Source organism: Pelodiscus sinensis, chromosome 2 (assembly GCF_052426305.1).
Source record: "Pelodiscus sinensis isolate ZL-2025 chromosome 2, ASM5242630v1, whole genome shotgun sequence".
NCBI lineage: Eukaryota > Metazoa > Chordata > Testudines > Trionychidae > Pelodiscus > Pelodiscus sinensis.
Genome location: NC_143053.1, coordinates 152,590,570 through 152,662,462, shown reverse-complemented (window position 1 = coordinate 152,662,462; position 71,893 = coordinate 152,590,570). Strand labels below are relative to the sequence as shown.

Below are 71,893 nucleotides of genomic sequence, written 5' to 3'. Positions count from 1 at the left end.
GGGGGGGGAGGGGGGGAGAAGAGGAGCCTTGGGGAAAGGGAGAGCCTATACAGGAAGGATGGGTTCCACCTAAACCAAAATGGTACCCCGCTGCCGGCACTTCACATTAAAAAGGTCGTAGAGCAGGTTTGAAACTAAGGGCTAAGGGAAAGCCCACGGGTGCGGAGGAGCACTTGGATCCTACACAGACATCTCTTAGGGGAGGCTCTATTCATGCAGAGTCTCTACGGTCTAGTAAGAAAGACAGGATGGAAGATGAGAGGGTATGGGTAAGAGCAGATGAGAAACAAAACAGAGGCTAACACCTCTGCAAGTGGCAGACAGATCAGGAGGGACACTTTTCAAGTGCTTCTACACAAACGCTAGACGTCTAAATATTCAGCGGGTGAACCAGACTGCCTCGTAGCAAAGAAGGATAGCGATACAATAGGCACCACGGAAACTTGGTGGAATGAGGACGATCAATGGGACACAGCCATACCCCGGGCAGGGATGCGAAGGACACAACAGGTCGTGCTGGTGGGGGAGCGGCACTATCCGTGAAAGAAAATGCAGAATCGAGTCAAGTAAACACCTTAAATGAACCTAAATATGCCACGCAATATTTGTGGGTAGCCATCTCCTGCTCCAAGAAGAAGAAGAGGATAGCCCTAGGGAACTATTATCCTCCACCTGACAAGGACAGCGACAGTGACTACGAAACGCTAAGGGAGATTAGCGAGGCTATCACCATAAAAACCTCAGTAATAATAGTTGAAATGCCCCGCTATCCCCATATTGACTGGCTACACCTCACCTCAGGACGGGATGCACAGAGAACATTTCTTCATACCTTAAAAAGATTGATCCTTGGGCTACCTGGTTCCGGAATCCACAAGGGGAGAGGCAATTCTTGACTTGGTCCCAAGTGGAGCACAGGATCTGATCCGAGAGCTCAATAGAAACCGACTGCTTGCAAGTGGTGACCATAATGTCATCCAGTTTGACATCCCAGTGGCACTGAATTTCGGAAAGGGGAACTACACAGAAATGAGGAAGTTGCTTAAGCAGAAATCAAACCGGTACGGTGACAAAAGTAAAATCCCTGCAAGCTGCCCGGACACTTTTCAAAGACGCTGGAAGAGGGGCCCAACAACTTAAATGCGTCCGCCACATTAAAAACCACTCTAGCAGAACCACCAAGAAAAAGCAGCAGCGAGAGAAAGAGGCATCGTTCCAAAAAGAAGTGCAAGTTCAATCCTACTGAGCAAAGCAGAAAGGAGCATAAATGGTCCAATTACGTGTAAAAATAGAAGACGAAAAGCCAAAAGGAGTTTGAACAGCTAGCCAAGCAGCCAAAGAAAGAAATTGGGAAAAAAAAAAAAAACACCAACTCACACATTTGGCTAAGTACATCAGAAGCAGGAAGCCTGCTAAACAGCCAGCCAGCCAGCGGGGCCATTTGACCATCCAAATGCTGAAGGAGCACTCCGAGACCATGAGGTGCTCAGAGAAACTAAAGGAATTCTTCGCTTTCGTCTTCACAGCTGAGGATAGAGTGAGGGAGATTCCCAAAGCCGAGCAAATCTTTCGAGCTGACAAATCTGAGCCATTGTCCCTGACTGTTCCGAAACCTCCTCTAGTGACACCTCAAGCTGATCAAACTTCACGGTAACAAGTCAGCGGGACCAGACGCCATTCACCCAAGAGTTCCCAAAGAAGAAGAAGTCTAATGTGAAACTGCGCAAGTCTTCACTGGGGTTGGTAACCTAGCCTTTAAATCAAGCTTCTGTACCTAATGACTGGGAAGACAGCCAACGGGACCACCCCTAGTTTTAAAAGGGCTCTAGAGGGCATTCTGGCAATGACACACGGTAAGTCTAACGTCGGTACCGGGCAAATTACTTGGACCCATGCTCAAGCATAAAATTATCAGATGAACAGAATTTGTTCTGGGGGGAGGGCCGAGTGGAAATCAACATGGTTTCTGGAAAGGGAAGTCATGCCTTGCTGGAGAGTTCTTTCAGGGGGAGGGGTCAACAGACATGCGGACAAGAGGGGGAAGCCAGCCGCTTTAGTGTACTAGAAGGATTTCCAGAAAGCCTTTGACAAGGTCCCTCGCCAAAGGCTCTCCCGTCAAGTATGTTATCATAGGATAAGAGGGAAGATCCCCTCGTGGATTGATAACTGGGGGGGAAAAAAAAAAATTCAGAGGGGTAGCCGAGTTAGTCTGTACCAGGAAAACCTTAAAAACAACCAATAGTCCGGAAGCACTTGAAAGACTACTCAAATACGTAGATGGTCTCGTGAGCTTTCGTGGGCTGTGCCCACAAAGATCATGGTTAAAAACAGACAGGAAACAAAGGGAAGGAATCCATGGTCAGTTTTCAGAATGGAGAGAGGTGTCCCGTTTCCTCCCCACCCCCCAAGGGTCCGCACCGGGACCGATCCAATTCAACCTATTTATAAAAGGTCTGGAGAAAAGGGGTCAACAGTGAGCTGGCAAAATTTGCAGGTGATGCTCAACTGCTCAAGATAGCTAAGAACCAAGCAGACTGCAAAGAGCTTGAAAAAGATCACACACAACTAAGTCAGTGAGCAGCAAAGTGGCAAAGGAAAGTTCACATCGTTGAATGGAAAGGAACGGACATGAGGAAAAGAGAATCCCCGAGTACAAGTACACAACCATGGGGACTAATTTAGCTCTAACCACTCAGGAGAGAGACAGAGCACTCGCTCTTGGAGTCATTGGGGGAGTTCTCTGAAAACATTCATCCACTCAATGCGAAGCAGCAGTCAAAAAGCACACACAACCTGAGGAATCCTTTCAAAAGGAGAGAGAGAGAGAAGACAACCGAGAATCTCTTATCGCCCCTCTCTGAAGACACGGTACGCCCACACCTTGCATCCGGTGTACAGATGTCGGTGCCTCATCTCCAAACAGATACACCAGGTATTGAAAAAAGGTTCAGAGAAGGGCCACCAAAACGACGAGGGCTTCGCAACGGGTCCCGTGTGAAGAGAGATTAAAAAGACTGGGACTTTTCACAGCTTAGAAAAAGAGGGGGAGACGACAGAGGTCTATACAATCGTGACTGGGGCGGAAAAGGTGAATAAGGACAAGTGATTTACTTCCCATAAGAACGAGGGGTCGCCAAATAAAATTAATAGGTAGCAGGTTGAACACAAAAAAGGAAGTTGTTCCTTCACGCAGCGCGCAGTCAACCCGCGGAACTCCTTGCCACAGGAGCTTGAGAAGACCAGGACTTGAATAGGGCTCCAAAAAAGGAACTAGATCCATTCATGAAGGTCAGGTCCATCTATGGCGTCCCTAGCCTCTGGAAACCGACGACAGGAGAGGGATCGCTTCGTTCCCGTCTGGTCACTCCCTCTGGGGCAGCTGGCACCGGCCACTGTTGGAAGACAGGATACTGGGCTACACGGGCATCTGGTCTGACCCACTATGGCCGTTCTTAACGCAACCCCCCAAAAGCCACGCTTACCCGAGCTCCACTTGGACCTTCCCAAGGGAAACTCCCCTCTTGGCTGCTCACTCCGTTCGCTCCGGCTGCCGGCTTCAAGCCTTCCCTCCGAGCCCAATCCCCCCCTCAAGGTCCCCACCTGCAACCAAGCACTCTCAACTGCCAAACACATGGTGTCTCACTCCCTGCAACAGGCACCAGTTAGAGAAATCAGACAGACACTCGATCCTCATCCCACCTCCCCTCAACAAACCCTCCGCCCCGACCACCTCCCCAAAAAGAGCCACACTTACCCGAGAGCTCCTCTCGGACCTTTCCCAGGCTAACTCTGAAACGCTTCCACTTCCACACGCAGGACCAGGTAGGCAGGCAGCACTTCAGTCTCCAAGCGTGGACGAGACCATGGTGTAGACTGGAGGGATTTAAGCTTTATCAGGAACAGTGGGGGGGGGGGGAGAAGAGGAGCCTTGGGGAAAGGGAGAGCCTATACAGGAAGGCTGGGTTCCACCTAAACCAAAATGGTACCCCGCTGCCGGCACTTCACATTAAAAAGGTCGTAGAGCAGGTTTGAAACTAAGGGCTAAGGGAAAGCCCACGGGTGCGGAGGAGCACTTGGATCCTACACAGACATCTCTTAGGGGAGGCTCTATTCATGCAGAGTCTCTACGGTCTAGTAAGAAAGACAGGATGGAAGATGAGAGGGTATGGGTAAGAGCAGATGAGAAACAAAACAGAGGCTAACACCTCTGCAAGTGGCAGACAGATCAGGAGGGACACTTTTCAAGTGCTTCTACACAAACGCTAGACGTCTAAATATTCAGCGGGTGAACCAGACTGCCTCGTATCAAAGAAGGATAGCGATACAATAGGCACCACGGAAACTTGGTGGAATGAGGACGATCAATGGGACACAGCCATACCCCGGGCAGGGATGCGAAGGACACAACAGGTCGTGCTGGTGGGGGAGCGGCACTATCCGTGAAAGAAAATGCAGAATCGAGTCAAGTAAACACCTTAAATGAACCTAAATATGCCACGCAATATTTGTGGGTAGCCATCTCCTGCTCCAAGAAGAAGAAGAGGATAGCCCTAGGGAACTATTATCCTCCACTGTTGGAAGACAGGATACTGGGCTACATGGGTATCTGGTCTGACCCACTATGGCCGTTCTTAACGCAAGCCCCCAAAAGCCACGCTTACCTGAGCTCCACTTGGACCTTCCTACGGGAAACTCCCCTCTTGGCTGCTCACTCAGTTCCCTCCGGCTGCTGGCTTCAAGCCTTCCCTCCAAGCCCTATCTCCCCTCAAGGTCCCCACCTGCAACAGAGCACTCTCAACTGCCAAACACATGACGTCTCACTCCCTGCAACTAGCACCAGTTAGGGCAAACATTTTCTCTATATAGCTAAAATCCACATCAATCGTGACTGGCTTCACGTTGCTGTATTTGAACCAATAACACAATCCTGCCGACTACGCCAATGCTCTCAGCCGATGGTCAGGGCAGTGTGTGTTTGTGTGTTACACCCAAGTCTTTAACTGCTGAGACGCAAGGTCCCATCACAGTGGGCAGCCTGGGAGGCTGAAGGGCGCCCCAAGGAGTTTAACGTCCGTGTCTTTGTCCGCTAGGATCGGGATCCCTTCGCGGAGGGCAGCCAAGAGGCCGACAGACGCCCCAGAGTTTACAGGGAGAGCTTATTACATCTCAGACTTTGACTGCTAGGATACAGGATCCCTTCGCAGCGGGCAGCCTAGGGAAGACTGAGAGATGCCCCTACGGATCTGTCCTCTGGAAGCGACACGATCCAAATGCCCAAGCTCTCCCTATACCTGTCCCTTATGACCGGCTGGAGTTCTTTTAAATTGTGCTTGGTTCTGTTACAGCAACTGAAGGAGTCAGGTTTAAGCTTAAACAGTTACAGGTTTATTAAAGAAGCTTATAAATCATATGGTTATAATGGCTATTGCTCTATTTCTTAACTGCTAGCAAATATAGATCTTAAAAATGGTTACAAAGAAAATTAAGATAGAAAATAGAAATAATGGTACCAAGTAACAGCTTAATCTTTAGAGAGCTGTAAGTCTACGTGTACACTTAAGACAGACAAAGGACCACATCCAGGTACAATTTTTACCCCCTTCTGTGCCTCTCTACTCCAGCGTATCAGGCCAGAGCCAGTCCCTCAATTCCTAGGAAAGACGAATACGAGGTGGGCATCTCCGTGGAACCTCGGGAGGTCAAACACCTAACCCGACCTGCAGATAAGATGGTAGATTGACACTCAGAGTAAATGTGGTGCTGGACCCATCTTTATACCCATAGGGGCCCGTATCCTCTTTCTTATCTAAGATTCCAAATTGTGCTGGTCTGTCTTTGTGACGCCAGTTCTTACAAAGGAGTTTCAACTTAATTTACACTTGTAAGAGAGAGAACTAAATTGTGAGTACTGGACATTCTTTACTGGGCGAGAGATTCCTCCCCCCACGGACAGCTGTGTGTTCATATCAATATAGGTGCCAGCCAAGGCAGTTTTCGCAGCCTCAAGGTCAACAATTGGCCTATCTCTGTCTACAGCCATCCAGGGTCACTTATGAGCTGGCATATCTGGGCCTCCTGTCCAGGCTTTCAAAGACTATGCTGTTTTACTGCTCTGTGTTGCCTGCATGCTTCCAGGCAAGCAAAGATGGATGTTACAAGGGGGTTTCCTGTCTGGCTACACAGACACTCGATACTCATCCCACCTCCCCTCAACAAACCCTCCGCCCCGACCACCTCCCCAAAAAGAGCCACACTTACCTGAGCGCTCCTCTCGGACCTTTCCCAGGCTTCCGCTTCCACACGCAGGACCAGGTAGGCAGGCAGCACTTCAGTCTCCATGTGTGGAGGAGACGGTGGTGTTGACAGGAGGGATTTAGCTTTATCAGGCAGGGGGGAGCTTTGGGGAAAGGGGGAGCCTATACAGGAAGGATGGGCTCCATCTAAACTAAAACGGTACCCCGCTAACCTCTCTGTAGCACTGAATTTCGGAAAGGGGAACTACACAGAAATGAGTAAGTTGCTTAAACAGAAGTCAAAAAGGTACAGTGAGAGAAGTATAACCCCGGATGATTTTCAAAGGCACTGAAAGAGAGGCCGAACTTATATGTGTCCTCCATAGTAAAAACCATACTAGGAGAACCCCCAAGCAAAAGAAGCAATTGTAATTTACTGGGCAATTTACTTGGAACCATGGTCAAGCACAAAATTGTGCGAGATGTAATTTGTTGGGGTAGGGGAGAACAGTTTCTGTAAAGCCAAGTCATGCCCTCCTGGAGAGTTCGAGTGGGAAAGGGTTAACAGACCTGTGGAGAAGGGGGAAGCCAGCCTCTTTATTGGACTACAACAATTTCCAGGAAGACTTTGGCAAGATCCCTCATCAAAAGCTCTCCCGTCAAGTAGGTTGTCATGGTATAAGAGGGAGGACCCTCAAATGGATTGATAACATGTCATTGAATGTAAGTTTGCAGACGGGAGGAAAAAAATTCCCGACTAGAAATACAAAACCATGGGGATTAATTTAGCTGTAACCACTCAGAAATGCCCATATTTTTAAAAGGGCTCTAGAGACCATACTTTGGCTGGTCCCTTTCAGAAGGAAGCCCAGCTAAAGGCCCTTTGTCCTATCTTATCGCCCTTTACACACAATTCAAACGGCTCAAAACTCAGCCCAACAGTCTGTGCAACCAGCACCAGTGAAGGAACATAAGCAGACACTAAGCGTCTTGGATTCCTAGCCCAGCCAAGCGACAAAGCCCCCACAAAGACCACACTTACCCAAGCTCCCAGCAGATCTCTCCAAAGTGACCCTGTTGGCTGCTTCCTCCGTTTTTCCTCTGCTCTTGGTGTAAGACTGGTGGCTCTAAAAAGGAGGCCCAGCCCAAAGACTTGCCTGAAAAAAATCTCACCCCTTGTAGACCCACCTGTAACAGAGCACTCTCATTAGGCACAATAAAACTGCTCAAAGCATGGCCAGACTGCGCAACCAGCACCAACGAAGAAAAATCACTTGACACGAAGATTCGTGGATACTTAGCCCACCAACTACGACACAGCACCCTCACCCCCAAAATTGCCACACTTACCCAAACTCCCATCAGATATTTTGCAAGTGCCTCACTTGGCTGCTCATTCAGTTTTCTCTCTGCTGGCCTTTGGTGCAAGGATGGAGGATCTAAGAAGGAGGCCCATCTCAAAGCCTTTCCTCCAATTATATCGCCCCTTGCAGACTCACCTGTAACAAACCACTCCCAATAGAAACAATTCATACTACTCAACATACCACCAAACAGTCTGTGCAACCAGCACCAGTGAAGGATCACCACCAAACACTAAGACTCTTGGATACCTAGCCCAGCCACCAAACGACAAAGGCCCCACGAACACCATACTTACTTCAAGCTCCCATCAGATCTTTCGAAAACAACCCTGTTGGCTGTTCCCTCCGATTTTGCTCTGCCGTTGGCATAAGGCTGGTGGCTCTAAAAAGGAGGCCCAGCTCAAAGCCTTGCCTCAAAAATCTATCCCTTGTACACCCAACTGTAACAAAGCACTCCCATTATACACAATTCAAATGGCTCAACATATGAGAAAATAGTCCAGGAATGGGAACCAGTAAAAGAAAATGACCAGACAGACTACTGACCAGTTAACCCACACAGTTCACGACAACCCACAGCCCAAACCCTCCCGCCCAAACACCACACTTACCTGAGCTCCAGTCAGGTCTTTGGTAAGCACCCCTCTTGACTGCTCCTATAGCTTTCTCTCAGGCAAGGATGGTGGCTCTAAAAAGGAGGCCCAGCTCACAGCCTTGCCTCCAATTCTATTGCCCCTTGTCCATCCACCTGAAACAAAACAGTCCCATTAGGCACAATTCAACTGTTCAAACCATGTCTCGACAGTCTGTGCAACCGGCACCAGTGACATAAAATCACCAAACACTGTGACTAGTGGATACTTAGTGCAGCTAACTAACGACACAGACCGCCTTGCCCCCAAAATGACCACACTCACCCAAGCTCCCATCAGATCTTTGGCAAACTCCTCAGTTGGATGCTCCTTCACTTTTCTCTCTGCAAAGATGGTGGCCCTAAAAAGGAGGCCCAGCTCACAGCCTTGCCTCCAAATCTATTGCCACTTGTCGATACACCTGTAACAAAGCAGTCCCATTAGGCACAATTCAACTGTTCAAACCATGTCTCGACAGTCTGTGCAACCGGCACCAGTGACATAAAATCACCATACACAGAGACTAGTGGATACTGAGTGCAGCCAACTAAACACACAGACCGCCTTGCCCCCAAAATGACCACACTTACCGAAACTCCCACCAGATCTTTGGCAAGCTCCTCAATTGGCTGCTCCTTGTGTTTGCTCTCTGTCTGCCTTTCCTACAAGGATGGTGGCTCTAAAAAGGAGGCCCAGCTCACAGCCTTGCCCCCAATTCTATTGCCCTTTGTCCATCCACCTGAAACAAAGCAGTCCCATTAGGCACAATTCAACTGTTCAAACCATGTCTCGACAGTCTGTGCAACCGGCACCACTGACATAAAATCACCAAACACTGTGACTAGTGGATACTTAGTGCAGCTAACTAACGACACAGACCGCCTTGCCCCCAAAAAGACCACACTCACCCAAGCTCCCATCAGATCTTTGGCAAACTCCTCAGTTGGATGCTCCTTCACTTTTCTCTCTGCAAAGATGGTGGCCCTAAAAAGGAGGCCCAGCTCACAGCCTTGCCTCCAAATCTATTGCCACTTGTCGATACACCTGTAACAAAGCACTCCCATTAGGCAAAATTCAACTGTTCAAACCATGTCCACACAGTCTGTGCAACCGGCACCAGTGACATAAAATCACCAGACACTGAGACTAGTGGATACTGAGTGCAGCCAACTAAAAACACAGACCGCCTTGCCCCCCAAATGGCCACACTCACCCAAGCTCCCATCAGACCTTTGGGAAACTACTCAGTTGGCTGCTCCTTCACTTTTCTCTCTGCAAAGATGGTGGCCCTAAAAAGGAGGCCCAGCTCACAGCTTTGCCTCCAATTCTATTGCCCCTTGTCCATCCACCTGAAACAAAGCAGTCCCATTAGGCACAATTCAACTGTTCAAACCACGTCTCGACAGTCTGTGCAACCGGCACCAGTGACATAAAATCACCAGACACTGAGACTAGTGGATACTGAGTGCAGCCAACTAACGACACAGACCACCTTGCCCCCGAAATGACCACACTTACCGAAACTCCCACCAGATCTTTGGCAAGCTCCTCAATTGGCTGCTCCTTGCGTTTGCTCTCTGCCTGCCTTTCCTACAAGGATGGTGGTTCTAAAAAGGAGGCCCAGCTCACAGCCTTGCCTCCAATTCTATTGCCCCTTGTCCATCCACCTGAAACAAAGCAGTCCCATTAGGCACAATTCAACTGTTCAAACCACGTCTCGACAGTCTGTGCAACCGGCACCACTGACATAAAATCACCAGACACTGAGACTAGTGGATACTGAGTGCAACCAACTAACGACACAGACCGCCTTGCCCCCGAAATGACCACACTTACCGAAACTCCCACCAGATCTTTGGCAAGCTCCTCAATTGGCTGCTCCTTGCGTTTGCTCTCTGCCTGCCTTTCCTACAAGGATGGTGGCTCTAAAAAGGAGGCCCAGCTCACAGCCTTGCCTCCAATTCTATTGCCCCTTGTCCATCCACCTGAAACAAAGCAGTCCCATTAGGCACAATTCAACTGTTCAAACCATGTCCAGACAGTCTGTGCAACCGGCACCAGTGACATAAAATCACCAGACACTGTGACTAGTGGATACTGAGTGCAGCCAACTAACGACAGACCGCCTTGCCCCCAAAATGACCACACTCACCCAAGCTCCGATCAGATCTTTGGGAAATTCTTCAGTCGGCTGCTCCTTCACTTTTCTGTCTGCAAAGATGTTGGCTCTAAAAAGGAGGCCCAGCTCACAGCCTTGCCTCCATATCTATTGCCACTTGTCGATCCACCTGTAACAAAGCACTCCCAGTTCATTCAATTCCAACTGCTCAAAGCATGTCCAGACAGGCTGTGCAACCGGCACCAGTGACATAAAAATCACCAGACACAGAGACTAGTGGATACTTAGTCCAGCCAACTAACAACACAGACCGCCTTGCCCCCGAAATGACCACACTTACCAAAACTCCCACCAGATCTTTGGCAAGCTCCTCAATTGGCTGCTCCTTCACTTTTCTGTCTGCAAAGTTGTCAGCTCTAAAAAGGAGGCCCAGCTCACAGCCTTGCCTCCAATTCTATTGCCCCTTGTCGATCCACCTGAAACAAAGCACTCCCATTAGGCACAATTCAACTGTTCAAACCATGTCCCGACAGTCTGTGCAACCGGCACCCATGACATAAAATCACCAAACACTGTGACTAGTGGATACTTAGTGCAGCTAACTAAAAACACAGACCGCCTTGCCCCCGAAATGACCACACTTACCAAAACTCCCACCAGATCTTTGGCAAGCTCCTTAATTGGCTGCTCCTTGCGTTTGCTCTCTGCCTGCCTTTCCTACAAGGATGGTGGCTCTAAAAAGGAGGCCCAGCTCACAGCCTTGCCTCCAATTCTATTGCCACTTGTTGATACACCTGTAACAAAGCACTCCCATTAGGCACAATTCAACTGTTCAAACCATGTCTAGACAGTCTGTGCAACCGGTACCACTGATATAAAATCACCAGACACTGAGACTAGTGGATCCTGAGTGCAGCCAACTAAAAACACAGACCGCCTTGCCCTCAAAATGGCCACACTCACCCAAGCTCCCATGAGATATTTGGGAAATTCCTCACTTGGCTGCTCCTTCACTTTTCTGTCGGCAAAGATGGTGGCTCTAAAAAGGAGGCCCAGCTCACAGCTTTGCCTCCAGTTCTATTGCCCCTTGTCCATCCACCTGAAACAAAGCACTCCCATTAGGCACAATTCAACTGTTCAAACCATGTCTAGACAGTCTGTGCAACCGGTACCACTGATATAAAATCACCAGACACTGAGACTAGTGGATCCTGAGTGCAGCCAACTAAAAACACAGACCGCCTTGCCCTCAAAATGGCCACACTCACCCAAGCTCCCATGAGATATTTGGGAAATTCCTCACTTGGCTGCTCCTTCACTTTTCTGTCGGCAAAGATGGTGGCTCTAAAAAGGAGGCCCAGCTCACAGCTTTGCCTCCAGTTCTATTGCCCCTTGTCCATCCACCTGAAACAAAGCACTCCCATTAGGCACAATTCAACTGTTCAAACCATGTCCAGACAGTCTGTGCAACCGGCACCACTGACATAAAATCACCAGACACTGAGACTAGTGGATACTGAGTGCAGCCAACTAAAAACACAGACAGCCTTGCCCCCAAAATGGCCACACTCACCCAAGCTCCCATCAGATCTTTGGGAAACTACTCAGTTGGCTGCTCCTTCACTTTTCTCTCTGCAAAGATGGTGGCTCTATAAAGGAGCCTAGCTCACAGCCTTGCCTCCAAATCTATTGCCCCTGTCCATCCACATGTAACAAAGCACTCCCATTAGAGACAATTCCAACTGCTCAACACACAGCTCAAGCCTGTGTGAAGCCATCCCCAGTGAGGGAACATCACCAGACATACAGACTTTTGGAGAATTCATCAGCCAGTTCATGACACAAGCCACCGTCCAACCCTTTCCCAGCACTGCCTCAATTACCCAAACTTCCATCAGAGCTCTCAAAAGCAACCCCATTGGCTGCTCCCTCAGTTTTTCCTCTGCCTTTCCTGTAAGGGTGGTGGTGCAAGAAGCAGGCCCAGCTCAAAGCCTTGCCTCCCAATCTATGGCCCCTCGTACATTCAGCTGTAACAAAGCACTCCCATTGCACACAGTTCAAACTGCTCAAAGCCTGGCCAGACAGTCTGTGCAACCGGCACCAGTGAAGGAAGATACCCAGACACTGAGACTAGCAGATACCTTGCCCAGCCTATTGGGGACACCGCCCACGCGCCCCACCCCCTACACTCTCTCACCGGAGCTCCCGTCGAAGCGCTCTCAGGCGAGCCTTTCCCAGGAGCAGGGGGCGGCGCTGCAGCCTGGCCGGGAAACAGAGAAACGCTTTCGACGCGCGCCGGGGAACACGCCGGGCTGGAGCAAAGCGGCCCCAGGAGGCGGCCCCGGGCGTCTCCCCGCTCCGCGCTGCTCTTTCCGGGCGGGGGGGAGCCGAGCGCAGCGGTTACCCGGCTCGGAGCAGCCAAGGCGCGTCCGCGGAGACAAACCTTTCCCCTACCGGCGAGACGGGCAGCAAGGCGGCCTGTGCGTCCAGGAGTGAAAGGGGCGTGGCCAGTAGTCGCCTTTTTATATGCTCAGCCCTGGGCGATACCATCTCCTGACCACGTGGTGGGGGGGGAAGGCTCCGTCCTATTACGTTTTTTGGTTTCGCCCTTTTTTGGCGGGAAAGTTGGCGCCTGCGCAGTAAGGGGACGCCGCTGCGCTTCCGAAGGCCTTGGGAGGAGTGTGGGCGGGGCCATGGCGCGGGGGCCCCGGGGTTAAGGCGGCGAGGAGGCGGCACGCGCACCAATATCTGTGGGACTCGTGCTGCGGCCAGTAGCTCCCCGCGCTACTGTCCCCTGCGGCAGCCAGGCCCCGCCCCGCTCTCTGCTCCCCGCCGGCAGGAGCCCCTCCCCCAGGCTGCGCCCGCCCCCCTCTCGTGCCTTCAAATAGTAGCCCCGCCCCCGCCCGCTCCGCCCCCCAGGCGGGGTCCCCAGCTGGCCCCTTTCCATCGCCTGCGCTGCATGTCCCGTGCTGGAGCCGCGCGCCGGGCGCGCTCCCTGCCTGTCGCCGCGGGCTCCCGTCGGCCCGAGTGCGGGAGGGGCTGTCTGCGCGCACGTGCTCTGCCGGGGTTTGAAAATGCCGCCGGAAATGCCCCGCAAGTAGCAGAGCCGCTCGCGCCGTGTCCCGCGGCAGGGAAGCAGGGAAAGCGCTTGCTCGCCTGACTTCAAAGCTCTGAAACCAGCGTGCGCCGGCTGCTCGGTTAGATCGGTCGGTTAAGGTGCTAATCGCGCCGAGGACGCGGCTCCCTTTGCTCGCTGGCGCTAACCCCACGAGGGGAGGAGGGATTTCTCTTTTCCTTCCCCTCTGGGGAGGGGACAAGCGCAAAGCGCATGGGACCAAAAGCACCCTCCATAAAGTCTCCGGTCACCTCAGTGCTATAATGCCTGCCTTCTCTGTTCATATCGTGCTGAGTATCCCTGGCGCCGGAGACTGGGCTGCAACTCCCTGATGGGAAAGTGCTGTTACCGCCAGCTTTTTGCATGGAGAGAAAGAAATGCCACCTGCCTGGCCAGCAGGGTGCCTGGCCCCTCTATTCCCATACAGGAACCAGCACTCCTGCCCCCACAAGGTGATTTTTACCTGCAGAGAGATAATGACCCTGCAAAGCCAGTGGCTCTGGCTTGCCCATGGTAAAGGCACGTCGGTGATCGTACAGCGGATAGTACTCTGTGCTGTGTGTGGCTGCAGCAACGTCGCTTTGACTGCCAGTCACAACGGGAGGGTTTTAGTGAGGGATCTTCGGAGTGGCAGTACCTGGCTCAGCCGGATTGCGCCCATGTGCACAGAGAGCCAGCAGCTGGCCCTGGCTGGGGCTTGGGACGTGTCAGGCTGTTCCCTGCTCTGGCACGACGAATGCAGAAGTGGGGGCCTGCAAGAGCACTCCGACAACCTGGCTTCTACAGGCTCTGGTACAAAAACTTCACCCCAAAATCCTAATACCCAGATTTTGGGGAATCCGCTGCCCCCACCCAAGTAATTCCAAGAACACCAGGGAAGAGATCACTTGGGAAATCTCCTCCCAAAGGTAAAACTCTCTCCCTGCCCCAACCTCCCTTTTGCTTGGAGTTGGGAAACACGGAAGGACAACACAGACAACAATGGACTCTGCCCTTATAACTGGGCGCTGAGTCCTAAGGACACAGCCATCCACCAATCCCGGTTATTTAGAAAAAAAGACACAAGCTTTTATTATCAAAGCAAAACTACAGTTGCAAGCATAGGAAAGTGTCTAGATGGAAAGAGCAATCAATTGATAAGGATACTCAGGGAAACCCCCTGGGCTAAAATTCAGTTACTCCAGTGGGTGCGGAGAGGAGGGGTGCGTGAGAAGCTGCAGCCCTAGGTGAGGAAAGCGGCCTTTGTGCGAGCGCAGAGCTGAGCCTTTCCTGTTCAGCTGCCGCGGGGGCCCATGGCTCGGCCGTGATTGTATAGCGGTTAGTACTCTGTGCTGCCGCCGCAGCAACCTCGGCTCGAGTCGGAGTCACGGCATGGCTTTTTAGCGAGGGATCTTCAGAGCAGCAGGCCCTGGCTCAGCCTAATTGCACCCATGTGCACAGAGAGCCGGCAGGTGGCCCTGACTTTGGCTTGGGAAGGGACAGCGAGTGGGGGGTATGTCTACACTACAGCGCTAATTCGAACTAACTTAGTTCGAATTACTTAATTTGAACTAAGCTAATTCGAACTAACTCATCCAGACTAAAAAACTAGTTTGAATTAGCGTTTTGCTAATTCGAACTAGCATGTCCACGCAGAGTGGACCCTGAACCAGGGTTAAGGATGGCCAGAAGCAGTGCCAGCAGGGCATCAGATGAGGACTTAGAGCGTGGAGCTGCTGTCTCAGGCTAGCCGAGGGCTGTGCTTAAAGGGACCCGACCCCCCACCCCGGACAGACAATTCTCAGGGGTGCCCCGCTTGCAAAGCAGTCCTGGCTTGGATTGCCCGGAGTACCCACACTGGGCACATCACAGCGCTCGGCCATCAGACCGGCTGCACTTGCCGCAGGCTGCCATCTGGGGAGAGGGGGCAATTGGGGGGCTGCAGGAGAGCTTCCACCCCAGAAGCCCGCAGAGCCAGCCCAGTCCTCCCCGTTGGGGGCTCGTACCCCATTCCTCCCTCACCTCCTTCCACTTACCCTTCCCTAGCCCCCCTTCCTGATGTACAAAATAAAGGACAATTGTGTTCCAAAATAGAATCTCTCTTTATTGAACAAAACTGGGGGAGACTGGGAAAAGGAGGTGGGAGAGGGGAAGAGAGAGGGTGGGAGAGGGGAGGGCAACTACAATGATGAGGGGTTTGGAACAGGTCCCATATGAAGAGAGGCTAAACAGACTGGGACTTTTCAGCTTAGAAAAGAGGAGATGGAGGGGAGATATGATAGAGGTCTATAAAAGCATGAGTGGGGTGGAGAGGCTGCATCAAGAAAAGTTGTTCATTAGTTCCCATAATAGAAGGACTAGAGGACACCAAAGGAAAGGAATGGGTAGCAGGCTTCAAACTAGTAACAGAAAGTTGTTCTTCACAAAGCAAAGAGTCAACTTGTAGAACTCCTTGCTGCAGGAGGCTGTGAAGGCTAGAACTAGAACAGAGTTTAAAGAGAAGTGAGATCAAGTCATGGAGGTTGGGTCTATGGAGTGGTATTAGCCAGGGGGTAGGAGTGGTGTCCCTGTCCAAAGTTTGTGGAAGGCTGGAGAGGGATGGCACGAGACAAATGGCTTGGTCCCTGTCTTCGGTCCATCCCCTCCAGGATCCCTAGGGTTGGCCACTGTCGGCAGACAGGCTACCGGGCTAGATGGACCTTTGGTCTGACCCAGTACGGCCATTGTAAGCTCAGGGCTCAGGGTCGGGGGGTCTCAGTGGACCACCTTGATTTTCATGCACACCAGCTCCTGGGTGGCCAGGCTGGCAGCTCTTCTGCCCTAGACGGCCACTTTCCTGTGCCTAGTGCCGAGGTCGTGGACGAGGTCCACGATGTCCGCACTAGACCAGGAGGGTGCCCGCCTCTTGCGGTCCCGGGCAAGCTCCCGGGAGCCGCCAGCCTGGTCCCGGGAAGAGGGGGAGGGCTGGGGGGCATCGGGTGGCTGGCTCGAGCCGTGCCAGGTGCAGGGTCTGCTGGCTGGGTGCTGGCAGGCTTGCACATGGCACGGGCATCGTAGCCAGCCTGTGCCCCTTTAAGGGGTCCGGGGCCGGGAGGGGGGCAGTAGAGTTTCCTTGGTGTTGGCCAGAGTGGCCACCAGGGAAAGCTGGGGAGGGCTAGCCTCCCACTAGTTCAAATTAAGGGGCTACACACCCCTTAATTCGAACTAGTAAGTTTGAACTAGGCTTAGTCCTCGTAGAATGAGGTTTACCTAGTTTGAACTAAGCGCTCCGAGCGTGTGTAGCGCCTATCAAAGTTAATTCGAACTAATGTCCGTTAGTTCGAATTAACTTTGTAGTGTAGACATACCCTGGAGTAGCTCCATGGGAAGGAGAGCAAGAAGACTTCTTCCTGGGTGCCAAAGTCCATGAGCAGCTCTTTGGCTCCTGGAAAGCTCTGTGTTTGGAACGTGTGTCCTGCGGGCATGGAAAGGAAGGATGTGCGGGCCTGAGAAGATGCGACCCTAAGGAAGCGCTTGGAACACCGTGGGCTCCCGTGCCTGAGTTTGTGACGGCGTGAGTTTGAGGAGCGTGGGATGTGAGGAAGGAGAAGGGCAGAAAGCAAGGGTTGTGAGAAGAGGATGAAGGTGTTGATGAGGCTGTGGGCGAGGGAAAGGCTGGGAAGAGGGAGCGTGGGAGGAGCTGAGCAGCCCCTCAAAGGCCTTCCCCACAGAGCAAGTGGTCGAGAAGAAGGAGGGGGCTACTGGTGTGTGCAGCCAAGGGTTTTTGGAAGGCAAAGTGTACAAGTGGCGGTGTTGCCCAGCGCAGCTGGTGCTGTGTGGTACAGTGGCCATAGCTGGTCTGGAGAAAGAGGCTGGAGCAAGAGGCCCTTGTAACGTCACAAGCAGCTGCTCTCCAGATCAGCTCCCAGTAGCGGTTACTGACATACTAGTATGTCAGTTTTGATTTTGCTCAGTTTTCGCTACCCATCCTTTTATGGCTACAGAGGGAGCTAATCCTGATAGATGGGGGTGCACTATGTTACACTTTGCTGCCTTTGCACCTGCCAGTGGTCCACAGGGGCCTTTCACATCCCGGGTCCAGAGGGAGCTAAAGGTGATAGATGGGGCTTCACTGCGTTAGACTTCACTGCCTGTGTGCCTGCCACTGGTTCAGAGGGGCCTTTCACATCCCCTGGTCCAGGGGCGCTAATGCTGATAGATGGGGGGTTCACTGTGTCCTATTTGGCTGCCTGTGGCCTGCCACTGGTCTAGAGAGGCCTCTCACATCCTCTTCTCTTCAGCACTGCCCTTCCCATGCCACCCAGTGTTCTAGCAGTGATTTACAGGGTTTGGGCTCTTTTAAATCACAGGGCCCTGGGGTAACTGCTCTTTCCCTCTCCCTCCTAGTCGTTGTGAGCACCGGTTATACACTTTCAAGGCTAACTCCCCACTCTGGCATGCAGAAGTGGGGGCCTGCAAAACTACCCTAAAAACCTCCGCTCCCGGGTGCGCAATGCAGACATGTACGGCCGGATGGCTGAGGATCTGGCTGCATGGGGCCACCCCTTCCCCCAAACTTTGGAACAGGTACGGAGCAAAGTAAAAGAGCTCTGCCAGGGCTACGCCAGAGCCCGTGAGCAAAGCTCTCGCTCCAGGGCAGGACCCCACAGGGTTGAGCTGTGATTGTCGCTCGGCCTGCTCGACCTGGACATTGTGCTGCAGTCCATGCACGTGAAAGCACGTGCTGTGCCGGTCTGCACAACGTGGTCTCGTGAGGCAGCCCCAGAGCACCCCTGGACTCCTGCTCATGGGCTCTGGGGAGGCCACTCACATGTCTGACCCACGCCCTCCCACCACCAGCCACCGCTGGAAGGAGGCTGGGCACAAGGGCGCACGCAAGACCCCACACAGTCCAAGGAGTGCCGCACACGGGTATGCCTGCCTGCATGCGTGAGGCAGCGCAGCCAGGCGCAGGTGTGCGTGTGAGCCCCATGGAGGGGCAGGCTGCTCCAGGGCCCTCTCCCACCCATGGGATCCCAGTGTGGCCAGACACTTCCCTTGTCTGCTTGTTTGTTGGATGGGGTGGAGGGTGGAAGCATGGTCCCCATACACCTCGAGGCCCCTGTGAGGCAGGGCCTGCTGTGCAGGCCACACATGGCCTTGCTCCCAGGACATCCCCATCCTCCGGCCCAAAGACTGTTGATTGCTGATCACAGAGGAGGGCAGGGCCTCAGGGACAGTGTCTGCTTAGATTAATTACCACCTCTCCCTCTTTATTCTCCACAGCCAGACCAAGCGTCTCTGAGGGACGAGCAATGCCATTCGAGGCAGCCGCCCGACACCAGGGCAGCCGCAAGTGCAGGAGGGTCCACGAGGACCTCACGAGACAGCACGTGGCCATCCTCTGTGACATGCAGCAAACCCTGGCACAGAGGGTCCGGGATGACGCCCAGTGGCAGACCTGCATGTGGGATCAGATTGTGCGGTAGGGCAAAAACATGTGTTCCACCATCCATGAAATGATGCCACCATCCATGAAATCCTGTCTCTGCTCGCGCCCCCCCCCTGCACCATACCTGACCCCTCTCTATGCCCCCCTCCTGTCTACCTTTGTTGTCCCAGACCCCACCCACCGCCGAGGTCCCTGGACCTGAGGCTGCACTTCTAGCTGCACCATGCGCCGCTCCCAGGCCTGAGCCCCCCTCCCTGTCATAATCAGGAGGGCTGACCAACAGCCTGGTGGCTAAGGGGTTAACTATGTCTCCTGTCCCTAGCCAGGTATCAGCCAATAGTAATGCAGGTAGGGATTTCAAACTGAAACAAAGGAACTTTTATCTTTTCCCTCCTTTGTCTGAGTCTCACCATATGTAAGTAGGGCAAAGTTTAGTTAGCCCATCAGGTTTTATGGTTTGGGAATTTGGAATTGATGTCTGAGCTGTTAACAGTGTTTTTTCTCTCTTTCGCAATCAAGCGTTCTAACTCACGGAATTTTCTCTGAGTATATCAATTAGTGGCCCTTACCATCTAGCCATCTCAACTATGCTTGCAATGGTAGTTTTGTTTTGATAATAAAAGTTTGTTTTCTTTTTCTTATTAATCAGTATTGGTTCATTTTTGTGTCCTGAGAGGTCACTCTGTCTGTTTGACTAGGAGTCAGCTACCACAGACTGTAGCTAGTTTCTTTTTTCTTTTTTCAAGCTCTTTGGGGGAAAGAGCTTCAGGAACCCCTGAGGTTTTAGGGAGGAGGTTTCCCAAGTGATCTTTTCCCTGGTTCCTTGGAATACTTGAGTGGTGGCAGCGGATATTCCCCAAAGTCCGGGTATCAGGAGTCTGGGGGGAAGTCTTTTGTACCAAAGCCTGTAAAGACAAGGTTTTGGGGTGCTTTTGCAGGGCCCCACTTCTACAATCATCATGCCAGAGTGGGGAACAGCCAGGTTCTCAGTTCCCCTCCATTCTCCCCCATCCAGGTTCTCAGTCCCTCTTGCCCATCCAGGTTTTCAGTCCCCCTCCACCCTCCCTCTCCAGGTTCTCAGCCTGCCCCCCTCCTCTACACTTCCCAATTACTTTTATTATGAAAAAATACAAAGGTTTTGTTTTTCAACTCAAAATCGGTGTCTTTATTGACAGTATAGGGAATGGGAAAGGGAGGGATTGTGGTGAGAAAGGCAGAGGGGGGCAAGGCACAGGCCCCTAGTGGGGAGGCCCTGGGGAGAGTTACTGGGGTCCTTGAGAAAAACTCTCCCTCAGGACATCCCGGATGCGCACCCCCACCTGATGGGCCTGGCGGATTGCAGCTGTGTGTGGCTACTCGAAGGCCCTTCCTTCCCGGCCAGCTTCTGCCCTCTACCCCAGTAGGAAGGCCTCCCCCTTTCTCTCCTTGATGTTGTGGAGGCCACAGCAGGCCGAGACCACCTCAGAGATATTGTGCTCCCCCACATCGAGGCGGGTCAGGAGGCACCGGAGCTACACCTTTAGGCGCCCGAAGGCGCATTCCACCTCCATGCGGGCTTGGCTGAGGAGGGCATTTAATTGGTCCTGCTGGGGTTCAGGTGGCTGGTGCAGGGCTTCATGAACCACGGCTTGAGGGGGTAGGCCTTGTCCCCCACGATGCACAGTAGCATCTGCACGTCTCCGATGCGAAGGTCACGCCGAGGGAAAAAAGTGCCAGCCTCCAGTTTGTAGTAGAGGCTGGAGTTTCGGAAAATGCGGGCTTCGTGCACCCTGCCCAACCACTCGACGAAAATGTCCGTGAACTGTTCACAGCGGTCGACCAGGGCCTGCAGCACCATCCAGAACTTGTCCTTTTGGTTGATGTACTGGGTGGTTCGATGATGAGGTGCGTGGATTGGAATATGGGTTACATTACATCAATGGCTCCCACGCAATTGGAAAGCCCAGGGTAGCAAATCCGGTGACAATAGGGTCCAGGTCTCCCAGGCGGATGACCCTGTGCAGCAGGACAGAGTTGATGGCCCTCACCACGTGCATAAGGAGACAAAGAAATATACAAAACAGAGAATGAGAGGGAGTGCCTGAGCTCTTGGGAGGTGCCTACTCCCCTTCGCTCTTCCCCCCAAACACCCCAGGAGTCACCCCCCATGAGGCCGCCATCCCAGGAGGGCTGTGTGAAAGCAGGACGGCACAACCTCCCGGGAACAGGGCTTCTCCCAACCCTCAGCCCACCCCCGCCCCTCCATCCCGCTTTCCTTAGGGTCCCCCTTTCCAGAACTCCCCCGCCCTGCAGAGACAGCAGCTCAAGAGTGCCTTACCTCCATGAGGAGGGCCCTGACGGTGGACTTTCCCACGCCAAACTGGATGCCCATGGACCGGTAACTATCTGGGGTGGCGAGCTTCCAGACAGTGATGGCAACCTGCTTCTCCAGGGGGATGGCAGGTCACATATGGGGGTCCTGTTCTCAGAAGGCAGGGGTGAGCCAGGCACACAGCTCCATAAAGGTGGCCTTTTGCATTCGGAAGTTTTGGTGTCACTGCTGGGCGTCCCACCGCTCCATAACCAGCCGGCTATTCAGGGAGAGTACGTTGACACAGCCACATTATTTCAAAAGAATTTAGTCCGCATCTACACAGTAAGCAGTTATTTCAAAAGAGCGTCAAAATATTGCCAAGCCGGAGAACTTCTTACTCTGACTCTTATAACCCTCATTGTATGAGGAGTAAGAGCAGTCAGAGGAAGAATGCTCTGTTTCAGAATAAGTGCTGGGTAGACACTCCCAATTTCAAAATAAGCTACACAATTGAAGTAGCTCAATTTGCGTAGCTTATTTTGAGGTAAGCCCTGGACGGGTAATGCTAGTAGAGATATATAATGACGTGTTCAGAGTAATCTCTCACTATATATATAAAAGAATTCTCATGCTGGACTACAGAATGACATCATCATCTCATCAGCGTCCACATGCCGCTGCCATTGCAGGCAGCCTTGGCGCCGAGCCCTCCGGGCATGGGCTGCTCCAGCCCTGGCTCCCACTTCACAGCCTGGGAGCAGGCGGGGGCTGCATCACCAGGGAAGAACTGCTGGGGCTGGGTCCCCTACACTGTCCGAGACCCCAGTGCGTAACCGCTTGTTCATTGCTATGTGTAATGTCTCTCTTCACACAGAACCTTGCAGGGTCTCTAATCATTGCCAGTGTTTTGATTGGAAATTTCTTCATGTCCGCTACATCTTTTTGGAGTAGGGTGACCAGAAAGGAACGCAGCCAGCAGTGCAGGTGAGGGCAAACTCTCAACTTATAGAGTAGCATGAAAATTAAGGGGCTCAATTTGTTGAAGCGATTAATGCAAAATAAATGAGATGGATTTTAAAAGCAGTGGTAGACGGGGACTGAGCTATGGTGCTGGGAGCCAAGTGAAAGCAAGTAAGTGGCCCCAACTTCCCAAGCCGAGACCCCACACTCCCAGCCCGCTCATTCACCCCTCCAGACTACAGGGGATTTGGTTGGTAAGCGTAGCACGCAGAGGACGCAGCCCTGTAATAAGAGTAAAAGAAATAACATTTGTAAAGGAGCAAAGCTACCGTTAAAGTGGGGTAGAAGGACAGGAATGCAATTCAGGGAGTTACAGCAAGAGATAAGACAAATATTTGAACAGTTATGAGACTTCACGTATTAACTGATGAGAGACTTTTAAATCCTCAGAATGTGTTACATGCTCCCTCACAGCTGCATGTGGGATGGGATGCTTGCAGCATTTTGCCCCATGGACTGTAGCAGTCAGTGCAGAGAGGGAGGGACTGCAGGGGCTGGCAGAGAAAGACAAGACATTAGGGCAGCTATACCTTTAAGAGCAGACGGGAAGCTGCCCTGCGCTCAGGCACGTGTCTCTCTGAAAAGGGAACTAAAAACCCCTCTCTGCCCCTCTCCTAGATCTGCACCCTTGGCAGGGGGCTCACTCTCTGGGTAACAGTTACCCCCGTTGTCCTTCCTTGTGTGGGAACAAAACTCCGGTAGAAGGGCTCGCCCCAGCTCCAATCACACTCCCCTCCCTGCCCAATTTTTCTTTCCAGCCCCCTTTCTGCCCCACCAGAAAGTTAATTGAAGCCCCTAGGCTGGTACATTTCTGCCCCCTGCTTACACCCTGCCCCCTCCCCCTGCTGCGATGCACCCCCGAGTCTCTTTTCAATGATGGGAAAGAGTCGGGAGCAGCCTCTGAAGCCACGTACGGACAGAGTGAGGACAGCAGCAAAGAACAGAAGCTCTTACGGAGCATGTACACTACAGCCTAGGTATGACATTCTGAAAGGCAGCTGTTTGTGATGCTACGCCGGCGCTGAACAAGCCCAGCTCAGTTCCGCTTTGCGCCCGGTCCACGAACGCTGTGGCTCTGCATTTTAAATTACATTTAAAAGGCAGCGCCACACCGGGGATAGATCCCAGACCCAGTGCGAGCCGGGACTAAGCAGTCCTGACTTCTGCTGGTCCGGACTGCTTCACTTCTGCTTTTTGTGGTCTTTACTATTATGCGTCTCAGTAGGATAAAGTCAATTAAACCATTTAAGGTGTTGTTATATATGAAGCTTTTAACTCTTCTGATTGAAAAGAGTAGTTTATACATAGTGAATTTTGGAGCAGCAAGGTTTGCACGAAGGAGAAACACACAAGGAAATTTGAATATAAATAGGCAAGGAAACATTTTACATTAGCTTGTAGTTTGAAAAGACAGTATGAGGGTTTTTAAAAATACTCACACTTTGAAAACTGAAATAGTTGACTATTTTCCTCCATCATTTGTTTTATCCAAATTCAGTGGTATTTGGTGTGGAATTTTTATTTTACAGAAAAAGGCTAAGTAACATTTACTTAAAACACCTGTTCGCAATTCTCTAGTATGGGAAGGCGGTAAGATGTGTCGGATGTGGAGCACGTCAACCTTCTCTGGTTCCGTTACTCCTTGCATAAAATGTAATTTTAAATGCTACTTGAGAACCTATTGAATGAGAACATTCATAGATTATAAAGTCGGGAGAGACCACAGGGATCGTCTAGTATGACCCCCTGAATTAATTCCTGTTAGAATTAGAAAAATTTGGAAGTGCGGAGGGAGGTGGAGGGGGGGGGGGGGAAGGAAGGAGAGAAAGCTTAGCTGTCAGTAATGGAAAAGAATTCACTGGGGCCAGTAGTAAGTTGTTCCAATGGTTATTACCGTACCGTTCTAAAAACGAATACCCTGTGCTTTCTAGCTTCAATTGTCTAGCATCAGCTTCCAGCTTTCTGATCTTGTCATACATTTGCTAGATTGAAGAGCCCTCTCTTTGTGTCTCATGGGGATACTTATGAACTGATCAAGTGACCCCTGAGCCTTCTTTTGGTTAAGCCGAAGGACTGAGCTCCTTGAGCCTTTCACTCCAACACATGTTGCAGTCATTCTCCTGCTCTTTTCTGAATCCTCTCCAATTTATCAAAATCCTTCCTGAAGGGTGGGATATCAGAACTGAAAATACTATTCCGGTGGGTGTCACACCAGTACCAAATAAAGATAATGCAGTCTTCCCCATCCTTCTAGATATTCCTTTGTGTATACTTTCAAGGATTGCATCGACCCTTTGGGTCACAGCATTTCACGTGGACCTCGTATTTAGCTGATCATCTATCAAGATCCCCAAGTCCTGGTTCATATTACGAAGGAGAAAAGGTATGAGAGGGGTAGCCATGTCAGTCTATAAGGTGCCACACAACTTCTCGTTGTTTAAGGAGAAAAGGGTTGACTGTGTCCCACCTGTGGAAAGGTCTGCTTTATTTTAACCTGGCGGGCATCTGCATGGACTTGCAGTAACATTACAAAGGTACTGGCAATGGAAAATAGACACAAACCTGATGCCAGCTAAGGAGTTGGTGCTACGATGGGTTTTTCCTACAGTCTCCAAGACTTTTAGAGCCTGAGTAGACAGTGACAGTTTGGTCTTCCACGCCGCTTCTGATTTAACTGCTGATAGCAATGCTGGACATAGGGATGTTAAATGGTAAGCGGTTACCCAGGAAACAATCACCCGTAACTAGAGATGTTAAAATATATTTACACGCAGGGGGCAGGCGTGAGCATGGAAAGAGGCAGCAGCATAGGGGGCAGGTGGCTCTGCAGAAAACGGCACACGCAGGAGCCACCTTAAAAGCCAGCTCCCCGCACGTACTGGCTCCTGACAGCAGCGCAGGCGATAGGAGCGGCGGGCGGCTCTGGCTTCCCACGTACATTGGCTCTTGCCTTCCCCCACCCCACTCTCCGTGCTGCTGCCTCTCCATGTGCACCAGCTCCTCCCTCCTCTGTTCCCTCCCTACTTATTAGTTAACTGTGTACAGAAGTACACCTGAACATCCCTAACCTTACCGGTTGGTAATGGGATCTTACATCCCTGCCGGATAAGGAATTTTCTCCTGGTTTTGGACTAGTGAGAGAGTAACGTTATTGCCAAAATGGCAATATTTGGCTTGGCTTCTGTGTAAACAGATTTTGGCACAGAGACCAGTCCCGATTCCTTTAGTGGCCGCATCTTAACTTCACACTGTATGCAATCAGAAACCAGATGAGCCTTGAACTACCAAGCGTCTCTCCCTTCTAGTGGGGACGGGAGGGAGTGAAGGTGTGGCACGCCACGAGCTATGCAAAATCCAGTAGATAGAAAGTCCTGGATGTGTAAGGTGAGTCAGGAGGTAATACACCTTGAAGAGCTTGGGGCCCAATTTGGTCCTAGTGGAGAGTCAGTTGTTCCCCAGGACAAGGGCAGCCTGTGTACTCTAAAGTAACTATCTGAATTGCACGGACGTTGCACCCCTCAGAGGATGGTGTGGCTTTTCAAGACAGTGCCTAAGCTCAACATCGAAGCACCAGATCCTGCAAGTGGGTATAGAGAGTCTGCTGCAGCTGATTGCCACCGGGATCAGATTTGGATATGGATAAAGATCTCTAATGTTTTTATTGAACTAGATACTGCTGGCACTCAAGTAATGATAGGAGACTGTAATTTCCAAGATAAAAATTGGAGGGTAAGTGCTCCTAATAATGGCAGGACTCAAGTTTTCCTGGATGTGTGATAGCTGACAGTTCTTCACCATAAACTCACCGTTCCAACAAGAGGTGATGCAATTTTAAATTTGATATCGAGGGTTTAGCGAGACCTCACAGAAAGGTTGGTTGTAGGGGAAAACCTTGGTTCAAGTGATCGTGAGCTAATTTATTTTAAATTAAATGGATGGATACATAAAAGTAAGTGTGCAACTAAGGTTCTTGATTTCAAAAAGACAAACTTGAAAACATATGAGGAATTAGTAGTAGATGTGGACTGGAGTGAAGAACTTGAGGATCCGAATGTGGAAGAGGTTTGGCATTTAAATCAAAGTTGCAGACCAAGTTGAATGAGCGCGGTGTCAATCAAGCATGTTATTAAGAGAAAGCAGAAAGCCTGAGAGCAGTGGAAGAGAGACGTACCAGCACGAAAACCAACCTCTTGGTTAGAAAGTGTAGCGGAAGAATGGACTGCCAAAAGCCAGGCAGAGCTGGAGCTTGCAAAGGAACTTAAAACCAGTAATAAAAGAGCTGCTACTCTTGGGTTGCCAGGGATGCTAAGTCTCGACCGGCCCCGGGGACCTGACTTTCTGAACCCGGGGCTCTCTGATCTAGCAATAGCCATAGTCGTGCCAGGCTAGCGTGTCCCAGATATGAGCGAGTCAACCTGTGCCTGTTTATTCTTTCTAAAACAAAAAATTATGATCTAAGAAACTATAGCATGTCTAATTTAACCTCCATTGTATGCAGGCTCTTGGAACAAATTTTGAAAGAGTCGTTAAGAACACAGAGGTTAAAAGCTAACAGAGAAAATACACCATGGTTTCACAAAAGGTGGATTACGCCAGACCAACCTGATCGGTCTGAGGAAATTGACTTTTTTACATGCAAGCAATCCAGTACATCTGATCTACCTGGATTTCAGTAAGGCATTTGATAGACGGGAATTAATGAGACTTGAAAGCTGGATAAAGAACTGCTGGGTTATAATGAATGGTGAACTGTCAGGCTGGAGTGAAGTTATTAGTGAAATTCCTTAAGGATGGGTATTGGAACCAATCTTCTTTAAGATTTGTATTCATGCTCCTGGCACAACAAGTGGAAATAGCCTCATAAAATTTGCAGAGAGGTAGTCTGGTCCTCCGCCATATTGGCAATATCATGCAATAAAATCTGGATGATCTCCAAAACTGGAATGGAATAAAATTTAGCAGTGCAGTTGGTAACAAAGATTTTTTTGGCTCTAAGTTGGGGACTTGTCAGTTGGAAGCAACAGAGAAGGAAACTGGTTTGTTACGAGATGACCACAAGCTGCCAGCATGAGGCAGCTGTGAAAAAGGCCAATGGAATGCTAGGATGCATCAGGCAAGGTATTTCCAATAGCCCTAGTGAAGCATTAATGTCATTATACACGACATTGGGGAGCTCTCAACTGGATTAGCGTGTGCAATTCCGGTTTCCCGGATTAAAGAGAGATTAGTGCAAACAGGGACAGGTGCAGTGAAGAGCCGCTAGGATGATCAGAGGAATGGAAAACCTTCCTTAGGCAAGAGAGGCTAAATGAGCTTGGCTCGTTGAGCCTAATCAAACAACAGCTGAGGGGAGATGCGCTCGCACTCCTTAAATACAGCAGAGGGATAAATACCAGGGAGGGAGAGGCATTATAAGTTAAGCACCAGTGTGGACACAAGAAAAAATGCAGACAAACTGGCCATCGATACATTTAGGCTTGAAATTAGACAAAGGTTTCTAACAATCAGAGGCGAGAATTTCTGGATTAACTCCTCAGCGAAAAGCACGGAGGACCTAAAACCTTACCGGCTTTAAGACTGTGCTTAATAATTGTACGGAGAGGGTGGTATGAGGGGACTGTTTACAGTGGCACGTAGTCACGCTGCAACCGTTAACAGCAAATACCCACCGTGGCCAGTGATGAGACTCTAGTCGTGGAGCTCTCGGAGTTACTACAATGTCTTTTTACCTAGGAGTCTGAAGCTACATCTACGCTACGCGGCATACCTTTTTCCAATACATCAATGTAGTGTAGACATTGTCTGGATGTTTGGATCTTGCTGGCACGTTCGGGGTCCAGCTGACCACCATATTTAGGACTGGGAAGGAATTTTCCCTTGGGCCAAATTAGCAGTGTCTCGGGGGGTTCACCTTCTTCTGCAGCATTGGGCATGGGTCACTTGCACGGTTATATGAGTAAATGGTGAATGGCCTGTAACTTTAAAACAGGATTTGAAGACTTCAGTAACTCAGTCAGGGGTTATAGGTCAAATGTTGTTCCAAAACTTTCAGAAATATTTGGAAACCGTGTTATGGTTGCTACACGGACACGGTAGCAAACGTAAGTGTTCGGCACACTCTCAAAAAGCCCATCCTGCAAATACCTCTCATCCTGAGGGGCATCAATGTAATCAGATGGGAATGACAACTATCTTTGGCAAACATGGGTTATTTACACAGTATAACAAGTGATTGCATTGCCAATTGCTTTCTTCTGCTACGATCTAAATTTGGGCAAGCTGGGGTTGTGCTTTTCTTGGTCTTCCCTCATCCTTGGGGCTAAGACCAAAGGGGGCCTTTTCCTTTGATTTTATGGATGTCAAATCTAGCTGCAATGGGTCTTCTCTCTTTCCACAGGCTCATATTTTAAAATTTTAGCATTTTGGAGATTACTATAAATGCACCATAACACAACTGTGACGGGGCGAACAGGCCCCGCACTGCAGGGCTGGGAGTAGCCCAGGCCCAGCTGGCTGAGAGGGCCCCGCCCTTCCGGCCCTGCTGGGCATGCTCCCAGCAGAGGCCAGGTATAAAGGCAGAGGGAGCCCAGCAGGCAGGAAGACAGCTGGGGGAAGGAGGAGACCAAGCCAGGCCAGTGTTTGTGCAGCCGCTGGGACTAGAGCTGCTGCCAGTGCTGGACCCAGACACCGAAGAAGCAGACCCCGACTCCAGGAGACCGGAACCTGCCCACAACCCCAGCAGGTCCTGCCTCGGAGGACAAGGGGCCCCGGGGAACCAGGGCGCGGTAGGAAGCAGCCCAGGGCAGGGGATACAAAATTTGGCTCGGCCTGTATCGTCCGGATTCCCCGCCGAGCCGGCAGGAGCCACAGACCCTGCCTAAAAGGGCCCTGGGCTGGGGCCCGGTGGAGAGGGAGGGCCCGGGTCCCCCTACCACGCAGGCCCCCCCCCCCGGATAACCAGGCCTGAGGCCGGGAGAGGCTCCTCAGAGGGACTAGGCCTTGATACCGTATATCCCCTGATAGAGGGGCCGGGACTTTGTGTTGGGACATTGATACCGTATATCCCCTGATAGAGGGGCCGGGACTTTGTGTTGGGACATTGATACTGTATATCCCCTGATAGAGGGGCCTGAACTTTTGGAGACTTTGGGGTGCGGTATGGGCCCGTAATGAGACGTGGGTCTCAGCAGCCCCCGTCAGGGGCGTACCCCCTGACAACAACCCTCCCCTGTCTGTTAGAACCAAGCTGTTAGGAGAGTTCTCTTTATCATATTTCAAGCATAGTTTCCTCGCAAAGCTTGGCTTGTTCAATGTTGCATTTTTTATTTATTTTTTTAAGCATTTGAACCAATTGTTGTCCAGGACTGGTTCCTTTTGCTTTGCTCTTTACTCAATTGACTAAACACGTAAGAAATTATTAACTAAGCTAAACTAACTTTAAACCTTCTATTTTAAAACGATCCTGTAAAAGTAAACTTAGTGCATGAGATTGTCAATTAAATATTCAATGCATTAAAAGCAAGACTTCTATAAATAAAAGAACTCCAACGGTCACAGATCTGACTTAACGTATATAGCTTTATTATGAGGAACCAACAGTGAAGGATTGCAGAAAACAAGACAGTTGATTTCTCTTGCAGATTGTATTTGGGGAGCTGGTGGGGCAAACTCAGGGAAGTCTCTGCTTGGACTGTGAGTTCTGACACATGATACCTCTGTCGTTATTGCACCAAATTGTGTGTTTGCAATACCATCTGCCTACGTTAGCATAACATCGTAAGTAGCCTTCATCTTACTGCATCTTTAACACATTAATATTACCGCAATTACATAATTTAAAATAAGGTTACTTTGCAAGCATTTTGTAAATTTGTTTTTATGAAAGCAATCGTGTTCAATGAGAGATCGATCAGTACATACGTGGTAATGAAAGAATTGCCACCAAAGAATTGAGGGGATCTATTCCTTCTGAGATATGGGTCTGTTGCGGAATGGGAGAGCAAGATTCTGAAGTGTGCATGTCAGAGTAGACTAAAAGATCATGGCCATCCTTTCTGGCTTTAAAGCCTGCTTTGTGGCACTGATCATCCTGACTGATCTGTTGCAGTGACCAAGAATTAAGTACTGGTTCTCTAGTGCCTTAAAGGCATCTTTTAGCTTTCACATTACGTCTAGACTGCAAGCCTTTTTCGAAAGATGCTCTTTTTCTAAAGTATCTAGACTATAACCAGTACTTTCAAAAAAGCAAACCGCTTTTTCAAAAGAGAGCACTCAGGCAGTCTGGATGCTGTCTTTTGAAAAAGCACAGTTTACATTACATAGCGCCTTTTTTCGAAAGGTGTTATTCCTCATAAAACGAGGTCTTCCGCGGTCAAAAAACCTGCCACAGTCTTTTGATTTACTTTCGAAAGATCACGGCAGCTGTCTAGATGGAGGGGAAGAAAGGCCACTTTAAAAAAAAAAATCCCGTAGTCTAGACCCACCCTAAAATACTTAATTTTTAAATCCATGTGATTCACCTTGTGCTGCATTAATTTGAGGTACCGGATTAGTGGCAAAAATTGTGGGCAGAGACTGAAAATTAAGCTGATTTCCTTCTCACTCTCGTTCTACAATACAAGCTGTGATCAAGAATTTTTCTATTGCTTCCTTTTCTCCTGCATTCATGACACTGCTATTTTTTCAGCATAACAGAACCGCCTATGACACTGTACCATTAGTATTGGTTGCCCAATTTAACCGGAGACAGATTCACACGTTAAACAAAATAAGCCATTTCTGTATAGTGCAGGTGATTATTTTGAAAGTATTATTTTTTCTTAAACACCAAAGAAGTTTGAAAGAAATAGTACCTCTTCAATTTGGAAATGTTAACATTAGAAGCACAGAAAGGAAACAAGTTATATTTATCTAGTGATTGGGGGAGAGGGATAGCTCAGCTGACTGAGCCTTGGCCTGCTAAACCACAGGATTGTGAGCTCAATCCTGGAGAGGGACATTTTGGGATCTGGGACAAATCTGTCAGGGGTGGTACTTGGCCCTGCTGTGAGGGCAGGGGACTGGACTCGATGACCTCTCAAAGTCCCTTCCAGTTCTATGAGATGATGGCATATCTCCATATTAAAAATTATCCTTACAGGACCAATTCTCTGCTATCCAGTTCTACATCTTAATTATTTTATGGGAAAAATAAGATGGAGAAGGTAGCTGTGGTCTACGGTAGTGTTTACAAAACACATTACACAAACATCTTCTCAGAGAGGGCTGCAGTGCTTTTTGGGGGACGGAGGCAAAAAACCTAGCTAATCGTGTTTCCATTTAGCCAACACATTTTGTGGGATTGGGTATCAATCCTTAAAAGACTTAGTGAATGTCATCACACCAAGCATTGCATTCCTTTACTACTTTTAATGTCTTCTCTAAACATGTATTGTGGCAGGTTTGTGCATGATTGCATTAAGCCACTTACTATTTACGACTATTCCAATGAAGAGGTAAATTAGGTTGCTGCTTCTTTGCAGGAATAAGAAGTTACTGTGGTATTTATGAATTAGGTTTGCGTAAATAACTTCAAAGCCTTACAATTAACAGAATAGACCCTGGTAACAAACAAAAAGTGAACACTGTTGCTTCCATTTCTTGGGGAAGGAAAAAATGTACTTCTCTCTAATTGTTGCATATAGACTATGCAAACAGATAGATGGCGTTTATAAGCAGAACGTAGAAAATATCAACCAGAACACACAGTTTGGCTTTAACTGTAGAGAGAAGTTCTGCAACTGGTTTTCATGCTAGGTTTTAAAATTTTGCCTAATCATTTCTATATGCAGAAGAACTCGGATGCTTACTGATGAATAAGAAGCCTAATATTTTCCATCATTACATCGCTTTGATAACTTTTTTATTCTTCATGTAATATTGATTAGGAAAGTGTTTTGGAAAAACAATGCAGGCAAAGTGGTCCTTGTAACCTGATTAAATGCGTCAGGTGTTTTAGTACTAAATATTGGCAAGTGGTTGCAGCAGTTACTCTCAACTGTCATCTCGTTTGACCAGGGGGATATTCTGGGAGGACATTTTAAAATGTGCATCGTAAACTAGGGCTCTGATAGTGTACAGTTAACCTTCACAGTTTTATGCAAGCCACCCCGCCCCCCAGCCTCTGTATCAGAGGCAGCAGAAGGGTGGGGTGGTTCCCTGCACAAACCTGCTCCTGTAGAGCCTCCTCCTTCCCCCTGACATATAAATGTGCAACCGCTGAAAAATTCAGCAGTTACATATTAACCCCCTAATCATTTTTGTTGCCCTCCTCTAGACACTTTCCAATGCATCCACATCCTTTCTGTAGTAGGGAGGGCCCCCGAACTGGATGCAATACTCCATATGTGGCCTCACCAGTACCGAACAAAGGAGAACAACAACTTCTGTAGAGCTGCTGGAAATGCTCCTCCTAATGCAGCCTAATATGCCATTAGCCTTCTCAGCTACAAGGGCATGCTGTTGACTCTCATCTCCCTTCTCTTCCACTGTAATCCCCCGGTCCTTTTCTGGGCAACTACTGCTTAGACAGTCGGTCTCCAGCCTGGAACAGTGCTTAGGATTCTTCCATCCCACATGGAGGACTCTGCACTTATTCTTGTTGAACCTCAGATTTCTCATGACCCAAACCTCTAATTTGCCTAGGTCAATCTGGACCCTATCCCTGCCCTCCAGCATATCTACCTCTCCCCTTGGCTTAGTGTCATCTGCAAACTTGCTGAGGGTGCAACCCATCCCCTCATCCACGTCATTAATAAAGGTGATGGGGAAAAAATGACCTTAGCACTGATCCCTGAGGCACGCCACTTGAAACTGACGGCAAACCAGACATCAAGCTGTTGATCGCTAGCTGTTGGGCCTGACAATCTAGGCAGCTTTCCAGCCACCTTGTAGTCCATTTATCCAATCCATACTTCCTTAACTGGCTGCCGCGGATCCTGTGCGAGACCGTATCAAAGGTTTTGCTAAAAGCAAAGTCTCTCAGCCACCAACCTCCCCGTGTCCAGACAGCAAGTTACCTCATCATAGAAGCTAATCATTTTGGTTAGGCATGACTTGCCCTCCTTGGTGTATCCATGTCAACTAGTCCTGATTGGTTCTTTCTCTTCCAAGTGCTTCAAAATGGATTCTTCAGGACCCTCTCCATTATTTTTCCCGGGACTGAGGTGAGGCTGACTGGTCTGTAATTCCCTGGATTGTCCTCCCCCCTCTCATTACCCTTCACATCCCTAGCCAGCTGCAATTCCAATTGAGCTTTGGCTGTCCTAATTACACCCCCTGTATAAGAATGGCCGTACTGGGTCAGACCAAAGGTCCATCTAGCCCAGTATCCTGTCTGCTGACAGTGGCCAACACCAGGTGCCCCAGAGAGGGTGGATCGAAGACAATGATCAAGCGATTTGTCTCCTGCCATCCCTCTCCAGCGTCTGACAGACAGAGGCCAAGGACACCATTTTATCCCCTGGCTAATAGCCTTTTATGGAGCTAATGTCCATGAAATTATCTAGCTTCTCTTTAAACTCTATTATAGTCCTAGCCTTCACAGCCTCCTCTGGCAAGGAGTTCCACAAGTTGACTACACGCTGTGTGGAGAAGAACTTTCTTTTATTAGTTTTAAACCTGTTACTCATTAATTTCATTTGGTGTCCTCTAGTTTTTCTATTTTGGGAACTAATAAATAACTTTTCTTTATCGGCCCTCTCCACACCACTCATGATTTTATATACCTCTATCATATTCCCCCTCAGTCTCCTCTTTTCTAAACTGAAAAGCCTCAATCTCTTGAACCTCTCTGTTCCAAACCCCTAATCATTTTAATTGCCCTTTTCTGAACCCTTTCCAAGGCCAAAATATCTTTTTTGTGGTGAGGAGACCACATCTGTACACAGATGTGGGCGTACCATAGTTTTATACAGGGGCAGTAAGATATTATGGGTCTTATTTTCTATCCCTTTCTTAATAATTCCTTGTATCCTGTTTGCCTTTTTGACCGCTGCTGCACACTGTGTGGAAGTTTTCAGAGAACTGTCCACGATAACTCCAAGATCTCTTTCCTGATTTGTCGTAGCCAAATTAGCCCCCATCATACTGTACGTATAGTTGGGGTTATTTTTCCTGATGTGCATTACTTTACACTTATCCACATTAAATTTCATTTGCCATTTTGTTGCCCAATCACTCAGTTTGGTGAGATCTTCTTGGAGTCCCGCACAGTCTGCTTCTGTCTTGACTATCCTAAACGGTTTGGTATCATCTGCAAACTTTACCACTTCACTGCTTACCCCTTTCTCCAGATCACTTATGAATAAGTTGAAAAGGATTGGTCCCAGAACTGACCCTTGGGGGACACCACTAGTTACCCCTCTCCGTTCTAAAAATTCACCATTTATTCCTACCCTTTGTTTCTTGTCTTTTAACCAGTTCTCAATCCAAGAAAAGACCTTCCTTCTTATCCCATGGCCATGTAATTTACACAAGAGTCTTTGGTGAGGGACCTTGTCAAAGGCTTTCTGAAAATCTAAGTATACTATATCTACTGGATCCCCCTTGTCCGCATGTTTGTTAACCCCTTCAAAGAACTCTAAGGGTACGTCTAGACTACATGCCTCTGGCGACAGACGCATGTAGATTAGGGTACCGGACATAGTAAAATGAAGCGGCGATTTAAATAATCGCCGCTTCATTTAAATTTACATGGCTGCCGCGCTGAGCCGACAAACAGCTGATCAGCTGTTTGTCGGCTCAGCGTGACAGTCTGGACGCTCCCCTGCCGACATCAAAGGTATTTGTCGACCACCCAGGTATGCCTCCTGGGATGAGGCATACCTGGGTGGTCGACAAATACCTTTGATGTCGGCAGGGGAGCATCCAGACTATGGTGCTGAGCCGACAAACAGCTGATCAGCTGTTTGTCGGCTCAGCGCGGCAGCCATGTAAATTTAAATGAAGCGGCGATTATTTAAATTGCCGCTTCATTTTACTATGTCCGGTACCCTAATCTACATGCCTCTGTCGCCAGAGGCATGTAGTCTAGACGTACCCTAATAGATTAGTAAGACAGGATTTCCCTTTACAACAGAGTTTCCCAAACAATGGGCCTCAGCATGGCTCGTGGTTGCCGGAAGGGCCGGCCTTAGGGCTATTCGAGCCCCACGCTCCTGAACCCGGAAGTGCCGGCGAGTTACAGAGCTGGGGGTCCTGTTCCACCGATATGAGGAGCTAGGTCTCTCCCCCGGCTCTGCCTGGCGCGGGTCCCCCCGCTCGTCCTCCCACCCCACCCCCAGAGTATCCCCGCCATGCGTGGCTCCTCCTCACCGCCTGCTGCTGCCCATGTGCGGCGTTGCACGTGGGTGGGGAGGACGCCCGGGCGTGACGCGAAGTCACGGCCTGGGATTTTAAAAGTCTTCGGAGGCATGTGGCGGGGCCACGCTGACTCCGGCAGCCTCCGGCCCCACAATGTGGGAGGCAGAAGGTAGGGAACAGGCTTGGGTGGAGGCAGCAGCGGCAGTGGAGGCGGGCTTGCGTGGAGGGGGAGGAGTGGAAGGAGAAGGGGCTTGGGCAGGGGGAGGGGAAGGCACCAAGGAACAGGGTGCAGGAAAGAGAGACAAATGCCAGGGGGCCAAGTGCAGACAACGAGGGAAAGGGCAGGAGGGGAGGTGTTAGTGGGCGGGGGGACAGGGTGATGTTGGGAGAGGAGAGGAGAGGAGAAGGGCATTGGGGGCTGGAGGAGGAGGTGGTGGGAGAAGGCTTGAAAGAAGGGGTGGGCATGTGAGAGGTGGGGATGGAGCAAGTCAGGTGTGAGGGCACAGAGGGGCAGGAGGGGATGTGGCAGAGAGTGCTGAGGGGATGGGTATCAGGGAAAGAGAGGGCAAAGGGGGAGGCACCAGGAGGGTGCAGGGCTAAGGGGATTCTGGGGTGAGGAGGAGGGGAGAGCTGGCCACTAGAAGCAGCACTGGACGGGGGAATCGGGGCAGGCTGGGGAGATTGGGGGGCTGGTGGAAGCAGGGCTGCCAGGGGGTGCAAGGTTGGGGGCAGGGAGCTGGCCAGGGAAGATGTGGGGAGGGGGGAAGAGAAGAAGCAGCTGCTGGATAGAGGGCTGGATGCAGACAGCGGGGCTGGCCAAGGGAGATTGGGAGGAGAAGGGGGGTACCTGGCTGCCCGGGAGTGGGTTGGGGGAGTGGGGCTGGCCAGAGGCACGCCGGGGGGAGCAGGAGGGAGGAATGAATCGGCCTGAGGGGAGTGGGACTGACCCGGCCATATGTAGATCTTGGGACGCTGTCCCTGTTCCCTCCTTCCCCCTCGCAAAACATGACTTAGTCCGGCCCGGGGTTTCTATTGTCCCCCCCCCCCCCACACACACACACACAACCTCCCTTGAGTAGTTGCGAACTGTCTGGCTGGTAGACACACTTATGGAGCCTGAGCACATTTACCAGCCAGGCAGTTTGAAACTACAAACTGATACATCTAGTAGTAATACAACTTACCTAAAGAGAAAATACCAGACATGTATTATGTCTGGTATTTTCTCAGTTTGTTTTTTATGTGTTTATATTTTTGGGCTGCAAAAAGCAGTATTTAAAAAAAAAAGGGTTCCAACTAAAGTAAAAAGTTTGGGAAACCCTGGTCTAACCAGCTTTCTGTCTGTCTTACTGTCCATTTATCCAATCCATATTCCTTAACTCTCTGGCAAGAATATTGTGGGTGACCATATCAAAAGCTTTGCTAAAGCTGGCACTGGGGGTTTTGGGAGGACCAGAAACAATTTATTTGAATATTCATCATTTGATTAATGAATATGCAAATATGCAAATGAATGTTACCGGGCCTCCAAAAGTTCGTGAATGGATTTACTGGTCCCCGCATCAAAAAGTTTGGGAACCCCTGCTTTACAAAAACCATGTTGACTTTTGTCCAACAAATTATGTTCTTCTACATGCTTCACAATTTTATTCTTTGCTATTGTTTCAACTAATTTGCCCGGTACTGAAGTTAGACTTACCGGTCTGTAATTGCCAGGATCGCCTCTGGAGCCCTTTTTAAATATTGGTGTCATGTTGGCTACCTTCCAGTCATTAGGTACGGAAGCCGATTTAAGGGATAGGTTACAAACCACAGATAATAGTTCAGCAATTTCCCATTTGAGTTCTTTTAGAACCCTTAGATGAATGCCATCTGGTCCCGGAGATTTGTTAACATTAAGTTTTTCTATTTGTTCCAAAACCTCCTCTAATGACACTTCAATCCGGGACAGTTCCGCAGATTCATTACCCACAAAGGACGGTGCAGATTTGGGAATCTCTCCAACGTCCTCAGCCGTGAAGACTGAAGCAAAGAGATAATTTAGTTTCTCTGCAATGGCTTTATCGTCCTTGATCGCTCCTTTTATAGCTCGATTATCTAGGGGACCCACAGAGTTTTTTTTAGCAGGCTTCCTGCTTCTAATGTACTTAAAAACATTTTGTTATTTCTTTTTAAGTTTTTGGCTAGCTATTCCTCAATCTTTTTTTGCTTTTCTTATTAGATCTTTACACTTGATTTGACAGTGTTTATGTTCCTTTCTATTTATCTCACTAGGATTGGACTTCCACTTCTTAAAAGATACCTTTTTGTCCCTCGCTGCTTCTTTTAAATGGTGGTTAAGCTACGGTGACTCTTTTTTAGGTCTCTTGCTATGTTTTTTAATTTGGGGTATACATTTAAGTTGGGCCTCTATTATGGTGACTTTAAAAAGTTTCCATGCAGCTTTCAGGGATTTGGCTCCAGCCACTGTACCTTTTAATTTCTGTTTAACTAACCTCCTCATTTTTGTGTAATTCCCCTTTTTGAAATTAAATGCCAGGGTGCTGGACTGCTGAGGTGTTCTTCCCACCACAGGAATGTTGAATGTTGTTATATTATGGTCACTATTCCCAAGCGGTCCTGTAATGGTTATTTCCTGGACCTGATCCTGCGCTCCACTCAGGACTAAATCGAGAATTGCCTCTCCCCTTGTGGGTTCCTGCACCAACTGCTCTAAGAAGCAGTCATTTAAGCCATTGAGAAATTTTATCTCCACTTCTCTTCCTGAGTTGACATGTATCCAGTCAATATGGGGGGTAATTAAAATTCCCCATTATTATAGAGTTCTTTATTTTGGTAGCCTCTCTAATCTCCCTCAGCATTTCAATGTCAGTATCGCTGTCCTGGTCAGGTGGTCGGTAACATATCCCTACTGCTAATTTCTTATTATTGGAGCATGGAATTACTATCCATAGCGATTCTATTGAACATGTTGATTCACTTAATATTTTTATTTCATTTGATTCTACATTATCTTTCACATACAGTGCCACTCCGCCACCCACCCAGCCTACTCTGTCCTTTCGATATATTTTATATCCTGGTATGATTGTGTCCCACAGATTTTCCTCATTCCACTAGGTTTCAGTGATGCCTCTTATGTCAAGCTCCTCATTTAATACGAGGTACTCTAGTTCACCCATCTTATTAGTCAGACTCCTAGCATTTGTGTAGAAGCACTTTAAAAATTTGCCACTGCTTATTTGTCTGCCCTTCCCTGATGCATTGGATTCCTTTGTATGCAGTTGTTTGTCTGCTCTGGCCCATGATTTGCCCTCTCCCCTCCTCTCTTTCTGACTACAGTTTAGAGAATCTCTATCAATGGATTCTCCTCTAAGAGAAGTCTCCCTCCGATTTACGTGCATCTCTGCACCAATCGGCTTTCCCCCATCTCTTAGTTTAAAAACTGCTCTACAGCCTTTTTAATGTTTAGTGCCAGCAGTCTGGTTTGTATGAGGAGGTCCCGCTAAAGCAGGAATGGGGAATCTATAGTTGGCAGGCTGGGATTCTCTGGACTCCTTCCTGACCCCTGTGTAACCTGCTTTTTCCTCCCTGGGTTATGCGGCAGCATGCCACGCTCACCTGTGTGCCTAGGTGCCTGATAGTTTTAACATAAAAAGATATCCTGAGTACCCCAGTGGCAATGTTGTTTAGTTTGGGATTCCCTATCTACCCCCTTGCTGCAGTCCCTTGCTCCTAAAGGAACATACAATGGCGGTGCCTCCACCTGGCTGGCCCTCTAGGCACTTAATGGTATGCCGTAGGAGTCTCCAGGAATAAAATTATTCCAGTAATAATCTGGACCTAACTCCAAAACAACAATTATAAATAACAATCTAATTGATTAAATTAGAATTAACTCACCTTTACTTAATGACTTAAAGAAACAGGGTTTCACAGACTAAAAGCGAATAAAATCAATTCAAGTACACCCAAATACCCTCCCAGATCCTACACCCCAATCTCATGACCCAGATCACAACCCCCTTCTTCACCCAAACTCCAGACCTCACACTGTCTCCTGCGCCCGAGTCCCATAGTCCATGCACTCTTCTGCATCCAACCTCCATCCTAGTCCTGGCACCCCCTCCACAGAAAAGTGTGGCCCTTGACCACTGTGGAGGCAGGAAAAGGGAATAAGGGAATTTGTGTGCAGCCATCTTGGTCTTGTTAACAAGAGAGCAAGAGTCAGGCTAAGTCTGTGGCCTGACAACGCGAGATCTGTAATTAGACGCTGCCTTTGCCTCTCGCCTCCATACGGAGATAAGGACGAATGCTGACTCTGGCAGGGACCTTGAGATAAGGAGCATCTGGGTGGAACTAAATAACTGTTAGCCATTGGTGTTTGTAATGGGAAGGAGACTAATTGTTATTGGTATTATATCTAATAGACAGTATATAAACTGCTTCATAATTGCTTGTATTCGAAGATCTGCCTCGGAGGGGGGGGGGCTTCTCCCCTGTCCGAACCAGTTTTTCCCTTGCTGCAGCTCGTAATAAAACTGCCTCTGGCTACTTGTTGCTACAAACTCAGAGTGAGGACAATGTTTTCTTCCACACCACTTTCCAAAATCTTGGAATGGCCCCCCACCAAAAATTATTGCTCACCCTTGCTATAATTTTATCAGCAATGTAAATATAGTCTGCATTGCTGTATTTTTACAATTGATAAGATGTGTTTGATGTTTACAAAAATAATTAGAAAGCTGTTAAATCATCATATTCCAAATACCATGTGGATAAATGGTCACTTATAGAGCTGGTAATAATTGATCCCCTGGGCAATGAAATAAAGCATGAAAGACAATTCCTGAGGAATTGGAAGGGATCTTTCTAGACACTTAGTTTCATAGTTCACATGCAGGGCCGGCTTCAGGCCGATTCCCCGGAATCGGGCCCCGTGCCTATGTGTGGGGCCCCACGCCTAAGAGGGCCCCACTCCCAGGCATGCGGCGCATGTGTGGCTCCCGCCCCGGCCGCACGGTGCATGTGCGGTGCCGCCCCCGTGCATCAGGCCCCGCACTTCCGAAAGCCGGTCCTGTTCACATGTATAGTTATTGTGCAAGCTGTTTTAAAAACTAGTGACACTGAGGAAGACTGTGCTTCATAATGGACATTGAGTCAACTTGTGAAATCTGATCATGGCCAACTTCTTCATTGAAAGTGGGCAGAAAACACTAGCACATAGTATGAGTCATAGGAAGTTAGTAGCAGCACTGATACGATTATATGAAACCAAGTGAATAGATGTGTTAATTTGATTGTTTCAAGGTAGAAAAAGAAAGGGTTACAAAACATGTTGAGAAACTGCAACAAAAAAGAAAGCACTGTTATACAGTTGGCTACTGTACATCCTTCAAATTTCAGGTCTTTCCTCTTTCAAAGAAGCGAAACACCAACAGGGAATTGGAAAACAAAAATGGTAGAACACAACAGATAAACGGATGGGTTCAACTGTGGACCACTAATCCTCAAGGTATTCAGTGCCAGAAGTCAACTATTTTTATAATGTTCATCATTGTTAATAGTGATACATGAGTTAATTTTTTTCTAAGTGGAAGTGTAATTAGTTTGCAGAAACATATTTATAGTTTAAAGACATCAGCAGAGTGCAGACTACACAAAAGACGCTAAATGCAGTCAGAAGAAAAATACAATTTTTTTAAATAAAAGAATCAGGTTACAGTAACTGTGCCACATTCTTAGTGGGACTCTAATATATTATAACAGATTTAGTTCTATAGTGGTGATTCTGCATGAATAATATCTGGAAGTACTGTTAAAAATGTGGTGGGAGTGAATGGGTGCTATAGATTCAGCAGGGAAATCTCTTTGGATACCATTATATCCACCATCCATAAACCAAAATGGATAGAAATATAGGCTGGGGCTCCAAATATACTTTGACCCATGAGCACTCCCCTCCCCCCACACACACACTCAAAGGAAAAGTTTGCAAAACAGTTAATTTTTAATGGAATTAATGCTACTGAATAAGTCAAGAATTCTATTTACAATTTACAATGTAACCATGCTTTGTCCATCTTTCATTGTTTTTTCCAGAGAGTAAAGGACTATTGTTTATATTGCAATTCTGTGACTTGCAGTAAAAAAAGTACAGCTGGAAGGATGGTAAGAAAGAAAAAGCTACGAGAAATTGAGCCCTACAAATCCACAGATATCTGATTTGTATCTGTGGGTATCCACATCCACGGATGCGGATATATGCAGTTCATTTTTGCAGATTTAGATGTGGATACCAATTTTGTATTCGGGCTGGAGTCTAATGAGAAAAACACAAGCAGTGCAAGCACAAAGTTGGTGGCCAAAAATGTAACCAGTTGCATATTGTGCCAATTTAATAATTGTTTAAGGATCATGTTTTTTGTAATAAATTTCATAGACTCATAAAATACTAAAATTGGAAGGGACCTCAAGAGGCTGTCAAGTCCAGGCCCCTGCATTCACGGCAGGACCAAGCACCATCTAGCTCATCCCTTACAGAGGTATATCTAACCTGTTCTTAAATATCTCCAGTGATGGAGATTCCCCAGTCTCCCTAAGCGATTTATTCCAGTGCTTAACCACTCTGACGGTTAGAAAGTTTACATTAGCAAGTATTTCCACTAATGCTCATAGTCATCTTCAGCGGGGATTATATTCTGAAGGAATATTATTTTGTAAATTGTACCATTTTATCAAAATTATCTGTATAATTGTGACTTTTTAATTTAGTTTTCTCATGTACTATTAAAGGTGCAGTGTGATTCTTGTGAGAGGTGAGCACACGTGTCTTGCATTCCTGAGAAAATTACTGAAAAGAACGTGAGTGGTGAGAATAAACAGTACAGATTCAACAAGTGTGCTTAGTCCTGTTATGTAACTAAAATGTACATTTTTACAGTGATTTTGTGAAAAGTTTTCTGCAAATAAGACTTCTGATTATATAAATGAGAACTAGAGAAGTGCAATGTTACTCTATACTTCAATACAGTAAAAAGTATTAATAACAATGTACAAGGTACAGACTGACACGGCTACTAGAGACGTTTTAACTATCTATAAGTATGTGCAAATGTGTACTGTTCCAAAACTGTTGAGATGCTCCATTTAATAATACGAGACAATCCAAGAAGTTCCGAGTAGACACTGAATAGGCTTAAACTATGTACATAGTAGTTTTTTGCCTTTTGTTTCATAATTTTTATTTATATAACCCTTTTGCTGATTTTTAAAGTGTTACATAAACCGGACAGGTGAAATATTATCATGTAAAGCAACCATAAACACATGAAAAGACCTAGGTTTACAATTTATGATTAAAACTCTATCTACACAATATACATAGACGTAAAATGTAAAAACTTAAATATCTTTGAAACACTAGCCAATCAGTTGTTTTAATTGTCATATTTGAATTCAGCACATCAAAAAACATAATAAATAGCACATTTTATCTCTGAAGCAGATGGCGTCTAAAAAATTGTATACCGGTGTTGTGTCCAGAGAAAGCTACTGTTTCTTCCTTTTGCTGCTGTCATGATACACTCGCCTACTGCTGCTCTCTCACACACTCACGCACTCACTCTCTCCTACCCTGGCAACTCAGAAGGAGAGCTTCAGAGGGTAGCAGAGTTAGTCTGTTACAGAAAAAAAAACAAATAATGGTCTGGTAACACTTGATACACTAACAAAACATGTAGATGGTATCATGAGCTTTCGTGGGCACAGCCCACTTCTTCAGATGACTGGAGTTATGTGTTTGGGATGTGAACACTCGGAGGGAGGAGGAGAGGGAGAGAGTGTGTGTGTGTGTGTGTGTGTGTTTCAGTAAGTATCTGGAGAATGGGTACTTAAACCTAAGCAGATAAAAATCACGGTTGATAGATCGATTCCTATGTCAGGAAGGACTGACTTTGATTTTTATCTGCTTATGTTTAAGTATCCATTCTCCAGATACTTACTGATCTGTCTCCCAGCCCCTCCCTTATTCCTCCTCCCCCCTTCCCTGCTCCTATTTATTTCGAGTGTTCACATCCCAAACTCATAACTCCGGTCATCCGAAGAAGTGGGCTTTGCCCACGAAAGCTCATGATACCATTTACATGTTTTGTTAGTCTATAAACTGCTGCCAGACCATTTGTTGGTTGGTGGGGTTTTTTGTTTTTTTTTAAATCAGAGTTCATCTTGATCTTTTCATGGGTCAAGTAGAGTGGCAGGACACCCCAACAAGGAAGTATCAAGTAAAACTAGCCTCCACGATCACAGCAAGAAAAATGGGCAGTTACAGTAAGCGTGATTCTGACAATGAAAAAATGCTACCACCACGCTGCTGTGCAAGGCCATAAAAAAGAACAAATACCCAGCATACCATTAAGAACTAGTAAATGGCTTCTAGACCTAATTTAACAGCCCATGTACTTCATGCATTGTTTACTGAGCCTTAGCTAATTGTTCCTCTCAATCTTGAATGAAGTCTGTATGTGGAACCATAATACAGAGAAATAGTATGGGGGTGGGTGAGGGAAGGTGAAGAGAGATCAGAAACCTGCTTCAATTTGCTATCTGGTTCTTTCAGAAATGAAGGGAGCGCCAGGGATCCACTTATTGCTGGCACTCTGTATCCTCAAAGTGGCATTTGAAATGCAAAATCTCAAAAGCCAGTCCATTCCTCAGTCCCATTAAAACACACACCATTAACACCCCCTTATAGTGCTTGAAGTGTAAAGTGAAGTTTCCCCTTGGTAAATTGAGGGATAACATGCTAGTAGTGTATGGGATAGAAACAGATCACCTAAAAAGAGAGATTCACCATATACTAGGTATTGTCAAACACACAAAGTAGAATGAAAAATGTATTTTTTTTTCTCACCTAACTTCATGTTGATAGGTTAAACATTTTCAGACAAGTTTGATGTGAGACTGTATTCCTTTAAATGGTTTGGTAATTAAATGTGACCTCTTCAATCTAAAAGTTTTTTATATTCTAGAATACAATCATCCTAAAAGAGCCGCAGACTTTCTGCATACAGGCTTATCTGGAAAATAGTTTCCATGAAAACGGAGTCTGATTTTATTCTTATGTTAACTAAGCCCTTTAATGAGACATTGAAAAAGTGGGGTGGCTTTAACTTTTGCACATTCCTTAACTGTTACAAATGTTTTCTTTTCTAGTCTCTACGATATGATACCAGCTACTTTGTTGAGTATTTTGCCTTGGATCTCCTGATGGAAAATGGTGAATGTTGTGGGGTCATTGCACTTTGCATAGAAGATGGATCGATACATCGTTTAAGAGCAAAGAACACTGTTATTGCCACTGGGTAATGTAATGGAAAAATGTTTTATAATGTGAGGTAGCATAATCTAGAAGCTAGAGGAGAAAAATACGGTTGTAGGCAAGGGTTCGAGTTCAAATTATGCTATTGGAACACTGTGACCTAGCACAATACGTATTACTTCATATTTCTTCATTTCCCTATCTGTTAAATGAGAATAATACTGCCTGTAGTTCAGTGGTTCCCAACCTTTTCTAGATGGGGACCCATTTTGACAATTCAGGAAGACTTGGTGACCCAAGGCAATTCAAAAACGGGGTGAGTAGGGAGGGCAGAACTACCTGGGGGAGACACTTGGCGATCCTTTTGAAATGTAATGGCGACCCATATTTGGGTCCCGACCCATAGGTTGGGAAACCCTGCTCTAGTTAAATCACTTTTTATCTTTTGGGTAAAAAAACAGAATACATGCAATTTAATTACTCTAATTAGTTTTAGTTCCATGCTTTAATATACTGCATTGATTGAAGTTTGAATTTTAAGGTTGAGTAATTTAAAAGGCTTTAAGTTATGAAGCTAGAGTCTGTGGAGGCAGTTAATGTAGTCTGTGAAGTGAAGGATAATCTTTAAATATTTTAGTTACATTGTACTTTCTTCTTTTACTTAAAATGCTAGATGTAAACTGGCTATGGCAGGAAAACATATATGTAGGGCCTACTGCAGGCCTGGGCAGAATATGGCCCATGGGCTGGATCCGTTTCGCCAAGCCACTGGCTCCGGCCCATGAACGCTGCGAGGAGTGCCAGGCAGGCTTCCTGCTTGCCTCGCCTCACCCACACAAACCGCTCAGAAATGCAGCTGTGGGGCAGTTTTTCTTTAAAAACTGTGAGTCCGGAGGGGAGGGGAGAAGCTTCAGGAGTTGCTTCTACCCCCAGCACAATGCCATTGACTGGTTTCTAGCCAGAAACTGGCCAATGGGAGCTGCCCATTTAAATAGTGGGCAGCCATGAAGCACAAGGTGCTCCAGAGCACATGGCTGCGGCCTGTGCAGGGGCGGAGCAGGCAGGGAGGATGATTCGGGAACTGCTGCTGGCTGGTAAGTCTCCTGACAGAGCCTACCTCTGGCACCCCAATCCCTCCCTTCCCCAACCCTCTGCCCCCCTCCTATATCCATATTACCTCCCAGATCTGGCGCCCCAGTCCCCTGCCCCAGATCAGTCCCCTCCTGCCCTAGCTCACAACTCAAATTTCTGCATCCTTTCCTGTACCCCGATTCCCTCCACCCGTGTCCAGTGGATTCTATTGACAGTTTATGAAAAGAACTCTGGTTAGAAATTGTGAAGAAAGGGTAGTGCTATTGCTCTGCCACCTGCTGGTCTCAAGTTATTTCTCAGATACTAATTGAGCTAGATCAGCAGTTCCCAACCTTTTCCAGATGGGCACCCATTTTGACAATTCAGGAAGATTTGGTGGCACAGGGCAATTCAAAAAATGTGTGAATGGTTCCTTAAGAGCCACCTGGGGACCCTTTTGAAATGTAAAGGCGACCCATAGTTTGGGAAACCCTGCGCTAGATGATGCTCTCTGTGGTCAAGTTACATAGCAGATAATCTATCAGTTTTGTTCACCGTTGATTCAATTTAAATGTGTGAATATCTTAATTGTGTGATACATGATTACAGTGGCTGACTGAATGCTGTGTTGAAATTATCCTCTGCTTTAGTTGAATTATAAATCTGCATTGCACAAAGTGCAGTGAATAAGCTGAATATCCTAATGATATCTGACTGCTTCTCTACTGATTTCTTAAGGAAACTATTGCAGACAAATTTTAATTTTTGAAATGTTTTCTCTAGTGGATATGGCCGCACCTTCTTCAGTTGCACATCTGCTCATACCAGCACAGGTGATGGCACAGCTCTGGTCACACGAGCTGGCCTTCCTTGCCAGGACCTAGAATTTGTACAGTTCCATCCTACAGGTACAATATAGCATTGGCTCTCAACCTTTCCAGACTACTGTATCCCTTTCAGGAGTCTGATTTGGTGTGCATACACCCACGTTACATTTCACTTGAAAACAATTAGTTTACAAAATCAGATGTAAAAATATAAGTGTCACTGCACACTATTACTCAAATTGTATACTTTCTGACTTTTACCATATAAAGCTATTGGAATATAAATATTGTACTTTTCAGTATATAGAGAAGTATGAATAGATAATTGTATGAAATTTTAGTTAGTTCTATCTTTGATAGTGCTTTTTGTGTAGATGATTGTTAAATCTAGAGAAAAATTTAGATGAGTTGATGTACAGTACCCAGGAAGGTCCCTATGTTCTCCCCTAGGGTATGTTTGTCCCTGGTTGAGAACCACTTGATTACAAGTCTAGGAAGGCAACCTTTGTTTTCCAGGAACTTAAAATATTCAGAAAGAACATCTCTGAAATATTAAGCCTCACAGTTTTACATTATTAAGATCTGTGGTGTGTTAAACAGCTTAAAAGCTTTACCACTTACCCTTACCACCTCTTTTCAGGCTACAGATTCTCATGCAAAAGTTAACATTGTAAGCAACTAAATGGAGCAAAGAATTTCCATTCATTGAAATTGTTTAGATGTTTTTGATATCTGCAATTGTGGTAGGAGAAATATAGATCCCTCAATTCAGGAGTCTTATGAAGTAAAGTGGGAGAAACTTTTACAATTGCATAGAAATGTACTTACGTACTTTTGGTACTTGCATTCCGTTAATTTTGGGCTTCAAATACTGTAACAAATCTCTCTCTATATAGTAAAGTTTTTTCCTGCGGGACAACAGGGTGATGTTATCACGTCACTCTGCATCCTGCCTCCTCCTTCCCCCCAGCTGAAGCTTGACCTCGCTGCTTCCTCTCACCACTTGCAATTGTTTCTTTAAACCAAGCACCTACTCACCTTCCTCTATCCCACCCCATAGGTTTTTCAGTGTCAAGAAACATGGCACAGTGGCTGGCAGACCCCACATTGCAGCTGTGATAGACCGGGGTGGGAGTGTTTGTGCAGTGCTTGGGACAGCAGCCTGGTGACAAGTACTAAGAGTAAGGCTCCTCTGCCACCAGGCTCTTGGGGAGCTGGAGCGTGGTGCCCGACTTCCTGGAATCCATCTACCCCCATGGAGACTGACCCCCTCTCCAGCAGCTGCACTTGCCGCAGCTGACAAAGCACCCGAGCCATCCGGGGAGCCATCACACTGGCCTGTAGGCTCTTTCCCTTCTGCTCTCGGTGGGTGGATGGCAACCCTGGGCTCTGTGGGTAGGGATAGGGCAGTGAGCAGCACAGGCAGGACTTCATGGGGAAGAGGTCGGGACAGTGGCCCTCACGCTGCTGCTTTTCCCACTTCAGCTGGCTGCAGTGCCCCAAAGCACTGTGTGTGCACAGCACTACCTGTGCCTCCCTGGCCACCAGGGTTAGACCTGAGCCTGGCACACACCGCAGCTGGGAGAGGCGAGGTGGGGGGGAGGCATGGGGGAGAGAAGGGGCCTGGGCTGGCTGGGGAGTGGGGGGAGGGAGAAAGGGCCCAGGCTAGCTTGGCGGGGGGGGGGGGGAGGGGAGAGGGATGGAAAAGGGGTCCAGGCTCGCGGGGGGCAGGGGCCTGGACCATCAGAGGGAAGGGAGAAGGGGCCTGGGTTGGCGGAGCCACAGCCCAACCTCCCCGGTGGCTGTGGGGAGAGTTGGGTTTGCCTAACCCCCACAAGAAGGGGGATTGGTGAGCATGGGGCGCAGCCCCCTAGTAATAATTTTATACATCAATTTATATTCACCTTTCAGAATTGTAATTTATTGCCTCCATTTGAGTCTTTCTTTAAAATAACAAATGAATTCTTCCTTTCATGTTTTAAATTTTAGATTGTACACTTTAATCTTATTTCTTTAGGAATTATCAACTGATTTCTTGACACTAATGCTTCCCAGAATTAAGAAACAAATTAATCAATACTGTATTTTTGAACTTTAAAGACATCCTAATAACTGAAGTCAGGGTTTTCATAGTTCAGGCCCCTGCACGTTTGCCTTTGTATTTTCCATGTTACATCCATTTCATTCATCAAGTATTCTGGAGGAAGTTTTAAGTATTAATATACATTATTTTCACAGTTGTGGGAAATTAAAGGGAATTTTGGGATTAGAGCAGGGCTGCAGGGGGCTCTCTCCATGGCCAAGGGGTTAGACGCACCCAGACAGAAGTTGTAGGAGACTCTGGTCCTGGTCTGGGGAAGAGAGATCCTTGGCCAGGGATGTTAAGGAGAGTGATGAACCCCCAGTTGTAGAGAAGGCCACACAGCTGCTGAAAGGTTCTTCCTTTGACAGTCCCAGTGCCCTCCAGTGAGTGAGCAGGCTTTGACCAGTGTTCCCTCTAAGCCCATGGTCACCAACCAGTAGATTGAGCTCTACTGATAGATCTTAGAGCCTCTGACAGGTGATCGTGACTGGCTGGCTAAGAGGCTATCAAGCACAGCACTTGAGCTGCACTCCCCCCACTGCCATGCTGCTCCTGCCCTCTGCCCTTGGAGCTCTCCCCTCCGCCCTCCCACCCAGAGCCTCCTGCTTGTAGTGCAGAGGAGGGGCACTGATGTCAGGGTGCCCCTTCCCACCATGTATTCTATCCCCACAGAACGGATGGGGGGCACAATAGGGCTTGGACTGTAGGGAGTTTGCTAGCTGCTTTTGAGAGTGGGGCAGGGCAGGGGTGAGCCTACCTTAGCCCCACTGCACCACCACCCAGGAGCCACAAGAGGTATGAACCCCCTTCTGCACCCTAAACTCCTGTCCTAGTCCTGAGCCCCCTGGACTCAAACTCTTACACATTCTGTAACCTGAACCCTTTCCTGCACCCCCAACTCTGTGGTCAAGGCTCCGCTCAAAGCCCCTGACGCTCCAAATCCCTTAGTCCAAGACCAGAGCCTGTGCCCAAACCCATCTGCCCCTACCTGGTGAAAGGGAGGGAGGATGGAGTGAGCAGGGGCAGGACCTCGGAGAGGAGAGGCATGAAGGAGGAAGAGCAAGGGTATTTGGGTTTGAGCTATATCCTGGGTTGCATTTACATTCAAAAAGTGATCTTGGGCTTAAAAAGGTTGGAAACTGCTGCTCTAAGCTGTGTGGTGGCACAGCTTCCCAGGGCTCCTTGCATGGAGCTGACTGACTAATTAATCACCTGTGAAGCTCTGCTGCCAGGCAGCTTAGAGAAAACACTGACTGGATCCTTGCAGGTGCAAGGTATGGAGAAAACTCTGGTGATGGCAGAGAGAGCAGAAGCAGTTGGTGAGGGCCATGATGACTAACCCACAGCCATAGGGAAGTCCAACCCAGCTGCTTAGTGGATTCTGTCTGAAAGCAGCCTCTGTGCTCCTAGCAGTTAGCAAGTGGAATCATAACATCAGGACTGTAAAAATTGCCTATATGATTGCAGGGCCTACAACATGAATTCCTGTGGGTGCTATGTGAGAGGGAGGATGTGTTTGAGACTGTCATCTATTTATTTTCCATTAATTTCTATTAGGAGAAGCCCACCTTTATGGACAACTATCAGTTTAAATTGCATCCTGCCAGGCCTGTCATAAGTTTATTGTTGTGCAGTTTGTGTGATTTCAGAAGGTGTGGGGACATAATTACCAAGTAAATTGGCTAGATATCTGAATTGTAGTGAGAGTGGGAAGGGGAAGATGTATTGAAATATCATGACGTCTTCCAGCAATTGTTCATTTTTAGGGTAGGTGGAAATCTGTTGGACTGCTTCTTATATTGTAATTATAAAAATGTTTATGGAAGCTAAGAAACTAGGTGTTGGTGTTAAAGTGAAGTACAGTGTGTCTTTCGGATTATCCTTGTTATTTGTAGTAAAGAACCTGTATTTAACGTAGGGGTAATGAAGGCTAATGGTCCACATTGAAAAGTGAATGAGATATGGTTACTTGAACTTTGAATTTCTTAACTGTCAAAGGTGTTATAACTACAATTTTCTGACTATTTCATTGTGTGGTGGTACATATAATATATATACACATGTATAACATTAAGATTTTTTTTGGTCAAAGAATGTTAATTAAGCTTTTGAATTACCAAAACCAGTATTCCTTTAAATTTTGTAAATCAGTCAACACTGTCACTTCCCAGGATCACCCAGAGGAATGAAGAGGGTCTTGCTAAATTTGAGGGAAGAGAAGATAATACTGAGCTAAGTCTTTACTCCCTGGGTGATCCAGGGAGCCACAGAAGCATATCTGTTGCACTCCTCCTCCTTCCTTTTAGCTGTAAGGAGTAGAGCAGCAATGATGTGGAATTGCAGACTGTCATAAAATCAGTCCAAGGGTGGAATATAATAGAAAGCAATTTAAAATATTAACTTTATAATATTCAGAGGTGTAACAGTTCTCGTGGTAGCCAGTACTGTGAGTGACTTTATTATTCCCCGCTTCTGGGAAAAGGGACTGTCTTTTATTGTGCTGGGTGTCAGGTTTCTGACACCTTCAGCCTTTCAAACACATAAGCATTCTTCTCTGGGCTATGTCAGCCCTGTATTTACCTTGCTTGAACAGGTCATCACTAAGACACAATACCCCATGACTAATTTTTACTCCAAGTCCATAAAGCATACTTTCAGAATAAATACATTTTCAGTAAATATTACTTTTGTATACATCTCACAAGTATTGAGTCTTAACAAGTCAAACATTTCTGTAGATACCTTAGGGTACATCTAGACTACATGCCTCTGTGGACGGAGCCATGTAAACTAGTTTACCCAGCATAGTCAATGAAGTGGGGATTGAAATAATCCCAGCTTCATTAAAATAAAAATGGCCACCATGCTGTGCTGACGATCAGCTCATCCGGCACAGCGCGGTAGTCTAGATGCGGCATGGTCGACAAGGGAAGCCTTTGTTGACTGCTCTAGTATGCCTCGTGAAACGCTGCTGCGCTGTGCCAGATCACCTGATCGTTGGCACAGCGCAGTGGCCATTTTTATTTTAATGAAGGGAGGATTACTTAAATCCCTGCTTCATTGACTATGCCGGGTAAACTAGTTTACATGGTTTTGTCGACGGAGCCATGTAGTCTAGACGTACCCTTACATTTTACTGTTTTATAGATAAACATCCTATAAGATATTTTTGTCGGTCTGAAGTGAGAGCAGTTTGCAAAGAACAGGGGACCTTTTGCCAAGAGATCTGTGTCACTTTTGTCTTATGGAATCCTCCGTATCTTTTAAATTAAATACTTTTGTTTTTACAATAACTTGATTACAAAATTATCTTGTAAGTATTTCATAACATTGCTGCTTCTTGCTTTGCAGGCATCTATGGTGCTGGCTGTCTTATTACAGAAGGTTGTCGTGGTGAAGGAGGTATTCTTATTAACAGTGAAGGTGAAAGATTTATGGAGAGATATGCGCCTGTTGCAAAGGACCTTGCTTCCAGAGATGTTGTGTCTCGTTCTATGACGATTGAAATCCGCGAAGGAAGGTTTGTTTAATTTTTCAGTGACATAAGTTTTTGTATTTGGTAAAAGCAGATAGGGAGTTGCAATAGTTCATGGAAGATTTTTGATCATCTCGAGCAGCCATGTTAAACTGGTAGAAGGCTGAAGATTTTACATATATTTTAGGCAAAAATCTTGATCCCTTTTAAAAGGGTAATCAGAAAAGTTCTCTAGTCTTTTTTGTTTTAGTAAAATTAAAGCTTTAAGCCAGATTTTCAAAAACACTCAGAACGCATCAGCTCTCATTGGAGACAGCAAGAGCTGCTGTGCTCTTGAAAATCTGGCCCATACCTGTTTGATATTTTTCTGAAGTCAAAAGATACCACAGATGTTCTTAACATTCACCTGATGATTCACTAGATAATTTCTAAATGGTCTGATAACTGTAATCTACAAATTGTAAATTGCTGTAACATCAACATCTTTGCAGGACACTAGGAGACTTCATATTAAAGTTGTTTTAGAAATTCATTTAAAATACAGGAATTTCATAATTATGGTAGGAAAGACAGTAGAATGGGGAACATTTTACGTGTACTAAGGTTGGGGAAGGAGGTCAGTTATTGATGCTCTTCTGTGCTTCCAGATGCATCAGTTTTCTAAATAGGATGCATCTGTAAGCGCGTGCGCGCGCACACACACACACACACATTTGGTTGTGAATATCTGTTTTGAACTCCCAAATGATTATTCAAAGCAGAAATAAAATGACTTAAATTCTGTTTTTCTGGTGTTTTTTGTGGTTCATGTTACCATGCAGATGACTGGATAAAATTGAAGTCTTTATATATAGTGTCTAGATAATATGGTCAAGATACTTTAGAAATGAGTGCTTTTATATAGGGGAAATTCTGTGGAGAGCAGTATTCCAACCTTTCACTCCTATTTCCTTTCACATTAGGGGTTGTGGCCCTGAGAAAGATCATGTATATTTGCAGTTGCACCATTTACCACCACAACAGCTAGCAATGTGCCTCCCTGGAATTTCAGAAACAGCTATGATATTTGCTGGTGTGGATGTCACAAAAGAACCTATTCCTGTTCTTCCTACTGTGCATTACAATATGGGAGGTATTCCTACTAACTACAAAGGGCAGGTAACTATCATAGATCAGTATCGTGAAATCTTGTTTTCTCTAGTAGAAATGAAATATTGGGTTCCTTATAAAATTAGTCTGAAGTGAGCTTGCTACTAAATTTATATGTACAAGTATGTTAAATGATATAATATTAAGATAACTTGAAAAAGTTATAACTTTGTTTGTCTTGTAAACAAGTTGTCACAGCATTCTTGGGATGTTTGCATAGGGATGGAACTCCAGAGACAATATGCAAAATATGAAATGTAGTCTTTTCAATATGCATTAAGTATACAGGCGTTCTTTAAACTGTCCATGTGAAAGTTCATTCAGACGAGGGTAATACTGTATAGTTAAAAATGGCTGTATAGATGGGCTTGAACTATAAATCATTAAAGGTTTAGGTGATATGGATTATTAGCTCCATTACTGCATTCTCTGCACTAAAATTGGTAACTTAAGTTCACTGCTGTGTAAATACCAATTTTAATGGCAACCAGTCCCTGTGTCAGGCTGAGCGAATCTGAGAATTTACCAGTCTGATTTCTTGGATTAGTTTATTTAGATCAGTTTTTAAAATAAATATAAAATTCTGCCTTGTCAACATGGTCTGGCATTATAGAGTCCAATTTTCTTCCCACTCTGCTCTGAATTTTACTACAAAAATATTTTGGTGAGCCATGCTGCTTTGTCTCACATTGATGCCGGTAAAACATCATAATTAACAAGGCTCGACAAATCACTGTTTCTACTCGCCCATGGTGAGTAGATTTCATCCGGTCACCCCGTTCACCAGCGGCGTGCGCATGCACAATGCGTGTCTTGCGCATCCGCAGCACGGAGCTGGCTAGTAGATTTCGCCCCGTTTGTCAAGCCCTGATAATTAATATCACATTCTTTTATGCAATTTTTCAGTTAATAAATTATTTTCATGGTGTTCCCTTTCCCACCTTTAAATTGGTTGCTTACTATTTGAACTGACTTTGTGCTTTCAAGATAAATAACTGATATTCAAATACAATGAAACTTTGATGCTGTACTACAAATCTGTTACATATTTTGAAGAGTGAGTTTCTGGATTTATTAGTGCCAAATAGTCATACTTCATGCTTTCCTACAGATACCAAATTTTTCATAAAATCCTGCCACTTAAATTTGCTGAATGCACTACTTTTTACACCAGAATATGCTGAGTGAAAGATTTAAATAATTATTTTGTTTTCCATCAGAAAAAAGTCCTGGCTATTATGAGTGGAGTTCATCAAAATATTTGCTAACAAAATTAACATTGAGTCACCTATTCTACTGTAATTTTAGTGCAAAGAAAAGTTTTACTGTTGCAAATGACAAAATAATTCAAATTAATTACAGAAAGAGTAATGAAAGCTTTACAGGTTTCTGATTTCAAATTTACTATATATGGTAAATCAATAAAATGAATCTTTGAAGTTGAATTTTGCAGGATTTCAAAACTCTTTTACCTCTTGCAAGTACATGAATAAAATTTTCTATTACGTATATTTAATTTCTTGAACTTTCCTATGTTAATTTAGGCAATAAGATTTTGCCCAGACAAAAACGGGCCTCATCTGCTAGTGATCCTTATTTTACAGATGGTTTTGCAAACATGTTGAGTGAATTTCTTTTGAAATTACAGGTAATTACACATGTGAATGGCAAAGATCAAGTTGTTCCAGGCTTGTATGCTTGTGGTGAAGCAGCTTCTGCATCTGTTCATGGTGCTAATCGACTTGGAGCAAACTCTCTCTTGGACTTGGTGGTCTTTGGTCGTGCTTGTGCCCTTACTATTGCAGAATTATGCAAGCCTGGTAAGACTGTTCAAGCTTAACTCCTTAAATATTGTCAGAACAAATTGTTATCAATTCCCATCCTCTAAAAGGCATTCTATTACTTTATATCTTTACATCTTAGCAAGTAATTATAGGGTTAATAGCTAGACTATTGAAAATATAAAGCTATTGCAATTTTCTATTGTTGCTGTACATAATGTGCAGTGTTACTAACGTCAAGAATTCACCATACTGCATTAGGGATGTTAAATTTAGATGAATAAACTAATCAAATTGTTGATGGGATTTCCATCAACTATTCAATTGCTCTACAAGAGCGCCTCCGCCTTTGAACTGTAGCAAGAGTCCTTCTGAACTCTTGCTACAGTTCAAAAGTGGAAGCCGTGCAGGGAATTCAGGGCTTCCTTTAGAAATGGGGCTCTTGTACATTTCAATAGCAGAATTGCAGCAGAAGCAGCGTGAGCAGAGACTGCTTCAGTCCCCACTCATGCCATTCCCTGCTGTGACTCTACCTACCCTGCCCTCCGCAGAGATGGTGCTGGGGGGAACTGGCTTTTAAGCCGGATCTCCCCCACACCAGCTCCGGCTTCTCTCCTCCCTCCCCCTCTTCCCCCCCATTGCTGTCTCTCTCTGATAGAGGCAGCAAAGTGGGGGGGGTGGGAAGTGACTCGTCACACAAACTTCTGCTTATCGGATAGTCGGCTAGTCTCATACGTCCCTATATTGTATCTAATTGTAGGGCAATATAATTCTGACAAAGCAATTGGACGATGTGATTGAGAGGATTTTCTTCCATACCAGAACAATTTAATACTACTGATGCTATCATGAGTTTTAAGAAACAAGGTCTTGGAGTGTACTACATTTTAAGATGGAAGATACAGTGCAAACTCACCTTATACTATTTGTTCTTACTTGAAACAAGTCTGAGATGATGACATTTGCTGCAGCCTTGCACGTATAACATGTTACATTTTAAAATTTTAACATAAAATTAATTCCTTTAGGTGCATGTCAGATGGCAACATATCTGATACTTTAGAAAGCAGTTTACAGAATGACTTAATACTTAGATCTTTCCACTGTAACTTCTGTTGTTCTACTTTTATATAAAAACATGAGCTCATTCTAAAACGGTTACCGTGGGTTTTGATTTTAATAACTTCTGATTTTTATGGATCAGAAGAACACTTTATTTTAGTTTATTTAAAAAGGTTAGCATAATGCCCCTCATTTCTGGTTAGTTTACATGTATAAATAAAATCTGTATCTAAAACAACATCCACTTACCTCTCTTCAGCCCTGTCCCACTAGGTATGTGGGCCAAGATATAGAAGGAATGTACTCTCAAACTAGGAATCTTAGTTGGATTAACTCTTTTATTAGAGAGGCTTTATTAATATTAGCCAGGGAGAAGAAACGGGATTTAAATATTGTATGATAGGCTCACTTCCTATGCCTTTCTGAAATTGGGAACAATATATAGTCATGAAACTCTAAGCATTAAGGTTGAGATAACTTAAATCATAATAGAACACTTTACATTTTCAACCAAAAAACAGATCTCTTATATCTAAATTAAATCAGAGATTCCTGTTCCCATGACCAGCGCTGACCTTAACTCTTGCCACTCATCCTCCCCATTGATAATTCTTCAGTACAAATATACATATTTCTCTGAGAACTGTGAGTCTGTCTACTAGGTATAGGCTTGAGATCTTTTCCCCACATCTTTCTTGTCAACAACGATAATCACTGCATTTTCTCTGTATATGGAGTAGATGTGACACTCCATCCTTATTTACCACTTCAGTTGGGCTGTACCACTCTTGTTCCCTCAGTATGAGTTTGAGTCTACACACATCATTTAAGTGCTACAGATCAGTTTGTGCCCAAATATGCTTGTGTGTGTCCTGTAGCCTACATTAACTTCTACAGCAGCGGTGGCCAATAACTTTTGATGGGGGGTGTGACGTAGTGGGGGTACTTGCTGGGCTGTGGTGACCTCTGTTGTCTGGAGCAAGACCCAGCAGGGAAAACCTCACTAGGCAGAGGTAAGGACAAACTGGTTGAACCAGTGGCCAGACACCCCCCATGGAGAGGAACAAAGGAAGGTGAATGCGGCCCTGGCTGGGGGGCAGGGCTGGAAGTGGGTTAGTTGGCTGTCTGGGAGGATGGATGAGACAGCCTAGGGAGAGGAGCTGGAGTTTAGGGGCCCAGTCTCCCCCATCTTAAGGGGGCCTGAGGCCTCCTAGCCCAGTTCCTGTAACCAGATTACATCTGTGCTGCGCTGTGCTGGAGGAGCAATAAACCACCCTCAATTCCACTGGCTGGTACTGTCTGTTTGTGCCATTTCGGGGTGCAGGAGACGGGGAACCCCCAACGTGCCGTCACAGGGGGCCACTCCAAGATTTTGAAAAGTGGTCAAGGATTGCACTCTTCCATGATATTCATGGAGACATGGGTTTTGGAATGGAGGTTGGGTGCAAAAGGGAGCTTTGGGTAAGGGACTGGGGTGCAGGAGGGAGACTGGAGTCTGGGAGGGAATTGGGATGAAGCAGGCAGTTGTGACCTAGGGCAGGAGACTGGAATGCAGGGGTTTGGGATGTGACCTAGGGTGGTAGGAGATTGGGGTGCCAGGTCTGGGAGGGGGTATGGGTGTGAGAGGGGGACAGAGGGTTTGGGTATGTTGGGGGGGGCAGAGAGTTGGGGCAGGAAAGGGCTGGGGTGCCAGAAGCAGGCTGTGGCCAAGAGACTTACTTGTTAGCTGCCAAACTAGCCTGCCTGCCTGCCTGCCTACAGAGCTTAAAATGTTTCCCAGCCTGCTTGACTGGCCATGTGCTTCATGACTGTCTGAGCCTAGGAGAGGGGGCATGGTTCTTCTTAGCTGCCTGTTATTCTAACATGCAAGTTGCATTGGCTGATTTCTGCTAGAAACCGGCCAATGGGAATGTGCTGGGGGCGGGGCAGATCCTAAAACTGCTCCGCTGCTCTCCAGTTTCAAAACAGAAACAGAGCCCTGCAACTACTTTTCTGCATGGCACGCGGGGCAAGCAGGAGGTCCTGTCTCTGTGGGCCGGATCCAGTAGCTTGGTGGGCCGGATGCGGCCCGCGGGCCGTACTTTGCCCAGGCCTGTTCTACACCCTGGGATTATCAACTGTAGATCCCCCTTGGGACCTAATACAGAATGTAAATGGATAGATATTTGGCATAGGATAGCATACTTCCATAGTATTGATAAAACTTGGTTTCCTCTTTGGTTACAGCCACTTCCTGAGTTACGACCACCTCCACTTATGACCAAAGTAGTCGTAAATGCGGATCCGAGTTATGAACAGCAATCCGCACTTACGAACTGCGCGGTCTCTATGTAACTCTATGGGATCCGAGTTACGAACACTTCGAGTTACGGACCAAGTGTTGGTCCATAACTTGTTCGTAACTCGGGGAGCGGCTGTATTGATGAGGTCTTCTTTGACACAGTGTGAAGTGTTATCAAGGATAGTGTGAGTAAAGGCTGGAATTTTTACTGTTGTCTTACTTCTGAGCTTAACTATCTTAACATTCTATTTACACTTTTATTTAAGTTAAATATATTTTCAGAATTACAGTAGAATTAACACTAACATTTAAACCATTTTCAAGCTGTAAAACATTGTATACTTAATGGTAGTGTGGAAAGTCTGTTCTGAAATGTTTTGGTTCAATTATGCATCCTGACTTACCGCCTGTGATGCAAAACATACAAAAATGTATGTTCGACAGCATAGTTAATATATTGCACTCTGGTTCCTTTAATCCCAGAGTTCTCTGTAAACATAAATGAACTGAATATACCCATCCCCATGAAGCAGGTAAGTAGTAGCTGCACTTTCCGGGTGAGGAAACTGAAGCATAGTACTGTTAGGCTGGAACTTGACTGAAGTCACATGAAGTTAGTGGCAGACAGGAATGGAACATGGGTGATCTCATTTTATACTCTCTCTAGCCACTAAACATGCTTCTAACAAGTTCCGGTGGAGAATAAACACAGAGAATTGATGAATCCTGAACTCATGTTTTCATATAAGCATCCCACATAATACAAGAAAAAGTACATGTGTCTTGCTTCATAAAAGTGTATTTTATCACTTTCCAGGTTCTATTGTTTATTGATAGACTTTTACTTTGATGTATTAAAATGAAGAAAAAACACTTAAAATAATTATTGCTTTGTAAGATTGTGAAAGCCTGAGGATCGTTAAATCTTGATCTTATTGAAATAATTGAATAAGAAAAATGAAGATATTTACCCTTCATAGGAGAATCAGTTCCCTCAATTAAACCAAATGCTGGAGAAGAATCTGTTGCAAATCTTGACAAACTACGATTTGCCAATGGAAACATAAGAACATCAGAATTGAGACTTAATATGCAGAAGGTAAGGACCTCAGTACCAGTGACTGGAGCATAATATCTTGAGTTGAGGTTGATATTTAAGATATACTGTGGATATTTATGAAAGCTAAGTTGATATTTAGTAAAATGAAGCTCAGGCTTTGGAAAACTGAAGTTTATCAATATCAGCCTTTTTTCTACACAAAGATCTTTCTGCTTGAATCACCTGCCCAAAAGATCACCCTTGTCCTTTAAATTAGGAAAAAGAAATGCCACTTGAAATCTCCAATGTTCCCTCAATTTACTCTATACCTAGATGGGAAAAAAATGTGCATTGAGGCATGAGCAGATGTGCACCTTCAATAGAATCAGAGCTGTGGGCGCTCTACTAATGAACTGAGCGGCATTTTAATCTGACTTGGGCAGCTGTCCAAGGGCTCAGATTATAGGGAATTCTATTCCTGTCTATTTGAAACAGTCATCCTCTTTTGATCTACTTTTTGTCTGATCTGATCAGATGCACCTTTCCCAATGAAATATTTTCATACTCACCAATGAAAATGCTCTGTTCTTGCTCTTTGGTCTATGCTTTAAGCTCAGCATCGGATAAATCATAGCGCGCACAAATTCTGAGATGTTGTGCATATATAAGGACTAGAGAGGAGGGTTGGGTTAAGGTACACAATTCCAGCTATGTAAAATACATAGCTGGAGTTGGCTTACCTTAAGATGTGCTTGGTGCCATCTTCACAGAAGGAAGACGACAGGAGTAAATGTTCCCATCAGCTTCCCTTCTCATGACTGGGACTGAGGGCATTGCTGACTGGAGCTGCCCTCAGCATTTGATTTATGGGTTTTAACTAGGCTTGCTAAACCATATGCCAGATTATCGGTCTCTAGCACGGCAAGTGAAAATGTGGCCTTTAATCTGTTTTCCAGAAGCCAAATCTATAACTATGTTTTTATAAGTGTTTAGACAAGACTTAAGTGATTAGTTTGCAAATCATTATATATGGATCTGATTGGTAGCCAAGATTACTTCCTGAAGGAAACACCTAGCTGTAAAAGTGAAATATAAACAAGGTGAATGAGGTAATATCTTTGATTAGACCAAGAAAAATATTGCATTGCCAACCTCATCTCTCAAGTATCCTGAGGCTAACATGGCTATAACTACACTTCATGCATGAAGTGAAATGTAGTAAGACAGCCACTTCAACAGTTTTAGGAACACGGGAGCTGATACTAGATGTGACTTGTGGTCCATTTAGTCCTGTATTCACTTCCAACCATATTTTATCATTTAGAGGAAGATACAAGAACCTTGCAGTAAACATGTGATGTAATTTCTACCTACATTAGGCCTTGCCATGATCTCTACTAAAGATTGGATTAAAACCTGAAGCGTAAGATTTAATCTCTTCCAAATGTTTTTATAAGTGGATATTCTTGTTATCCATACATATGTCCTTTCCCTTTCGGAATTTTGCTCACTATTACAATGTGCTCTAATAGTGAGTTCCACAATATAATTATATGTTGTATTAAAAAAAAAAAATCCTTCTTACCTGTGTTGAATACCCCCTTTAATTTCATGCAATGCCTTCATTTAATTTTCTTATTAATTATAGCAAGATCTAGAGAATTGATGCTGAACACAACATGAAGCTAAACTTCCAAGAACTTTAATCCACCTTAACTAACAGCCTAGAGATCATTCCATGTTGAACTTGTAGAGAGAGGGTATCCAGTTACAAGCAAAAATGTGGGCCAAGTGAGTTTAAGCCCTTTTAGAAATAATTTAGGCTACAATCATAACTTCAATGAGTCATTTTAAAGTGCTTCTGAACCTCACTCAGCACAGAATTGACTTATACTCGAAATACAACAGTTCTTTTTGTAAGTTGAGTTCACTGTGATTCAGAAACTTTCATTGATTTAGTCAGGACCTCTTGAAAATTCTGAACATCACAAATTAATAATTGGAGATTGCAAATGCATCAAGCTTTATTTGATTCCAGTCAGGGGTTATAGCAAAACAGGTGACTTTTGCACCTAGAATCAGTATATGCTGTTCAGGGATCCAGTTTTGTGTATAAAGTGTTGGTACTTTACCCAAACCCTACCCACAATCTTAGAATAATTGGGAGTTTTCTGTCATTCAGTTCTGCTCTTCCTAGTTAAACTCCTTTATAGTCTTCCCTATTACATTGTGGAATCCTGGTAGCTTTTACATTTTAGGACAGTAGTCCCCCAAGCTTTTCGGGCTTGTGCCCCCCTCCCTTTTCTTCCCAGAACTGAGAATAGAGACATGAGACCAGGGGAAAATGCAGACATGGATAAGGGGGCTGAGGGCCAGGTCTGGAGCCAGACTTCAGTTGGGGGCAGAGGCTTCGGAAAGGTTTGGAGCAGAGCTGGGAGTAGAGTGGTGCTGCGTGGCTCTACTTTCCTACTGGTCCAGGCCCTACTCATAGAATCATAGAGCTGGAAGAGACCTCAGAAGGTCATCAAGTCCAGCCCCCTGCTCTAGGCAGGACCAATCCCAACTAAATCAACCCAGCCAGGGCTTTGTCAAGCTGAGACTTAAACACCTCTAGGGAGGGAGACTCCACTACTTCCCTAGGTAACCAATTCCAGTGCTTCACTACCCTCCTAATGAAATAGTTTTTCCTAATATCCAACCTGGACCTCTTCCACCTCGACTTGAAACCATTGCTCCTTGTTCTGCCATCTGTCACTACTGAGAACAGCCTCTCTCCATCCTCTTTGGAACCTCCCTTCAGGAAGTTGAAGGCTATCAAATCCCCCCTCACTCTTCGCTTCTGCAGACTAAACAGACCCAACTCCCTCAGCCTCTCCTCATAAGTCATATGCTCCAGCCCCCTAATCATTTTGGTTGCCCTCCGCTGGACCCTCTCCAGTGTGTCCACATCCTTTTTGTAGTGGGGGGCCCAGAACTGGACACACTACTCCAGATGTGGCCTCACCAGAGCCGAATAAAGGGGAATAATGACATCTCTGGATCTGCTGGCAATGCTCCTCTTAATGCAACCTAATATGCCATTAGCCTTCTTGGCTACAAGGGCACACTGTTGCCTCATATCCAGCTTCTCATCCACTGTAACCCCCGGGTCCTTTTCTGTAGAACTACTACTTAACTGGTTGGTCCCCAGCTTGTAACTATGCTTGGGATTCTTCCGTCCCAAGTGCAGGACTCTGCCCTTGTCCTTGTTGAACCTCATGAGATTTCTTGTGGCCCAATCCTCCAATTTGTCTAAGTCACTCTGGACCCTATCTCTGCCCTCAAGCATATCTACCTCTCCCCCTAGCTTAGTGTCATCCGCAAACTTGCTGAGGGTGCAATCTATCCCCTCATCCAGGTCATTAATAAAGATATTGAACAAAACCGGTCCTAGAACCGAACCTTGGGGCACTCCGCTAGAAACCGACCGCCATCCTGACATCGAGCCCTTGATCACTACCCGCTGGGCCTGGCCTTCTAGCCATCTTTCTATCCATCTTACCGTCTATTTATCCAAACCACATTCCCTTAACTTGCTGGCAAGAATATTGTGGGAGACCATATCAAAAGCCTTGCTAAAATCAAGGTATATCACATCCACTGACTTTCCCAGGCCCACAGAGCCAGTTACCTCATCATAGAACCTAATCAGATGAGTCAGGCACGACTTGCCCTTTGTGAATCCATGCTGACTATTCCTATTCACTTTCCTCTCTTTTAAGTGCCTCAAAATGGATTCCTTAAGGATCCCTTCCATGATTTTTCCAGGAACCGAGGTAAGACTGACCGGGCTATAGTTTCCTGGATCGTCCTTCTTCCCCTTTCTGAAGATGGGCACTACATTTGCCCTTTTCCAATCATACGGGATTTCTCCTGATCTCCACGACTTTTCAAAGATAATGGCCAAAGGCTCCTCAATGACATTTGCCAACTCCCTCAGTACTCTCGGATGCATTAAGTCCAGACCCATGGATTTGTGTACGTTTAGCTTTTTTAAATAGTTCCTAACCTGTTCTTTACCTACCAAGGGCTGTCCATCTTCATCCTATCTTGCGTCACTTAGCGTAGTAGTCTGGGAGCCCACCTTGTCCGTGAATACGGAAGCAAAGAAAGCATTGAGTACTTCAGCTTTCCCCACGTCATCTTTCACTAGGTTACCTCTTTCATCTAGTAGGGGCTGCACACCCTCTCTGATCACCACCTTCTTGTTAACATGCCTGTAGAAACCTTTCTTGTTATCCTTCACATCCTTAGCCAGTCGTAATTCCATTGTCGCCTTCCTGATAACCCCCGGCATCCTCGAGCTATACATTTAAACCCCTCTCTGGTCATTTGTCCAAGTTTCCATTTTTTGTAAGCTTCCTTTTTGTGCTTAAGTTCACCAAGGATTTCCCCCGTAAGCCAATCCGGTCTCCTACCATGTTTGCCTCTCTTGCTATGCGTCAGGATGGTTTCTTTCTGTGCCTTCAATAAGGCTTCTTTAAAATACTGCCAGCTGTCCTGGACTCCTTTCCCCTTCATGTTAGCATTCCAGGGGATTCTGCCCATCAGATCTCTGAGGGAGTCAGTCTGCTTTTTTGAAGTCCAAGGTGTATATTTTACTACTCTTTTCTTCCTTTGGTCAGGATCCTGAAATCTACCATCTCATGATCACTGCTTCCCAGGTTGTCACCCACCTCCACACTTCCCCTATTAGTTCCTCCCTGTTTGTGAGCAGAAGGTCAAGCTGCGCACGGCCCCTGTTGTATCCTTCAGCACTTGTCAAGAAGTTATCCCCAACATTGTCCAAAAACTTCCTGGATTGCCTGTGTACTGCCATATTGGTTTCCCAACAGATGTCAGGGTGATTAAAGTCCCCCACGAGAACCAGGGCCTGCGATCTAGAAGCTTCTCTTGGCTGTCCAAAGAAAGCTTCATCTACCTGATTCTGTGGCCTGTAGCAGACACCAACCACAACATCACTGCTGTTGTTTGTGCCTTTAAACTTAACCCATCGACTCTCAACAGGTTTTTTTTCCCTCTTTATACTGGAGTTCAGAGCAATCGTAGTGCTCTCTTACATATAGTGCAACTCCTCCCTCCTTTTCTTCCCTGCCTGTTCTTCCTGAACAGTCTATACCCTTCCATGACAGTGCTCCAGTCATGCGAGTCATTCCACCAAGTCTCTGTTATCCCAATTAAATCATATTTCTTGGACTGGGCCAGTTCCTCCTGTTTGTTGCCCAGACTTCTCACATTAGTGTACAAAAACCTCAGGTAACCAGTTGATCACCCTATCTTCTCCATTTGCAACAGGGGTCCTCCTTTCTTGCTAGTTCCTCTCTGCATTTCTTCCCGGTATCCGACTTTCCCACTCCCCTCAGGGTTTTGGTCACCGTCCCCCGACGAACCTAGTTTAAAGCCTTCGTCACTAGGATTGTAAGCCTGCCCGTGAAGATGCTCCTTCCTCTCTTGGTTAGATGGATCCCATCTCTTCCTAGCAATCCTTGTGCCCGGAACAGAGTCCCATGATCGAAGAAACCAAATCCCTCTCTGCGACACCACCTGCGCAACCACGCATTTATGTCCTCAATTCGATGATCCCTGCATAAATATGTGGGGGATTGTTTGGCCCTTAGAACTTTTTCAGATTTCCTATTCAGAATGGAATCGTTGCATTATTTCACATACAGAATGGGTTTGCAACCACAATGACGGGAAATTATAAAAGAAAGCTTAATTCTGTAGAAACTGAGATTACAAAAGACATTCTAATGCCTTCCTTGAAACTTCTTACAGGTTTTGGAAGTATACTATTTTTTAAAACATTTTGGTGTCTTGTAGACAATGCAAAGCCATGCTGCAGTGTTCCGAACAGGTTCTGTACTACAGGAAGGCTGTGAGAAACTTGGCCACATTTATCGTGATTTGGATGACCTGAAGACATTTGACAGAGGTACAATTCTACAGTAGCTTGTGTGTTCATTTTGTTACCTGTGGGTGTACGTGTGTTTACTCAGTGTGGGGGCGCACTGTGTGTAAATCTCTACATTTCAAAGGTATTTTCAGTTACAATGAAGAGTTAATATAAAAATCAACTGACTTGAGCTGCAGTTTCAAAACTATTGTTGCAGTTGTCTTGACATTTGTGAATTTGCATGGAAACATTTTAAAGAGGTTCTGTTTGAATGTTTTATAGAATGCAAATGTAGATTAGAAAAAATCAGACGTGTAAATGTTAGTTAACTTACACAAACTAGAAAAAAACCTAACACTTTTCAATATAAGGAAAATATTATTCCTTCCCAGAAAACTTGTGTGTGTTCACCTCAAATATGCAGAAGGATATTAGTCTTAATTTATTATAAACAAATCCTGAAAATAGTATAATGTGTAAAGGTTAATCTATTCTTAACAATGTTCTGGTATATGTTTATTTGGGGAAAAAAGATACACAAATCCAGCTTTACTAAGCTCTCTAAGGAGGGTGTACACCTTTTCCTTTAAAAATAGGATACAACTCAAGAGTTTCTTAAATAATCGGTAAATTATTTTTTTCCTTTCCGCAACTTTTCTTTTTGTAGCTACTTGTAGAGATGGGCTTTGAACTGAACATTCTAAAAGAGGCTGTGTTACAGGCTGTAGTGATTGTTAGACACCAAGTTGAGGAAAAGCCTGTCATACAATTTAAGATCTTATGGATGAATGACATGATATCAGCGTATTGGTGATCCCTGCAATTGGATTATACAGTTTCTTAAAAACGTAGCCTGTATCCACTGGATACCAGTAAAATTCTGCTGGAAAAACTTTTTTGCCCAGCTAGCTCCAAAGATTTTTTTTTAAGTGACCTCATTTAAATTTGGAGCCAAGTTTTGTAAGCTGAAACAAACGCTGCTTGAGTATGAGGACAAAATTGTGTTTTGATGCATTACATGCAAGATTCAATCTCATTTTGGGCACATTTAGTCTTTAATAATTATTTTTGACTCAGATAATTAAGTTTGATTTCACAATTGTCTCTAGTAGTGGCAGGCACATGCCTCAAAACCAAAATATGCTACTTTTGCACAGTTAATCAGTATTATCAGACATGTTGCCTGTAAACCGTGCACTTGTGTGGCTGCTTAGGAGAGATTCCAGCAACAGCCAGTGATCAGCAGAAAGCTTGGTTTTCTCTTTCTGCTAGGGGCGCACACTTGCACATGCCTCAGTGCGCACACAGTTTATTCTGCACATGGATGGAAAAGAGGGAAAATTGATTGTCAGCTTATGAAAGATGCAAGACTGGCGAGAGATGTCTGCATGCTATGATGGAGATGCACTTTTTGCGTAGGAAAACATGTGTTGTGACTACAGTACTGTCTTCTAAGTACAGTACCAGCAAACAAAAGAGATTGATGAGAAGTACTTACACTTGTTGCTAAACATACTTCAATGTAGTGTAATGTCTTGCTAGGTATGGTGTGGAATACTGACTTAGTGGAGACCTTGGAACTGCAAAATTTGATGATTTGTGCTATGCAAACTATTTATGGTGCTGAGGCTCGCAAAGAATCTCGTGGTGCTCATGCCAGAGAGGACTACAAGGTGCTTGTGTACTTTAAACATGTTTCATAAATAGGGTTTTCATACATATGGGACAACTTTTCTTGGCAAACATATCTTGGTTTTAAATCACATATACTTGAGGGTGGGAGAAGGGTGAGGTTTCAGTTTGCATTGCTTATTCCTAAAACTCTAAAATTGATTTAAGATGCTTGAAAAAGTGTTCCTGATATTGACTTCAAGCTTGTAAACTGATTTGTGGCCTCAATGGTTTAAGTAAATCTAAATGACCCTTTCACACCCATTGATCAGTATCTCAGTAACCAGAATCAGCTGGGTATTGATGCAATAAACACAGCTTCTAATCAGTCCCATTGAATCTTACTTTTAAAATATTGATAAAAAGAATAGCTATGATATGGTCACTGGATAGCAATAAAAAGATTGAAAACAGTGTACGCATTATATGAAGATAATGCACTCTAGAATTTCCACACAGTTACAATCCTACTTAACTTGCTGAAATTCTGCACTAATTTTGAAATAAAAACAGGAATTAACATAAAATGTAGAACAAAACTTAAGCTGGTATTACAGCAGTATAATTAGAAGTGACCTAATCTTGTTGGTAGTTAAATTCATTTGGAAAATGCAGTTTGTGATCTACTGCATAATACTTTCTTTTTACTGCTTAGGTAAGGGTAGATGAATATGACTTTTCCAAGCCAATACAAGGGCAACAGAAAAGACCCTTTGAAGAGCATTGGAGAAAACACACCCTTTCTTTTATGGATGCCAAGACTGGGAAGGTATGTTGATTCTGGGGTTGGGGGGGCTTTTGTCCCATCCTGTTTTTCAAGTGGAAATTGCATTAATGTAATGGAAGTTAGTTGAAATTTCTTTATGAAGTACCTCATTTAGTTAAATACAGTAAAACTCCAATAGTCTGGTGTCCAGTTGTCTGGTACTCCCAATAGTCGGGCAGTAACTGGAACGCGGAAGTGCTTCAGTCAGCCGCTCTCATGGCCGGGCCACTATAAACCGCATGCACACTCCCATCATGCGCCATTCCGCTCACAGTCCCCAGTGCACACAGCGTCCAGCCTGCACTTGTTAGCAGTTGGCTGCTGAGCATAGGGAGCTGCCTTGGAACCCAGACATAAGGTTGGGGCAGAAGAGAGACTGGGTTACAGCAGGGAGGGGAGGAGTTTGGCTCTGGTAGAGGGGAGGGGAGGTGAGAGAAGGGGGATTGGGTTGGGAGTATGCTCCTTTATAGTACCTCCAGGCACTCGGACATATCCGGTAATACAGCACCACCTGGGTCCCAAAGGTGCCAGATTAGCGGAAGTCTACTGTACAGTAGTATAATTTAGGAGTATAAGAACTAAATGTGCAAGATGAGAGCCATTCCTGAATTGCTTTGTAGAAAATTGATTTTGTACTTGGCTGGGAACAGGAATAGTTTTTCATCTTACAACAGGCTAGTTCATAATTCTTATTACACAGATGTGTGTGGTGATGCTTAGTATAAATAATTTACAGCTTTAAAAATCTCTGCTCTTACAACCCCCTCCCTATATGCACACTCCCCCTGCAAGGTGATCTACAGTACAGCTCTAATACGAAGTACTCAGGATCACCTCCCCTTCCAGGTGATTAACCTCCTTAAGTGCCAGAAGGGTTATTTGTTGAGTGACATGAGGCATTTTATTCCCTTGAATACAGACTGTGCCTTCAAATGCTTCAAGATGTTACTGGTAGGGAAGCAAGAAGGAACTTAGAAATAAATCTTACTTAGATCTGGTGGTTTTTTTTTTCCCATTTGAGATGCTTTTGACTTAATGTTGCTTTTTGCAAGTTTTTTTTTGTCAATTTTCTAATTCTGAATATTGTGATGGAGCAGTAGTTGCCAGTATTTTCTATGACATAATTTGTGATTTCTTGCTCTTGTTTGCTTTAGTTAATACTGTCTTTTGTATCTTTAGGTTACTTTAAAATACAGACCTGTAATTGACAAAACTTTAAATGAAGAAGACTGCGCAACAGTTCCACCTGCTATTCGTTCCTACTAATAATGGTTAGCTATGTAAATCATGTAATAATGTATGTCTGCCAGATCTTAATGATATATGTAAACATAAGTATTCTCATTGAGAAAGCTACTGTCATATTAATGATGGCATTTGTCACTGATATAATAGGGATATGCTGGCCATTGAGCAAAGTGCACACTGGTTCTCTTCCGTGCCTCTCAAAACATTTGAAGCGACGATACAAAACTAATGCCAAAATAAAATCTAAACCAGCCCTATTTGTTACAGTATTTAGCTTTTGTGATCTCTTGTTTTTCTTCGTTGTGGAGCCTCTCTCATGGAAATAAACTCAATGCACTTATTTTGAATGTGTAATCTGTTTTTCTTAAAATGAAACAGAAATGGTCATCTGTAATGTGCTGTTTGAGACATGTATTGTGTGATTGGGGGATGAGATTTAAAGTTAAGCTTCCAGAACAGTAACTGTGCCCTATTAATCATTACTTACTTATATTGTATTATAGTTACTGTGGGAAGTGTAGCTTTGAGTTTCTAGATCTAAGACTTAAAGCATCAATTACGATGTTTCATTAGTGTACAATAGGCTTTTATTTACTTGAACACTAGGTGGAGGATCTTTACCCAAAGAGCAAGTATGCCTTGTAGTAAAAATCAAAGATTAAAGAAACTCAACATTTTCTTAGTCAACTCAAAACTGTTAGAAATATTTAAAGGCTGACAGATTACTCCTGTAGTCTACCATGTTCCTGATGAGGATGGATAAATTAGAGAGTTCACAAAAAAGGATGTTTTCTTCCTTTTCCTTCCAAGAAATAAATCAGATTTATAAAACAGGATTCATCCAAGCTTAACATTGTTACAGGACATACACTGCTGACAAAGCAGTGTAAAATGAATAGCACACATTATGTAATTTCATTTGTGCACAATACTTCTTGCATGCTAAGGGAGGAGAGATATCAAATGAATATTTAATTTAATATTGTTGAGTTACATATATTTGCATGAAAAATCTACTAAAGTTATGAAATGCTCCTTTACTTTTGATACCCAGCACACATCTTATACATAACTATCTGAAAATCACTGATCAAGCAGAAGGGCCATGCTCAATGGTAGGCAGGGCTAAAGGACTAAAACTCCAAATCCTGGGCTCAAATCCTCTCCTTCCCCAATGAACAATCCCTCTCCAGGGACATGCTGTAATGGATGCTTTTCTTCCTCTTCTCCCACAATACACCAACCGTACATCCTAAGGGCTAAGGGAAAGCCCACGGGTGCGGAGGAGCACTTGGATCCTACACAGACATCTCTTAGGGGAGGCTCTATTTATGCAGAGTCTCTACGGTCTAGTAAGAAAGACAGGATGGAAGATGAGAGGGTATGGGTAAGAGCACATGAGAAACAAAACAGAGGCTAACACCTCTGCAAGTGGCAGACAGATCAGGAGGGACACTTTTCAAGTGCTTCTACACAAACGCTAGACGTCTAAATATTCAGCGGGTGAACCAGACTGCCTCGTATCAAAGAAGGATAGCGATACAATAGGCACCACGGAAACTTGGTGGAATGAGGACGATCAACGGGACACAGCCATACCCCGGGCAGGGATGCGAAGGACACAACAAGTCGTGCTGGTGGGGGAGCGGCACTATCCGTGAAAGAAAATGCAGAATCGAGTCAAGTAAGCACCTTAAATGAACCTAAATATGCCACGCAATATTTGTGGGTAGCCATCTCCTGCTCCAAGAAGAAGAAGAGGATAGCCCTAGGGAACTATTATCCTCCACCTGACAAGGACAGCGACAGTGACTACGAAACGCTAAGGGAGATTAGCGAGGCTATCACCATAAAAACCTCAGTAATAATAGTTGAAATGCCCCGCTATCCCCATATTGACTGGCTACACCTCACCTCAGGACGGGATGCACAGAGAACATTTCTTCATACCTTAAAAAGATTGATCCTTGGGCTACCTGGTTCCGGAATCCACAAGGGGAGAGGCAATTCTTGACTTGGTCCCAAGTGGAGCACAGGATCTGATCCGAGAGCTCAATAGAAACCGACTGCTTGGAAGTGGTGACCATAATGTCATCCAGTTTGACATCCCAGTGGCACTGAATTTCGGAAAGGGGAACTACACAGAAATGAGGAAGTTGCTTAAGCAGAAATCAAACCGGTATGGTGACAAAAGTAAAATCCCTGCAAGCTGCCCGGACACTTTTCAAAGACGCTGGAAGAGAGGCCCAACAACTTAAATGCGTCCGCCACATTAAAAACCACTCTAGCAGAACCACCAAGAAAAAGCAGCAGCGAGAGAAAGAGGCATCGTTCCAAAAAGAAGTGCAAGTTCAATCCTACTGAGCAAAGCAGAAAGGAGCATAAATGGTCCAATTACGTGTAAAAATAGAAGACGAAAAGCCAAAAGGAGTTTGAACAACAGCTAGCCAAGCAGCCAAAGAAAGAAATTGGAAAAAAAAAAAAACCAACTCACACATTTGGCTAAGTACATCAGAAGCAGGAAGCCTGCTAAACAGCCAGCCAGCCAGCGGGGCCATTTGACCATCCAAATGCTGAAGGAGCACTCCAAGACCATGAGGTGCTCAGAGAAACTAAAGGAATTCTTCGCTTTCGTCTTCACAGCTGAGGATAGAGTGAG

General features: G+C 45.9%; 1 protein-coding gene and 1 long non-coding RNA gene across 3 annotated transcripts; both read left to right on the top strand.

Moving 5' to 3' along the window:
- Nucleotides 1-27,942: 27,942 nt before the first annotated feature.
- Nucleotides 27,943-42,653, top strand: LOC142826792 (uncharacterized). 2 transcript variants are annotated; one of them, XR_016348635.1, is made up of 3 exons: nt 27,943-28,928; nt 29,827-29,962; nt 40,934-41,063. It is a non-coding gene; the product is annotated as an uncharacterized LOC142826792 (long non-coding RNA). The 2 variants fall into 2 exon arrangements; XR_016348634.1 differs by lacking the exon at nt 40,934-41,063 and adding an exon at nt 42,323-42,653 and having other exon boundaries at nt 27,946-28,928.
- A 2,070-nt stretch (nt 42,654-44,723) lies between these two features.
- On the top strand, nt 44,724-69,574 carry LOC149525355 (succinate dehydrogenase [ubiquinone] flavoprotein subunit, mitochondrial-like). The gene is made up of 10 exons (XM_089776484.1): nt 44,724-44,889; nt 46,701-46,825; nt 52,179-52,347; nt 53,265-53,460; nt 55,100-55,271; nt 59,556-59,674; nt 65,477-65,588; nt 67,092-67,222; nt 67,876-67,989; nt 69,166-69,574. The coding sequence occupies exons 1-10, from the start codon at nt 44,795-44,797 to the stop codon at nt 69,250-69,252; spliced, it is 1,320 nt and encodes a 439-aa protein (XP_089632610.1). The 5' UTR covers nt 44,724-44,794; the 3' UTR covers nt 69,253-69,574.
- The last annotated feature ends 2,319 nt before the right edge of the window (nt 69,575-71,893 follow it).

What these genes read in the sequence shown, in the direction of transcription:
- LOC149525355 (XM_089776484.1), top strand. Translation starts at nt 44,795, where the DNA reads ATGGAAAATGGTGAATGTTGTGGGGTCATTGCACTTTGCATAGAAGAT. An exon ending in CTACTAACTACAAAGGGCAG is followed by an intron (nt 53,461 to 55,099) that starts GTAACTATCATA and finishes TTGAAATTACAG; the next exon opens with GTAATTACACATGTGAATGG. An exon ending in ATGCCAGAGAGGACTACAAG is followed by an intron (nt 67,223 to 67,875) that starts GTGCTTGTGTAC and finishes TTTACTGCTTAG; the next exon opens with GTAAGGGTAGATGAATATGA.